At 47.3% G+C, this 61,818-nt stretch overlaps 2 protein-coding genes and 1 long non-coding RNA gene across 5 annotated transcripts in view; 2 read left to right on the top strand and 1 right to left on the bottom strand.

The window, feature by feature from the left end:
- Window positions 1-6,155: 6,155 nt before the first annotated feature.
- KRT18 (keratin 18) lies at window positions 6,156-10,141 on the top strand. 2 transcript variants are annotated; one of them, XM_040488014.1, is made up of 7 exons: window positions 6,158-6,697; window positions 7,477-7,559; window positions 7,916-8,072; window positions 8,627-8,791; window positions 8,898-9,023; window positions 9,345-9,568; window positions 9,962-10,141. In XM_040488014.1, the coding sequence occupies exons 1-7, from the start codon at window positions 6,281-6,283 to the stop codon at window positions 10,080-10,082; spliced, it is 1,293 nt and encodes a 430-aa protein (XP_040343948.1). In that variant the 5' UTR covers window positions 6,158-6,280; the 3' UTR covers window positions 10,083-10,141. The 2 variants fall into 2 exon arrangements, with proteins under 2 accessions (XP_040343949.1, XP_040343948.1); XM_040488015.1 differs by lacking the exons at window positions 7,477-7,559; window positions 7,916-8,072 and having other exon boundaries at window positions 6,156-6,697.
- An 84-nt stretch (window positions 10,142-10,225) lies between these two features.
- LOC121038514 (uncharacterized) lies at window positions 10,226-31,294 on the bottom strand. The gene is made up of 4 exons (XR_005794387.1): window positions 31,247-31,294; window positions 13,123-13,178; window positions 10,574-10,672; window positions 10,226-10,346 (listed from the first exon to the last, which is right to left on the bottom strand). It is a non-coding gene; the product is annotated as an uncharacterized LOC121038514 (long non-coding RNA).
- Window positions 31,295-54,262: 22,968 nt separating this feature from the next.
- EIF4B (eukaryotic translation initiation factor 4B) overlaps window positions 54,263-61,818 on the top strand; it is a 31,481-nt gene continuing 23,925 nt past the window's right edge. Inside the window, exon 1 of one of the 2 annotated variants that reach the window (XM_040488005.1) lies at window positions 54,263-54,395. In XM_040488005.1, coding sequence (XP_040343939.1) covers window positions 54,383-54,395 — 13 coding nt within the window. In that variant the 5' untranslated portion in view covers window positions 54,263-54,382. The remainder of the gene's footprint in view (window positions 54,396-61,818) is intronic. The other variant, XM_040488006.1, reaches the window with a different exon arrangement.

The following is a 61,818-nucleotide window of genomic DNA, read 5'->3' as shown; positions in this document are numbered from 1 at the left end:
CCCCCCCCCCCCCCCTTGAGAGAGAGAGAGAGAGAGAGAGAGAAAGCTTTTTTTTTTTTGCGAGAGCGAACAAGTGGGGGGCCCCCGCAGAGAGAGAATCCCAATCAGGCTCTGCGCTGAGCCCAAGGGGGGCTCACTCCCATGACTATATATGATCATGACCTGAGCTGCAGTCAAGAGTTGGACGCTTAACCGACTGAGCCATCCAGGAGCTTCTTCCTAGCAAGTTTTTATTCATTTTCTGAAGCCCTGTCCAAGCACTCCCTTCTCCATGAGGTTCTCCATGACCCCAATCCTTCAACACCAAGAATATACACTCATGAGAGCAGAAAGCTTATCTATCTTTTCTTTACTGTGTCCTCAAAGCCTAGAACATGTCTGGCAGATAGTAGATGCCTTACAAATAGTTGATGTATTGGGGTACCTGGGTAGTTCAGTCGGTTGTGTGTCTGACTCTTGATTTTGGCTCAGGTCATGATCCCAGGGTCATGGGATCAAGCCCTGTGTTGGGCTCTGTGATGAGCCTGGAGCCTGTTTAAGATTCTCTCACTCTCACTCTCCCTCTGCCTTTCTCCCACTCATTTTCTCTCTCTCTCTCTCTCTCTCTCTCTCTCTCTCTCTCTCTCTCTCTTAAAAAATAATAGAGTTGATGGATGAGGTACTCTCTCCTCTGATAGTACTTTGGAACTTTTCATAGCACCCATCACACTGTATTTTGTTTCTTCAATGATCTGCTCCCTCTAATGATGATCTCTCCCCTCTAATAATGATCTCCCTGATTATTATTAGAGGAACTGAATAATAATCAGCTCACTGTGGAAGTGAACCAAACTGGAGGCTTGAAGGTCCATGGTGATGGTTCTTCCAGGAGAAGAAGCCAAGGGAGCACTCTTTTCTTTTCTTAATTTTTTTTAAGTTTATGTATTTATTTTGAGAGAGAGAGAGAGAGAGAGAGAGAGAGAGAGAATGTGTGTGGTAGGGACAGAGAGAGAAGGGAGAAAGAGAATCCCAAGCAGGCTCTGCACTGTGAGCACAGAGCCTGATGCGGGGCTCAAACTCACGAACTTCAAGATTGTGACCTGAGATGAAATCAAGAGTCAGAGGCTTAACCGACTGAACCCCCCTGGTGCCCCCACGGAAGCACTCTTGAAAAACACTGGCTGTGCTCCAGGGCCTACCAGGCACATTTGATTCCTGCAGCAACAGATGAGGAAACCGAAGCTCAGAAGCTTACTAACCCCACGCTATCCCAAGATAGTGATCCTGTGATCCCATGGGGTGATCAAGGTCACTCAGAGGCAAACAGCAAAGCAAGTCCCAGCTCTGCCATCCATAAGCACTATTCCCTTTCAGCTTCCAGCCTAAATGTCACTTCCCACAGGGTCTCAGGCTAGGTTAGCCGCTGCTCCTCCATGCTTCCATCGTTCCTGGCCTTGCCCTCGCACGGCACCAGCCACGCTTTATTGTTACTGCTTGTGTAACCATTGAGCAGCCTTGCTGAACTGCACCATCCCAGGGAAGGCTTCCAGCAACCTCACCACCTACCATAGTGTGTCCCCCCATTTTCTCCTTTCCCTCCCCAACGAAGTCCTTGAGAGAGAAGTCTAACACTCCGCCTCCACCGCGTCACTAACCACTCACTCCTCAGCCTTTCGCCACCTGCCTTCGGTCTCCACCGCTTTCTGGGCGTGCCCTTCTTGTCCTCAGCCTCTGTGATCACTCTTTGTATCTGCCGCGTGGACCGCTTCTCCTTGAAACTCCTTCTCCTTGGCTTTCCTGACCCCTCTCTCATGGTCTTTTCTTGGGAACTGGCAGGAGCCTGGGCCCCCTCCCCTCTCTCTTCTCCTTCCCTCTGTCTCTTCCCCATCTTCTTGCCTTAGGCCTCTGTCCACTTTGGTCCGATCTTTTTCCATAGGCCATCTCATCTGTGCCAGAGTTTTCCCCAAATCCTCCCAGGCGGGTGGCTCCAGACAGAGCCACCACACCTGGCTGTGCAGGTCGGTCAGTGCACAGGTCAAGGAGACAAGGACGAGGCTGTCTTTTTGCAGTTTGTGCAGTGGGGTTGTACCTGAAGAGAGACCAGGAGCGGCTGGGTCAGAAGAGAAAGAGGCCATAAGGTCACTGACTTTGCCAGAAAAGGCTGCAGGAGGGCCCAGGGTCTAAGGGGACTCAGAGAAGAGCCAGCTTGCCAGGACTCTTTCCTGAGCTTCCGCACTGGAGGTTCCTGGGCCCACATGCCCCTCCGTGCTGGTCTTTCCTTCCTTTTCCATGGGGAATAACCCCTCGGGTACAAACCCAGCCAAAGCAATGATCTGAAAGTGTCAGGGCATCCTTTGACCCTCCCAGCCTTGGGAAAACTTGGGCCTGGCCTGAGCCTTCAGAAACGATCCCTGACTCCACACCAGACAGGCAGCGCCAGGGCCGCCAAATGGGACTAGGGACACGTCCAGAAAAGCCTCAAAGTCTCGAGAGAGTCAGATCCAGTCCTGCATCCACCCCGGCTGCAACCCCCCATCCTCCTCCCTGCTTCCGCAGCCTACCCAGACTCTCCCAGCCCCACCCCTGCCCTTTCATTAATTGTTTAAATAAAAGTCTTCTACAGAGCCCCCCTTACATGCCAGATGCAGGGCGAGGGGTGAGGGAGTCCCACTCTACCCCCACACTTCTTTCCCTGAGGCTCTGCCCTGAGCTCAGCAGCCCTGGGCCCTCGAGGCAGTGAGGAGAGCTGAAGGGAGCCTCCCAGGTCAGGCTGTCACCCACCTTACTGCCTCCAACCTCCCCCACCACAGAGGCCTCTCCTTTCCTCCAACATGCACTCACACCTATGGGAAGTCCTTTCTGAGGTCCTCCTCAATCCTTCCAGAAGATGATGGGCACCATTCCCTCCCTGTCTGGGCTACAGACCCCCACCCTTACACCCCAGTCGGTCTCCTAAACATCTCCCTCCTTGGGGCCCCAAGTAGGAAATTTCCAGCCTAAATGATGAAGCCAAGCCTGAAGGACTGCAGGCCCCCATGACCCTCCCTGCCCCCTACCCCCCCACCATCTAGTCGTCCCCCCCTCCCCCCACCCCAGGGCTGCCGGCTCCACCCTCCCTCGGACAGAGAATGTGGGAATGGGGAGGAAAGGGCTGACCTCCTTATCGAAGGTCATCACTGAGCTTACTCAGGAGCTAAACCTGCTTCTCGGGAAAAGAAAAAAAAAAAAAAAACACCTGCTTCTTAGGTTCCCCACTCCTCCTCAGCAGGACACCAGAATGTGGGGCCCGATAGAGGGGCAGGAAACCCTTTCCCCTCCCCCAGGAGCCCCCTCTGCTGGGTCTCTGCACTCTGCAAGCCCTCTGTCTTTGTTCCAGAAACCTCTCGCCAGGGCATCTCCTTCTCCTGCATCTCCTCCCAGGACTGGCCTCAGAGACACCTACTCCCCTCTCCATCTTGCCGCTCATGCTACCCCAGACCCGCAGTGCTGGGAATCTGGAGACTGAAACTCTTCCCTCCTGCCCCTTTCCCCCAGCCCTCCCCCCAAGCTCTCTGAGTGAAAAGGCCCTGAATCACAGAGCAAGCTGGAAGTGGTGGAAAAGGGCAGGCCGGTGCTAGAAGGCTGAGGTTGGTATTTGCCCGATGCTGCAAGAGGTCAGGAATGTGGCCACTGACATCAGCTATGGGAGATAAGACCCAGCTGGCAGCTCTCCCCTCCTGCACTAGACTGAGCCTCCCCAGGCCCCAAAGGGTCCTGAGCAGTTGGAATGGGTCAGGGATCAGAGAAGCACCTGGGAAGGAGTTTGGATAAGAATCTAGGGATCTGGGCTTGATCCCCGATGGAATTCAAAGTCCCCCAGGGGTCTTAAGTGACTTAGACCTCATAGCATTGAACCATCTTTACATTTAAATTGACCGCCCCCCCTCCACCTCTGCCTTCCTGGATGTGTTAAAGACTTACTCTGCAGTAAGTAACTAGTATTTATTTGTTCAATGAATGAGTGATAATTGGCATTCACATCCACTGCCACCCAAGGGGATAGACTGGACAGACTTGATTATTCTCCCTTTACAGGTGAAGAAACTGAAGTTCAGAGTGAACTGACTTCCCCAAGGTCACACAGCTAGCCAGGAGCCCAAATCGGCTGACTTAAAGCTTTGCAAAAATAGCAAAGGCAATACATCGCATGTATAACCTACGTATCTTATTGTGCAATCCTGCGCCACATGACAATTCTGGAACCTAGCGGGGAACACGAAGGTGAAAACAGGAGAAACCCCTTTGTCTGGCTGGCGCCTCTCATCTCCCAGAAACCTGCCATGCAAAAAAAAACGAGGAGGCACTCCTTTGTCTGCTGTTTGCATCCATTCGCCTTTTGGCCTTCGGCAGGCCCTTATCTGCCCCTGGCCGGCTCCCACCGAGCTCTGTGAGGCTTTCCCCACCAGAAGGCGGCAGGCCTGGGAGAATCCAGGGCCAAGTCCCCCATCTAAGCCGTGTCTCCCCTCTGGCAGGTCCACTGGCCCAGCTATGCCTCTTTCTCTCCCAGGCCTACTCTCCGGTCTGCCCCCATCTCAGTTCAGCTGGCAGCTTGATTAAAATCAATAGGTCCACTCCAGACCAAAGAGCACAGACAAGTGTATAATGCCAGGCCCTGCCGGACAAACAAGCTGCTGATGGTGACAGACTCGAAGGCCCTGTACCTCAGGATTCCCCCAGTTCGTTCAGCAGGGGAGTGGCCATCTGCCCCATCCCCCTGGTGCAGGGAGCAGTGTAGACGGAGCAAAGATCCATCCTTTTGACCCGGGTCCTGAGGAGAGCTTCCTGGAGGAGGCAGCCCCCAGGGGACCAGCTTGGGATCCAGAGAGCCTTTTGAAGGGAGGAGGGCGGGGGGCGCCTGGGTGGCGCAGTCGGTTGGCGTCCGACTTCAGCCAGGTCACGATCTCGCGGTCCGTGAGTTCGAGCCCCGCGTCAGGCTCTGGGCTGATGGCTCGGAGCCTGGAGCCTGTTTCCAATTCTGTGTCTCCCTCTCTCTCTGCCCCTCCCCCATTCATGCTCTGTCTCTCTCTGTCCCAAAAATAAATAAACGTTGAAAAAAAAAATTAAAAAAAAAAAAAAAAAAAAAAAAGAAGGGAGGAGGGCGGGAAGGAGGGTACCTGCAGAAAAATCCTAGTAAGGACGGGGAGGGGGCTGGCCAGAATGACTGAGTCTCACTCAGCTGGAATATTTCTAGGCGTGCACGTCCGTCCTCTTCGACTCTGCACCATGTGGACACGTTACAATCTTCAGGAGGGATTTCAAGTGTCTGTTACACTGCGGTCCTCTCGGCAGCGACTAGAGCAGGCTCTGACACACAATAGGGGCCCAACAAATATTTATTGAACTGTAAAGCGCTCAGGAAGGATTTGTTTACCCAAGGGTGGGGGGGGAAGGCTGATACACAGATGTTTAGAAGGGAAGAGTGTCCCTTGTTTAAATCACAAAGTGTCCCACTGAGGGCAGGCTTCCAAGGCAGTGAGTGGAGGGGAGAGGTGCAAGAGGGAGGGGATTCAGAGAATCAGTTTGTTTCCAGGGGTCTGAATCCACGCGGTGAGTGAATGTGTTTGCCGGTGTTTGACGAGACACGTCTATGTGATGTGAGTGTGACGGGCAAGTGGGCGTGTTTGGGAACCAAGTGAGGTGGGGGTCGAGTGTGTACAACAGCAGATCTGGGGCTCAGGATTGAGCTTCTCCTCCTCTTCTCCAGCCCCCAACTTTTCTTCCCCAGCATTCCTGGGGCTCAGGGATCCCCCCTCGGTCTCCTCTGCAGGTGGGACCTTGGGCTGCAGGCTGAAGGTAGTTACAGAGATTCACACCCGACTTCACTCACTCGTCCCCTAAAAACGCCCAAATTTGCAACCGGCGGGGACCTCCTCTACCTGGGAAAGGGGGGGGGGGGTGTAATAACGTCATTTCCTGCCCCGAAATTACACCGCCAAAGCCGACTCCACCTGCGGCCCTGGTCGGTCCAGGTTATTCCCCTCCTCCCGCCCCCCCACCCCCAGAACGGTCGAGGATGGCGTTGGCGGGAAGGTGCTGAGGAGGCTGGGGGAAGGGAGGCTGGGGTGGGGGGCGGGAACGGAGGGCGTGGAGTCCCGCCGCGATCCACCTGTGGCCCAAGCTTCCAGGCGACTTGGTGGCGGGGGCGGGGCCTGCCCGGGCCGGTCCCCACCCCCTCCCTCGGCGATATAACTTGAGTCGCGGACTTGACCCCCCTCGTGGCCCGAGCCTGAGTCCTGGCCTCTCCTCTTACTCCTAGAACAGCATGAGCTTCACCACCCACTCCATCTTCTCCTCCAACTACCGGTCCGTGGGCTCGGTGCAGGGGTCCAACCACCGGGTCCGGCCGGTCAGCAGTGCAGCCAGCGTCTATGCAGGCGCCGGGGGCTCAGGCTCCCGGATCTCCATATCCCGCTCCTCTAGCTTCCGGAGCGGCTGGGGGTCCGGGGGCATGGCCGCCGTGATGACCGGGGCTCTGGCGGGCATCGGGGGCATCCAGGGCGAGAAGGAGACCATGCAAGACCTGAATGACCGCCTGGCCTCCTACCTGGAGAGGGTGAGGAGCCTGGAGGCTGATAATCAGAGATTGGAGATCAAAATCCGGGAACACCTGGAGAAGAAGGGACCTCAGGTCAGAGACTGGGGGCACTACTTCAAGACCATCGAGGAGCTGAGGGCTCAGGTAAGGGGGCCCCCCCCCCCGACCCCCAGCCATGTTTGACCCTCCAGTTATCCACTCCCTGCTTCTCCCCCGCCTCCCCCAAGGATAGGAAATTTAATAGGGGTGGGGGTGCCTTGACTCCTTCCCGCTTTCCCTCGCCACCCCGCCCACTACTCCGCCCCCTGCTCCCCAGGTAGGGTGTCGGTAAGCCTTGCATTTCCATACATCCCCCTGTCCCCTGGGACCCCAAGGGTGGCGACTGGGCATGGTTAGGCCCTTTCCCAGGAGGTGGTGGGAAGGGGAGAGGGGGGAAGCCTTGCAGAGGAAGTAGACACATGGAAGGAGGTGAGGCAAGGCCCCATAAAAAGGACCCTCTGGCTTCTGGCCAAATGGAGACAGTTGGAGGGTTAAGCGGATGTGGCTAAGGCTGAGTCATCTAGGAGTAAACAGGAGGCCTACCTGTGGGAGGGGCCAATGGGGGGAGCCGGGGAGAGGTGAGCAGGTGCACCTGGGAAAAAATGCCAGGAGAGGGCCAGAGAGAGGACTTGTTACTTTAGGGCGGGAAGGCCAGCAGAGGCCCCAAAAACGGGCAGTGGGAGACCCGTGGGAGCTCTGGGATTTGGGACTCCATGAAAGGAGGGAACAGTGTGAGGGACACAGGTGGAAGGGGATAGGTGTTCAAGAAGAGCCTCTGGCTATTCCTCGGGACCAGGAAGTGTCGCTCAGACACATAACACCTTCCCACGCTCAGCCCATCGTTGATTTCCCATTTATGGAGCAACCTCTCTACAATCCCCTAGATCTTTGCAAATTCTGTGGACAATGCCCGCATCGTTCTGCAGATTGACAATGCCCGTCTTGCTGCTGATGACTTCAGGGTCAAGTAAGCCTCAGGGTGCTAGGGAGCTGAGGGTGGGGCCAAGAACGGTCTGTTACAGGCTGGGTCAGGCAGGGGCTCACAGTGGGATCTTCAGCTGTGGTCGGAGCTGGGTGGATAAGAGAGAGTTAAGCTCCATCAGTTTATTCATTCATGTAACGCAGTTAAAGAATACTGTCCCCCAGGTGCCAAGAACAGTGCCCAGAGGATTAGCACCTGATCTTGACTCAGGTTGCTGAGTCAAAAGCAGGTCACTGCAAACTCCATAGTTTGCAATGGCCATAGGGGCGCTATTAGGTGGCATGGCCCGAGAAGGTTCTGGAACGGAAATGAGGCCCCTCTGATCGCCTCCACTCCCACAGGTATGAGACGGAGCTGGCCATGCGCCAGTCTGTGGAGAGTGACATCCATGGGCTCCGCAAGGTCATTGATGACACCAATGTCACTCGGCTGCAGCTGGAGACAGAGATTGAGGCTCTCAAGGAAGAGTTGCTCTTCATGAAGAAGAACCATGAGGAGGCAAGCAGGGGGCCAAACAAGTCTGGGTGGGGGAATAGATGGGCCGGGTCACCTGTAAGTAGCTTACAGGGAAGCCTAGAACTCCCAGCCTGGGCTCTTCTGAATCACACGGCTGCCACACTCAGTGGGTCGCCTGAATGACAGCGTGAGGGGGTCAAGAGGACATGGGGTGAGAGAGCGAGGTGAGGACAAAGGGTAGAAGCAACTAGCACTAGGGGTGAGGGCTGAGGGGGGAGTGAGAGCAGGTAGAGCTGGCAGGGCTTCCTGGAAGAACGTTCGAGGAGCAGGTTTGTGGAAGGAGGGTGGATGCAGGGACAGAGCAAAGTGAGAAGAGAGAAACCACCTGTGGGTGATAGTGAGTGGTGCCATTTTATCCACCTGGAGTAGAAAGCCCAGACCTGGCATCGCGCAGAGCACAAAGCCGAGAGTCTTCTCTGTTCCTGTCTCCAACTGACCCCGCAGGCCTCCTGCAAGAGACAGTTGCAGAGGTGGAGCCTTCCTGGAGTCCTGACCCCGAGTCCCCTCTTTCCTCACTCTGGTCCTCTCTCCTTCAGGAAGTAAAGGGTCTGCAAAACCAAATTGCCAACTCGGGGTTGACCGTGGAGTTGGATGCCCCCAAATCTCAGGACCTCAGCAAGATCATGGCGGACATCCGGGCCCAGTATGAAGAGCTGGCTAAGAAGAACCGAGAGGAGCTGGACAAGTACTGGTCCCAGCAGGTGCATGAAGGGAAGGGATGGGTGCCAGGCTAGGCGCAGAGGCCTGAGGGTGTGGAAGGGAAGCAGACGGAGAAGGAGGGACCTGAGGACTCTCTTGTCCCTGCAGATTGAGGAGAGCACCACAGTGATCACCTCCCAGACTGCTGAGATAGCAGAAGCTGAGAAGACCCTCAAGGAGCTGAGACGCACGGTCCAGTCCTTGGAGATCAACCTGGACTCGATGAGAAACCTGGTGAGAGTCCTCACATCACCTGCCCCAACTACTCTTGGTCCCACCCTCTGTCAGCCTCAGACCCAGTCCTATCTCAGCCCAAATCCTACTCCCTTCCATTTTAAGTCCCTTATGCTCAGAAAGGATGGTTTCTCTTTGCATTTTCCCACTGCTCCTACCCACGACCCTAGTATCTGGCACACCCTAAGTTCTCGAAGACGTTTCCGAGAGTGAAGGGATGAATGGTCGTGGGATTTGGACTGTTCTGCTGAAAAATTTGTGGAGACACTCCCTCCACCCCATCTCGGGGCTCACCCGCCCCTCCTCTCTGCGCCCCTGCAGAAGGCCAGCTTCGAGAACAGCTTGAGGGAGGTGGAGGCCCGCTACACCTTGCAGATGGAGCAGCTCAACGGGGTCCTGCTGCACCTGGAGTCAGAGCTGTCCCAGACCCGGACAGAGGGGCAGCGGCAGGCCCAGGAGTACGAGGCCTTGCTCAATGTCAAGGTCAAGCTGGAGGCTGAGATCGCCACCTATCGTCGCCTGCTGGAAGACGGGGAGGACTTCAGGTAAATGGGGCTCTCCTCCCACCCTCACAAGCTGGGGTCAGGATACACTTATCCCCAGAGTCTGAGCTTTTGTAACCCATCCCGCCCCCCTCATCCCTGCGCATCGGTGTCCACTGAGCACTGGGCCGGTGCTCTGTGCGGGCTCCTGCATCTCCAACGGAGTAAGTAAGAGCTTCAGAGGCTCCCTCCCTGGAGAAGAGAACAGACTGAGTATTGCCCCAGCCGTACTTAGAGCACACGTGGAGTTTGGCTTTGGGTTTCCCTTTTCTGGAGGAAGCGGCCAAACGGAGTGTGGAGATAGAGGCAGGGATCAGGAGGCATTTTTCCTCCTCTTCCTTGACTCCCTTCTACTCTGCGAGCTGTTTGTAACTGGGGCTTGGTCTTCTGTGACAGTCTTAGCGACGCCCTGGATACCAGCAACTCCTTTCAAACCATCCAGAAGACCACCACCCGCAGGATCGTGGACGGCAAAGTGGTGTCTGAGACCAACGACACCAAAGTTCTGAGGCGTTGAAGCAGCGGAAGCAGGCTACCCTTTGGGGAACGGGAGGCCAATAAAAAATTCAGAGGTCACTTTTGTGTCTTCCTTGCTTGTCTTCAGAACACGTGCCAACGCCCTGACCCAGTAGTCCTATCTCTGACCAGGCAGAAGTCACTGCTGACCACAGGGGGTTCATAGGTGGGGGGGGGGCTCTTCTGAGGACCCACCTTCTCCAAATGAGGAGGGAATGGTCGATGAGAATTTGTCTTTTCAAACTGAAAAAGGTATACAAGCAACCTGCGCAGAATCCAAAAGGAAAGAAGGAAATCAAATGAAATACTTCCTACCCCACTCCAGAGGCAACCACTTGTAAAATAGTCCCTTAAACTGGACATATACGAATGTGTTTCCTTTTATTTTATGTATGTGGGACCGTACTATTCTGCAGCCTGGACTCCCAAACTCTGCCTTCTTCATCTCAGTATGTCTTAGACACCTTTCTAAAGCAGTATGTGTAGACCTACCTTGCTTTTTATGCCCGGTTGAGTGAATTTGGAATCTCTTCTACCTTCAAATGGAATCCACATGCATATTCCATTCTCCGAAAGGAAATTGTTGATCCGCTATTGAGGGAAAAAGCATGGAATTGCAGTAACTTTGCACTCTATCACCTCTCCTGTTTTGATAACCATTTTGATGATTTTTTTTCCTCCCCATCATGCATCTGAATGTCTATATCACATAAATCTCTCAATCTGCAACAAAGAGTAATTACCATGCTCCAAATGCTTCCAAGAATCAGAAACGTGATCTGTATAATGTCCAGTCATGGTCAAGAAGCCAATTTGACAGACGATACCTAGGTCTTTCTTGACCTTTTGCTTAGTAAACAGCCCTCCGTCTACTTTGAGCGATGTCGTACAAAATATGACATCATGTTACGTAAAACTTCTTGTATCTGTATAGGAATGCCATTGGGATTGGTTTTTTTTTAGAAGGATCCCCAGAATGATTTTCTCTCAGGTCTCAGCAACAAAAAAACTTACATTTGGTAGCAAAGGACTATTCTTTTTTTTTTAATATTACTTTTTTTTTTTAATTTTTTTTAACGTTTTATTTATTTTTGAGACAGGGAGAGACAGAGCATGAACAGGGGAGGGTCAGAGAGAGGGAGACACAGAATCTGAAACAAGCTCCAGGCTCTGAGCTGTCAGCACAGAGCCCGACTCGGGGCTCAAACTCACGGACTGCGAGATCATGACCTGAGCCGAAGTCGGCCGCTTAACCGACTGAGCCACCCAGGCGCCCCAGCAAAGGACTATTCTATTTAATCTGTACATTGTACACCCTATTCTTAATAGCTGCCTGGTACTATGGTGTGTAGAGTAAAAATGTACCTAACCCAGGTCTTTTCGTGATGGACATCTTGATTGCCAGTAGTTTGGTTTTTACAAAAAGTTGCAATTAGGGGCACCTGGGTGGCTCAGTCGCTTAAGCACCTGACTTTGGCTGAGGTCATGATCTCACAGCTTGTGAGTTTGAGCCCGGCATTGGGCTCTGTGCTGACAACTCAGAGCCTGGAGCCTGATTCCGGTTCTGTGTCTCCCTCCCTCTCTGCCCTTCCCCCGCTCACACTCTGTCTCTCTCTCTCTCTCTCTCTCTCTCTCAAAAATAAACGTTAAAAAAAAAAGGTTGCAATTAGTGTTAACTAATATGCTATTAATATCTGTAACTAATATGTATTAATGTGTGAGCAGATCTATAGGACAAATGTCTCGAAATGGTATGGTGGGCTCGAAACGCTATACATTAACGAATATTTAGGAAGTGCCTACTTTATGCCAGGCCCCATGCTAGAGCGCTAACAGCCTAATGGTCAAAAGTTATGTGCAGTTTTGGAGGGCCTGGCTGGCTCAGTCTGTAGAGCGTGTGACTCTTGATATAGGGGTTGTGAGTTCAAGCCCCATGTTGGGTGTAGGGATTACTTTAAAAAATAAATTCTAAGAAAAAAAAAACATGTGCGTTTTTATCCATTCTTTCAACAAATACTTGCTGAATACCTACTATGTACCAGCTACTCCTCCAGGTACTAGAGATACATCAATGAGCGAAAAAGACAAAATTACTATCCTCATGGAAACTCTATATCCTAGAGACAAAAGACCAAGAAAAAACCAGAAACATAACATAGCGTGAACATATAGAAGGTAATAAGTGACCTGGGCCTGGGTTGAGCAGGCAAGGAAGATCACAGTGGGGAGAGTCAGGAAAGTGAAAGGGGTATGCCTGAAGATCTTCAATCAAAATGAAAAACAAATGGGGTGCCTGGGTGGCTCGGTCGGGTGAGCGTCTGACTCTTGGTTTTGGCTCAGGTCATGATCTCACAGTTTGTGGGTTCAAACATCGGGCTCTGCAGCTGGCAGCGTGGAGCCTGCTTGGGATTCTCTTTCTCTCTATCCTTCTCTCTCTCTATCCTTCCCCTGCTCAAGCTGTCTCTGTCTCTCTCAAAATAAAGAAACATTAAAAAAAAAAAAAAAAAAAAAAAAACAGAGGGGGCACCAGGATGGCTCAGTTGGTTAAGCATCTGGCTTCAGCTCAGGTCATGAACTCACGCCTCCTGGGTTCACGCTCCGCACTAGGCTCTGGGTTCAAGGCCTGCATGGGGGCTCTGCTGAAAGTAATGAGCCTGCTTGGGCTTTTCTCTCTCCCTCTGCCCTCTACCCCCCACTCTCTCCTCTCAAAATAAAGAAATAAACTTAAAATACAGCATGTACTTTACCTAAAATACAGCATGTTTACTCTGCAACCTCTAAAACTATGGGGTCCTTGGTGGAAAAAAGCTAAAGACAGCACTGTTTGAGACCCTTTGTCTGCGGGAGGCTCAGGGAGACAAAAGCCAGGACAGGCAGCCCTCCAGGCTAGCTGGCATGGGTGTGGGGGGGTGAGGTGGGTGGGGGGGGTGGGGGGGAGCTCCCCAGAGGGACAGGGCGGAAGTCTTTATCACTGCAGCGCCCTGAGAAGCTGCAAAGTGAACAGAGCAAGGGCTAGCTTCCTGAGTTACACAAGACGTTACCTGGAGCTTCTGTGAGCCGGGACACTTGCTTTCTCTGGGCTCCTTGGTGCTGCTACCTGGAGGAAAACATCCTAGCTGAAACCAAGGCACCCCGCTGAGGGGTTGCTCACCCTTCCTAAGCCTACCTCCCCAGAATAACCCTAAAAATCCCGTCCCACCTCTCCTCTCCCCATGCTCTCTCCAAGCCCTGCTTTGTCTATATCTTTCTCCCCAGCCTTTACAGGAGTCTACAAGAGACAAAGCCCTGGGGCAGGGAGTTTTACTTTCTGAGATCTGTTTTAGGAAAGCAATCAGAGTGGTTTTCTTGCCCCGTCTGCCCTACTATTTTCTAGATATGTAAGTGTAATACTGAATGTGCTCTCTCAGGCCACACGGAAGCCCCAGATCTGATGATGAGCCCCCACCCCCCCCACACACACACACCCCCGCAAAGGGCTGCACAGCCCTGGCTGGCCCTCAGTGTAATTTAGACACGAGGTATCCGGCCTTCCTTGGGCCCCTAAAAAGGAGAGACTGATGGCCCCGGCCGCCAGATGTGGGACTGCAAGCAAATGTGGGATGCGGACGTGCCTGAAGGGGAAGCAGAAAGCCCCTGGCAGAGTCTGAGCAGTGCCTGCGGCGGAGTCAAGCTGACCCGGGTAACCCAAGACGATGCACCTGATATGACTATCCCTCCCCATCAGACAATGTCTCCCAGTTCCCAGGGCGCTAATGCATTTGATCCCTAGTACAATCCTGTGAGCTATGCGAGGCAGAGGGTATTACTGGCTTTAGCTCAGAGAAGTAGGCACTGAGGTTCCCAGAGATCATGTGACTTATCCGAGGCCACAGAGCTAGAGGCTTAAGGCAGGAAACCACCTATCCAGATCCCCAGTCCCACGCTCTCTCTTCCGTGTATTCTAACTTAGCCCAGGGTTTCTCCAGCCGTGGCTGCAATTCCAGTCACCAGAGGCATTTTACGAACAATACCAACGCCCAGGTCCCATCTGCAAAGATTGTGATTTGGTTGCTCCGGGGTGAGGACCCAGGCCTCCTGGCAAGTGTTAAAATATGATTTTGGTGATTCCAAGAGGCAGGCAAAGTGGAGACTCCCATTCAAGCTGTGCCTAGGGTCAACACCATGGCCTTCCCTCCTGATGCAGGTCACGGATGTGTGTGTTTTACACTGCACACTCCTGGAAAAGCCCAAGGCCCCTGGGGCAATCCTCCTCGTCTCCCACTGGGGAAGATGACCTCTTGAGGGGCAGCCCATTTTTTTTTTTAATTTTCTTTTTTTTTTTCAACGTTTATTTATTTTTGGGGGGGACAGAGAGAGACAGAGCATGAACGGGGGAGGGGCAGAGAGAGAGGGAGACACAGAATCGGAAGCAGGCTCCAGGCTCTGAGCCATCAGCCCAGAGCCTGACGCGGGGCTCGAACCCACGGAGCGCGAGATCGTGACCTGGCTGAAGTCGGACGCTTAACCGACTGCGCCACCCAGGCGCCCCGAGGGGCAGCCCATTTTGTGGCCAAAGGGGAATATTAGCAATTCCAAGGTTATATGATGCAGCCGTCTGTTTTCATTTCATCCTTCCTCTCTCTATGCATAATCCAGCCTGGATACTAAATTAATAAATGGTACTGGAAGGTGAAGAACTACGTGGATCACATATCCACTTCGTGGGGTTTTTCAAAGACAAAAACAACTATAGATAGATAAAATGTATATGCACTCATAGGTATCTATCCTTGTATATGCAAAGATCTCTGGAAGGATACAGAAGAAACTTAAATTAATGATTGCCTCTGAAGAGAGAAATTGAAATAGGAAGAAACAAGGGTGCCTGGGTGGCTCAGGTTGAGCGTCCGACTTCAGCTCAGGTCACGATCTCGCAGTTTGTGGGTTCAAGCCCACCTCAGACTCTGTGCTGTCGGTCGGAGCCTGGAGCCTGCTTCGGATTCTGTGTCTCCCTCTCTCTCTGCTCTTCCCCCGCTCACGCTTTGTCTCTCTTTCTCTCTCCTCCAGAAATAAATGAAAACATTTAAAAAAATTTTTTTTTAAAGAAATAGGAAGAAACAAAGGTGGGAGGGAGATTTACTTTCCATCGTGTACCTTTGTACTTTTTGAATCATATATTACTAGTACACATACCAAAAAACTTTTTTTTGTGATCTTTTATAATGATACAGGAACCCACAGCTTTCCAGGGAAGAAAACTGTACGCCCATTTTTGTTGTTTCTGACCCACCCCATTCATTCAATCAGTCATTCCACAAACATTGACTGAGGCCCTGGGGTGTGCCAAGAACTATTCTAGGAGCTGAGGGTGGAGTGTGAGGATACAGACTAATAATCCTTATTCTTGTGGAGCTTACATTTTATTTCATTACATTTTTATAGTTTATTTATTTATTTATTTTGAGAGAGGAAGAGCACCAGTGGGGGAGGGGAGCAGAGAGAGAGAGAAAGAGAGAGAGAGAGAGAGAGAGAGAGAGAGAGAATCCCAAGCAGGCTCTGCACTGTCAGCCCAACTCGGGGGCCCAAACTCACAAACCGTGAGATCATGACCTGAGCTGAAGTCAGACGCTCAACGAACTGAGCCACCCGGGCACCCCTGGAGCTTATATTTTAGCAAATGGAGACAGACAACAAAAGATAAATGTAATAAGTAAATTATACTGTATATTAGAAGAGGTAAACATTATGGGAAAAAAGTAGAGCATCAGGGAATCAGGAGTTAGAAGGTGTATTTGTTTCCTGTTATTGCTGTAACAAATAATCATAAACTTAGTGGCTTAACACACATTTGTTATCTTGCAGTTTGTCACCAAGAATGACAGTTTGCGAGGTCAGAATATTTACCTCTTCTAATATACAATATAATTTACTTATTACATTTATCCTTTGTTGTCTGTCTCCATTTGCTAAAATGTAAGCTCCAGGGGCACCCTGGGTGGCTCAGTTGGTTGAGCGTCTGACTTCAGCTCAGGTCATGATCTCGCGGTTTGTGAGTTTGAGCCCCGAGTCCTAAAACCAAGGTGTCAGCAGGGCTGTGTGCCTTCCAGAAGCTCTAGGGGAAATTGATTTCCTTGTGTTTTCCACCTTCTAGAGGCCACCTGCACTCCTTGGCTTGTAGCCCCTTCTGCTATCTTCAAAGTCAGCTGTGTATCTTCTTCTCTTTCTTTCTCTGACTTCAACCACAAGCCCGATCTCCTTTTCAATGAGCGTGGCTTTGGTTTTCAGTTTATAAATGAGATCACAAAGTATTTGTCTCTCTCCATCTGACTTATTTCAATTAGCACAATGCCTTCAAGTTCCCTCCACGTGGTCGCACATGGTAGGATTTCCTCAATTTTTATGGCTGGGTTATATTCCACCACATACGTGTGCCACAACTTCTTTAACTCTCCATCCACCGATGGACACAGGTTATTTCCACGTCTTGGCTATTGGAAAGAACGCTGCTATGAACGTGGGGTTGCAGGTAGGTCTTTGAGTTAGTGTTTTCATTTCCTTTGCCGTATTCCCAAAAGCAGAATTGCCAGGTCATACGGTGGTTTTATTTTTAATTTTTTGAGGCTCCTCCATACCGTTTTCCATAGTGGCTGTATTTGACTGGGTTTGAAGGCAGTGAGGTCTCAGTAACCGCACGTCATGGAAAAACCGTACCTTCACTTACCACTTGGGGCGACCTTGAATGCCTTGGCCTTTTGGAGGTAGTGAGTCTTTGGCAGACTACACAGCTGTTAAGATAGACGAGGATGGTGGGAAAAGAGAAATCAAGGGCTCTCTGGGGTGGTCTGGCTGCTTTGGCCACACTGCTGGGTTCAGAGAATGGAAATTGGAAGCGCCAAGTTTTACATTCTTGGCTCAAGAGGACCAGGCTGCTTCTAAGACTTCCTACACGAATCTTTCAACTCCTGCAGCCACAGGCCTGATGCAGCTGAAGCCTGACACTGCATCAGCGGTTGAAATCATAGGATGCCTGGGTGGCTCAGTCAGTTGAGCGTCCAACTCTTGATTTCAGCTCAGGTCATGATCCCAGGGTCGTGGGGGTAGAGCCCTGCACTGAGTGTGGAGCCTGCTTAAGATTCTTTCTCTCCCTCTGTCTCTCTCCCCTGCTTGGGCTCTCTCTTTTACTAAAATAAAACAAAAATAAGAATAACTTTTAAAAAAAGAAGTTGAAATCACAGCCAGGTCTTCCATGAAAGCCAAGACATTGAGGAGGAATCCTAAGAATGGGAAAAGGAGCTTTGGGACATATTTGAAGATGCTGCATGCCCAGACCATGCTAAATCTCCCTGACTGGCAGAGATAGCCCCTCCTTCTTTGTCTAATGAGGCTGGCCCTGCCTTGTTTGGACATTCTGTAAGGGCTTCCCCTGAGATAGTTAACGTATGAGAAATGACTCAGACACAAAACCAGGGGGAAAGAGTACAAAATCTGACCCTAGGGAAGACTCACAAGACAAAAGAATTGCCAGTTTATATAGACACAAACTGGGGGCATTTGTATGTAGTTGGATTCTAAGGATGCTTAACCAGAAAGGAAGACACAGTTTTCCCACATAAATATTTACGTGGGTTTATTTATATGGACTCAGGGAATCCAAACTCAGTGCTGGCCCCAGCACCCAGGAATGATTTTATTGCTTTCCTTAGTTGTTTGGCTAAAACCTATCTCAGGAGTAGCATATAATAAGTGAAGCTGAGCTATAAGAAATCCTATTGCATAATTCAGAGGAAGGAATCTAAAGATTTACTGCGAAAGGAATGTCGGAATGATTTATCGTGGACAATCTACACACTCAACAGCTGACCACCAGAAGGGAAGCAAAGTGGGTTTGGTTACCTTAAAAGGCCACAGGGTCAAAGCAATAATCAGAATGGTCTGACGCACGGGATTATTTGGCAGTAATTACCTGATCATGGGGTTCTAATTTTCAATTGAGTGGGCAGTCTGGTAAAGTCATCTCTTATTGTTTTATTATACACGGGACTACTGGTGGCTGGCTTAGTCAGTAGAGCATGCAACTCTTGATCTCAGGGTCATAAGTTCCAGACCCACATGGGGAGTACAGCTTACTAAATAAATAAATGTGACTACCAGAAAAACTTTTAACCATTTACAAATCTATACAAAAAGATACACTCAAAAAACACCATCAACTAATCAAAACGGAATTCAAAAACGGTTTGAGCAATCCACAGGAAGGCAGGAAACAAATGAAAAAGAGAGCAAACAGAGAAAAAAAATAAAACAGTAGACCTCGGTCCTAATACAACAATAATTACATGAAGTGGTATAAATACCACACACAATGGAGTATTACTCGGCAATCAAAAAGAATGAAATCTTGCCATTTGCAACAACGTGGATAGAACTAGAGGGTATTATGCTAAGCAATATTAGTCAGAGAAAGACAAATATCATATGACTTCACTCATATAAGGAATTTAAGAACAAAATAGATGAACGTAAGGGAAGGGAAGCAAAAATAATATAAAAACAAGGAGGGGGACAGAGAACAAACTGAGGGTTCTGGAGGGGTTTGTGGGTGGGGGGATGGGCTAAATGGGCAAGGGGCATTAAGGAATCCGCTCCTGAATTCACTGTTGCCCGGTATGCTAACTTGGATGCAAATTTAAATAAATAAGTAAATAAATAAATAGGAAAAAAGCAAATCAGCAAAGATATAGAGGAAGCCAAAAACACCATCAATCAGTAGGATCTGCTTGACATTTATAAAACATTCCACCAGCAGAGCAGAATACACATTTGTTTTCAAGCGCCCACTGAGCTTACACCAAGATCGACCACATCCTGAACCACAAAAGCAATTCAATGGAGAAAACAGCCTTTTCTGACACAAGAGTGGTGTCAGAACAACTGGACATCCCGAGACAAAAATAAACAAACAAACAAACAAACAAATACCACAGCAACGATCTTGACCCAAGTCTCACACCTTATATAAAAATTAACTCAATGCTGATGACAAACTTAAGAGTAAACCATAAGACTCTAAAGCTTTAAGAGAAAACACTTAAGAAAAAAACAAAGAATAAAAACAGAGAAATCTGGGATCTAGGGCTAGGCAGAGTTCTTAGACTTGGGGACATCAACCACAAATCCATAAAGACGGATAAGCTGTACTTAATCAAAATTAAAAATTTTTTGTTCTGTGAAAGAAGGTGTTCATAGGATGAAAAGATAAGCAACAGACTAGGAGAAAATATTTGAATACCACACATCTATGATGACTAGTATCTAGAACATATAAAGGATTCTCGGGGTGCCTGGGTGGCTTGGTCGGTTAAGTGTCCGACTTCAGCTCAGGTCATGATCTCACGGTCTGTGGGTTCGAGCCCCGCGTCGGGCTCTGTGCTGACAGCTCAGAGCCTGGAGCCTGTTTCAGATTCTGTGTCTCCCTCTCTCTCTGCTCCTCCCCTGTTCATGCTCTGTCTCCCTCTGTCTCAAAAATAAATAAACGTTAAAAAAAAATTTTTTTTTAAAAAAGGATTCTCAAAACTCAATGGTAAAAAAAAATCCAGTCAGAAAATGGGCAAAAGATATGAGAAGACTTTTCCTGAAGAGGATACACAGGTGGAAAATAAGCTCATGAAAAGATGCTCCACATCATTAGCTGTGAGGGAAATGCAAATTGGAATCACAGTGAGATATCACTATACACCTATCAAAATGACCAAAGTAAACAATAGACAACACCAAATGTTGGAGTGGACCTGGAAAAACTGGATCACTCATACATCGCTGATGGGAATGCAAAATGGCCCAGTCACTCTGAAAACAGTTTGGCTGTTTCTTAAAAATCGAAACATATAACCCAGCAATTGCACTCTGGGGCATTTGTCCCAGAGAAATAAAAACGTATGCTCACACAAGAACCTGTGCAGGAAAAGCAACTTTATTCTTAATAGCTAAAAACTAGAAACAATCCAGATGTCCTTCAACAAGCAAATGAATGGTTAAACAGGGGGCACATCCATGTGGTAGAATACTTCTCAACAATAAAAAGGAATGAACTCTTGATACAGGCCATAGCCAGGATGAATCTCCAGGGAATTATGCTAATTGAGAAAAGCCAGTCCCAAAAGATTGCATACTGTGTGATTCCATGTATAGAACATTCTAGAAATGGAGAACAGCTTAGTGGTTGGGGTGGGGGGTGCTGATTAAGGAGGAGATGGGGCCATAGGGAAGTGAGCGTGGCCATACAAGGAAAACACCAGGGATCCTGTGGTGATGGACCTGTTTTGTATCTTTCTTCTTATCAATGTCATTATCTTGTCTGTGATGTAATACTGTAGTTTTGCAAGATGATATAAATGGGGAAAACTGGGCAAAGGGTACATGGGATCTCTCTGGAGTATTTCTTACAACTCCATGTGCATCTACAATTATCTCAAAAGTCTGAATTTTTTAAAACCTGGCACATAAAATGTTACGCATTTATTTTCTCAAAAAAAAAAAAAGTTAATGTGCAATTCTTAACCCTAAACATATGCGCACGTGTGCACACCCACACCGAGATTTTTTCCCTCTGAAGGTTATGATAGGAAAGAGCTCCCTCTTATTTTAGGAGAATGGAGAGAGGTCGCAGGTGCCCCGGGACTCGCCCAGGGTTTTACCAGGAGTCTCGGGACAAACGGAAACCAGGAGACCCCTCCAGCTAGAGGCGGTGGGAGGCACGGCAGCCCTGCCCTGGGTCCCAGACCCAGCCCGAGCGGGGGCCACGCGAAGCGCGGCCAGAGCTGCGCCCTCGCAGCTGGGGACACCCAGGTGCCACCCGCCGGCACCCTGGGGGCGCGCGGAGGGCGGGGGACAGGGGACGGGGTCCGCAGCGCCCTCCTGGGTCCACCGTCGGCCGCTTCCCGAGGGTGGGGTGTGAGGACGCAGCGGAAAGCAACAAGAGCGCGGGCAGGATCGCGGCTTCCCCACGCGGCTTGCTGGGAAATGAGGCGAGACGGCTGGCGGCTCAGAGCCCGGGACAACACCCCCCAGCTCCAGAGCCAGTTCTAAAGCAGAATTTTTGAGATCCAGGGTTCTGCTTCCCGCCTGTCCCGGCTCTAGCTGAGCCCACCTCGCCGCGCGCTCCCCGCTGTCCCGGACTCTGGCGCCTTCCCTCGGTTCCTCCCCGCACCCCACCCTTCCAACCTTGGCTGTGGCTTTAAGGGGAATCCCACCCCAACACAAAGCTTCTTCATGTTCTTCCAGTTCGTTTCCGCCCCTCGGACCTGCCCACCGAGGAATGCGGCCCACCGAGGAAGGAGGCCTCGGAAATGGCCAGAGGAGAAGGGCGCGGCAGGTGCCAAGAGCGAGGGGGTGACCAGAAGCCCGCTGTGGGAATGGGAGGGAAAATAGGCTCCCGATCTGGGAGTGGCCGAGGCCTGAGCTCGTGAGAGGCGGACCTTGGGCTAGACTGCCTGGGTTCAAATCTCTGGTGAACCACTCACTACCCGAGTGACTGTGGGCAGGTTCCTTACCTCTCCAGGCTTAGTTTCCTTTGTCCTAAAATAAGGCTAAAATAGTGCAATGCCCCCTGGAGTTGCTGAGAGGATTAAATGAATGAAGATATACAAGGTTTTAGGGCCCTGTCAAACCCACAACAAGTGCTATATGAGGCTTGATGTTATTATAAGTAGTTGAGCACCAGAATTCAGGGGTCCTCTTCCCAGGTTCCATAACTGCCACTGCCCCTTTCTCTCTGGAAGGCCTGCCACATAACCTCTGGAAGGTACTATGCATTGGTCACCAAGAATGGTAAGGGTGCTGGGCAGCCCCACCCACCTACCCAGCCAGTCCCCTCACCCTGGCCCAGGTGCCTTTCCCCTCTCCCAACCCTGGGGAAAGCCTCAGCTCTCCTTGATGAAGGGAAGTAGGGAGAGGGATGTTCTGGCCTCACCTGGTCTGGATCACCCATCCGAGTGAGGAAAGCTGGCAAGGTCTAAAATCTGAATCCAGTCCCAGGCCTGTCACTACTTCTGTGACCTCAAGTCAGCCACTCTCTGGGCCTCAGTTTCTTCACGAGTGAAATAAAGACATTCGTGTGTGTGTGTGTGTGTGTGTGTGTGTGTGAGTTCTCTGCCCAATGTGGGGCTTGAACTCGCCACCCTGAGATCAAGAGTCGTATGCTCTACCGACTGAGGCAGCCAGGCACCCCAAGACATGCCTTTCTCGAGCCCACATTTATTAGATGTGAGACACTGGCCTGGCCTGCCCTATCTGAAGAATGGCTATGAAGATCACCCGGAATAATGCAGGTAGAGGTGCGTCATAAAGTTCTATACAGTTCCATACATACTACAATCCTCACATTATAATAGGCCTTCCAGGTCACCCTCTGCTTGTCTTCCCACTCCCCCCACCTTCCACCCATAATTCCCTCCAGGAGATTAGGGATTTCTGTCTGCTTCATCTTCAGTTGTAACCCCAGCACCTAGCACCATGCACATAATAGGTGGTCAATAAATATGTGCTGAATAGATCAATGAATGGTTCAAATTTGGCCTCTCCAAGTAGAAATCCTCTTTCTGGCCTCCCCAACTTTTTCTGTATGAAGATTTTTAAACCAGCACAGCCCCCTTGGGTACTCTAGTTATTAGAACATTATCACTGCTTCTACTAGGCTGAAATCTGCCCCCTAACCTTCCAGACTCAGCCTTGCCGGCTAGAGCTACCCAGAGCTCCCTCTGCCATAAGGGTTCATGTGTGAGTGATTACTATTATCCTAACCTGGGTAGGGGGAGTCCAGAGCGCTGTGTAAGGATGAGCCCCACTGCTGGCCTCGGCCCCACCTGCCCCAGGCATGAGCTGAGGAAGCAATCCTCTGCTTAGGAACATCTCCAGGAGGTTTTTTCAGCGATCCTTGGGTCTTGGGAGTCTGTCGCTACCAAAGGCCCTGATCAGAACACGATGAAGTGTCTGGTGCTGCAGCAAGAGGGATTTAGGGTAAACTGGGGATTCGAAGGCATTATCCTGCCCTGGGCCCAAAGCCCACAGAGTTCTCCCCCACCCCTTCCTCAGGCAGCAGGGTTGAGCGGGCCTCTGCCACATTGGCTGAACTTTCTCCATCACGCACCCACTCAGGAGATCGGAAGCCATGCATTTACGCTACTGAGCTTCCCCCCTGGCCCTTCCCACACACGCCTGTGTTTGAGTCCTGCTTTGTGTCCACTGCTAGAGCTGATGATTTACAGTCAAGGCCCGATGAAAAGGCTGGGGAGCCAAGGCCAAAAGGGGACAGGAAGGCAGAAGCTTTGAAGCCACCCAAGTTTGAGGAGTGCATTCCAGCCCCTTGGGGCTCATGGCCCCCCACCCAAGTTAGTCACCTTTGGCAGACACACGCTGTCCCTTTCCCTCTTCTTCTTCCCTACACCGCTGGGGCCTCTTCCAGGATGCCTTCTCCACCTGCATCAACTCTGCGCTGCTGTGCCCCCATCACCCTGCCCCACCCCCACTGACATCAAAGCAGTGTTTTTCAAACTGCAGGGTCTGAGCACAAGAGTTGACTAAGCAGCACAAATTTTTTTTTAATTTTTTTTTTTAATTTTTTTTTTAACGTTTTATTTATTTTTGAGACAGAGAGAGACAGAGCATGAACGGGGGAGGGGCAGAGAGAGAGGGAGACACAGAATCGGAAGCAGGCTCCAGGCTCTGAGCCATCAGCCCAGAGCCCGACGCGGGGCTCGAACTCCCGGACCGCGAGATCGTGACCTGGCTGAAGTCGGACGCTTAACCGACTGAGCCACCCAGGTGCCCCTTTTTTTAATTTTTCAATGTTTGTTTATTTTTGAGAGAGAGAGGCAGAGCACGAGCGGGGGAGGGGCAGAGAGAGAGGGAGACACAGAATCTGAAGCAGGCTCCGGGCTCTGAGCTGTCAACACAGAGCCCGATGTGGGGCTCGGACTCATGAACTGTGAGATCATGACCTGAGCCAAAGTTGGACGCTTAACTGACTGAGCCACCCAGGTACCCCGCATAAATGTAGTTTCAATAAAATGAACAGAGTAATCTAGATCAGAGCATACTGTGTGGTAAGGTAAGAATGAATACCGTTATACTGTTTCTTGAAACATGTCGCACACACACACACACACACACACACACACGCTCCATGTAGAGCACTTGGTTCTGTCATTTTGAAGGTCTAGCCTGGGTCTGGGTATATGACCCATTGACCTCGCCCATTCCTCTTCCTCCTTCTGCTTCTAGACAACATCCAATAGAACTTTCTGCAGTAATGGAAATATCTATGTTGTCTAACATGGTAGCCACTAAGTACATTTGGCTATTGAGCCCTTGAAATATGGCCAGCGTGACCGAAGAAATGATTTTTTTATTATATTCAATTTCAATTAATTTCAATTTAACTCACCACAGTAGAGTCTAGTGGTTAATGGCTGCCATATTGCACCAGTGCCATTCTAGACTGTAAGCTCCCCATGGGCAAAGACAAGGCTGTTTTGTTCACTGTTTATACTCCTAGGACTTAGCATGGTTCTAACATAGGCTAAGTCACCAATAAATGGAGGCGGGGGGGGAGGAAGAGGAGACACCAAAGAAAAATGTAGCCCAGCCCAGACCTATAGAATTTTCCAATCTCCATAGTGTAAATACTCCCGTGATGGTCAATTTCATGCTACTAGGGGATTCATTCTGGCAAGCAAAATTTCTGAACTTAGTGATCAGCTCTCGTTAGCCTTGGAATGAATGAACAACAGCAACAACAACAACAACAAAAATGAACAAACAAGCTACCAGGATGGAACTCTGCGGGCAGAACACCCCAGGGAAGGAGGCATCAGGAGAGTGGACGGAAGGGATATTTTAAGCGGTCAATAATCATCTTTCTCCCTTTGTGGCTCCTCTCTGTACCAAGAGATAGAATGTGGTGTGGGGGATGGCTGACCTTCCTCATTCTGTGGCCCCACTCCACAAACCCCACAACTTTAAGAAACCCCAAGGACTCTCCAGCAGGCCTAACTAAGTCGTTGTCGCCAGAGGAAAATCCTATATGCCACAAAAGCTATTTAATGAATATCAAAGCACGTGGAATGAACCCTACGCTGAGTGTGAGGTAGTCGCTACCATTTTTTTAAACATGCCCCAGGTCCAGAAGTTACACAGTCTCCCTTGGTCACTTGGACAGCCTCTGTAGTGGGGCCGGGGGGGGGGGGTGCTAAAACTATAAATCTTGCTGTCATTTAGGAATGCTTAGTGCAAATGTTTATGGGCCCAAGTCACCTTTTTCCACCTCTCTTTTGAAGGGCGTTACAGTCCCCCCTGGGGTCACGCCTGCATTCCACACATGTCCAAGGAAGGAGGGGCAGGTTGCCTACTTTGGGGATAGCCAGGACCCAGGTGGAGACCCTTGGTCTTAGCGCTAAATGATTCGGAACACAGAGCGTTCAAATAAAAATTCAAGTAACCAAACCAAAGACAAGGATGCAGGAAAGCTCGGGAGATGAATTCAGAGCAAAAGAACGGTGGGGCAGTAAACGCTACAGGCGTTCAGAGGAAGGATGGTGATCATGAGTCACGGCGGAGGCGGAATTCGAGGGAGGCTAGGGTTTGTGCAGTGGGAGAGGTGTGCATTCCAGATGAGAGAATGAGAACATAGCCCCCGAGGCCCAACTACCAGCCTCGCACATAATAGCGACTCCATAAACACGTGTTCATAGGGTCTCAGAAAATCTGAGTCTGCTCTTGGCTGTAGCCGTACCAAGGGAGCACAGGTGGGCAAGTGCCAAGCCTCAGGCACTACATTACCAGGGAGATAACCTTGAGATGGCAGGAGCAGCAGAGGCATACAGGGAACGGAGCTGAGCCAAAAGCTCGGAACAAAAGGGTCTTGTCCCTGCAGCCACTCTCCAGGATTGCAACCCTCCGGCTGCCCCAAGGCTCCAGGCCTGAATAAGGAAGTAACACCCTGCCTGAAGAATGTTGCTCTGCCCAGCTGGGGTCTCAAAGGCCTGCTGCCCATCTTGGCAGTGCCTTGAGCCCTGACTGGCACCAGGCCCAGCCACACTTCGCTCCTCAAAGCTATCAGATTCCTCTGTTGGCAGGGCTGAGGGGGGCTGGACGGTCGCAGCCCCGGTCTAATCAGAGCCTTCCCAGGGTTCCCTGGAGCTCTCTCATGTGCCACCACTTCCAGGCCTCAGTCACCCCACCCAGCCCTTCTCAGCAAGGTCTCTGGCTTATCCAAGCTCCCACCATATAACACAATCATCCTTAAAAGACAGAATCTGGCTATTCAACTCCTATCCCAACAATTCCAAATTCTAGAAGCTCTGAAGACCAAAAGTTCTCTGTAATTCACTTACATGTTAAACCTGACATGGAGCTATTTAGTTTAGTTTTGTTTTTTGGTTTTTTTTGTTTTTTTTAATGCTTATTTACTTTTTGAGAAACAGAGAGACAGAGCATGAGCAGGGGAGGGGCAGAAAGAGAGGGAAACACAGAATCCGACGCAGGCTCCAGGCTCGGAGCCATCAGCACAGAGCCTGATGCGAGGCTCAAGCCCACAAACCATGAGATCATGACCTGAGCCAAAGTCGGATACTTAACCGTCTGAGCCACCCAGGCACCCCGAGTTTTTATATATCCAATTTAGTGTGACTATTCCTGGATTTCACTGCAGAAATAAATGTTCAGTGTCTGATTCCATAATTCCAGGGGCCACCTCAAAGCCCACTGTGGTTTTCGTTATACATTATACATTTCATTATACATTATATGCACTACATTTCCTTTCTAAACTCTGAAAGTCAGAAAAAGAGTCATCTGGACCCAAGGCTTAGGTTAAGGGATTGTGTACTTGCAGCCTAAGCCCAGGTTTAAGCTCCTACTGAAACTATTTTGAGCCTGGGTGCCTGCTCCTTAGAGCTGATGATGGGGAGGAATCCCAGGAAGACAAGCCAGGGCAGGGGGCACTTCAACAGCTCAGGCAGTGACAATTTACCAACAGGGACACCAGTGCAGTGTTTTGATGCTTTAACAACACGCAGCAGCCCAGAGGCGTACCGAGAGCCATGCGGCCCGGAGCCATGGCTTCCCCCTTCCAGCCACCAGAGTTTGAGACAAACTCCTATCCTCACCTGGGTTTCTTCCTCATTTGAATGAACCCACCTCGTTGCCCTTGGTGGGGGTGAAAGGAACAGAAGCATGCGGCACACTTAAGGAACTCAGTGGGTATCAGCTACTTTGATTGTTCTTTCATCCAGTATTTCTTGACCTGCTAGTCCCCTCTGGGCAAGACAATGTGTAATTTACAGGGTGAACTCAAGGAGAGAAAGAATGTGCACGTACAAGTAAAAGCAAGATTGGACTGAGCAGATTAAAATCAGATTTCGGACGAGAGGAGAGTCTGGAGAAAAGGAAGTAGGAAAGGTAAGAAACATGTCCTGGGCAGTGGCAGGAGACCCGATCAGGTCAGGCTGATACACTGGACAACGAAAGTCCCATGGTTCTTTCCTCCCTGGGCCGTTTCCCCCTACATTTAGCCTTCTATCTCCTCTGAGTTCCTTTCCACTTTCTGTGATGCCAAATACCTGAAGTAAAATTGGACCAAGTCTTTACGACCCCCAGGGGTACAACCAGACCCAAATGTGGAAGCCACGGGAGGCCGATTTCCACTCAAATGAGGTACTTTCCCCAGGAGGTCTCCTGCAGAAAGGAGGTCTGGAAGGCTGGTCACCTCATCCTCATCCCAGCGAGAGGGCCTGGGTTTGGGCCTTGGGCAGAGTCAGCGCAGATGGCCACGCCCACCCAGAGGGGCTGGGGTGCTGTAAGCTGAACCTCAAAAGAGGCCCCATGTTGGGGCCCCTGGGTGGCCCAGTCGGTTAAACGTCCAACTTCAGCTCAGGTCATCAGCTCATAGTTCGTGAGTTCAAGCCCCACGTCGGGCTCTGTGCTGACAGCTCAGAGCCTGGAGCCTTCTTTGGATTCTGTGTCTCCCTCTCTCTCTCTCTCTGCCCCTCTCCTGCTCCTGCTCTGTCTCTCAAAAAAATAAATAAATAAATAAGTGTTAAAAAAAATTTTTTTTTAAAGAGGCCCCATGTTGGCAGAGCCCTGGCCAGCTTACCAAACGGGTCCATCTAATTCCATGCCTGCAGCAGGTCTGAAGATAGTGGGGGAGGAACTCAAGTCCCAGTCCTTGGGACTGGGGGGTCTAGGACCCTGGGTGGAGAGAAGCAACATCCCCTGGGGTGCCGGATGTGATGCACATTGCACTTTAAGGGAGGGGAATCTATCTATGCACATAATATACAAAATGCAAATTATACATCAAAGAGCAGAATATAATTGGTAGGGGCTTAGCTGTGACAAGGGCTGGCAAGGGTTCAGGGGACAGTCTGTGTCCTCACAGCCTCTCCATTTGGGCATTCCTGCCCCTGCTCTCTTTGCCTTTCTCCGCCTCTCTGTCTCTGTCTCTGTCTCTGTCTCTGTCTCTCTCTCTCTCTGTCACACACACACACACACACACACACACACACACACACACACCATACTTCTTTCCTCCCTCTGACCCCTCACCCCATCCTCTCTCCTACCCCATCCCCACCCACCCACCCAGGAGGGGATGCAGCCATTGCTCTTGATGAATGTAAAGTGTGGCCAGACAAAGCAGACAAAGCCATGCTCAGGAAACCACAGGGGACCAAGGTCCAGCAGAGTCTGCCCTGCTTCGTCACTACTGGAGAGTAGAGGCACACCCAGGACTACAGAAAAGGAGGCAGCCAGGGGGAGGGACTGGGGGAGAGGGGTTTCCTGGAGGTGGTGGGCATCTTGCTGATAGCTAAGGATGAGTGCAATGTAGGTGGAAAGAGGAAGGGGGGCAGGGAGTGGTGACGGGAGCACCATAAGTCAGGGCTTGGAGAGTCATTTGCCTTGATCCATGGAAAACTCCCCTTCCGGAAGTAAAGGGGCCATTTTTGGAGAGGACCTAGGGATTGTGGAAGGGGGGACATTGACCTAATAATATGAAAATACCTCTTCCTCCTTGACATTAGGAAGCATGCAAGAGAGAGAGAGAGAGAGAGAGAGAGCGCGCGCTGGAGGCATCTCTGGTTCCAGAGCCATCCCAGGGCCAAATTACACCCCCACCCCAAGACTGAAGCACCTGCAGACAACACCCCGGCACCGAGCTCAGAGCTGAGCTGGCATCCCCCACCTTTCCAGCCCTGACCTGAAGGAGAAACAGATGGGTGGGGGGAACCAAGGCATGAAGAAAGGCAAGTGGCCTACGTTGGGACAAAGAGAGCCCTTCCTGTGAAAGCAGCCCCAAACAGCACGGTCCCAGATTCCCAGACAGGGAAGCCCAGGCTTCCCAGGCTATTAGCCCAGCCAATGCCCCTACAAGAACAATCCTAGGGAGGTCGCTGCCCCCCTCCCCCTGTCTCTGGGACATTCTCCCAGACCCAAGGCTCAGCGTGGCTCTCCATTCCAGTGGATTCTTCCCTAGACCACTAGGGAAAGCAGTGGGGGGCAGCAAACCTTGGGTCTGGGGATCACAAGGAGAGAGAGGGGACAATCTGGCACACCTCTGTAGGGGTCCCCAGAGACCCAGCGAGCTTGTTCCAAACCATCCCCCTTTGCTCTTGAGGCCTCGGTGAGAGAGCCCAGAGGCACACGGTCAACTGAACCCTTCCCTGGACAATGCCACGCCCTCAGGCCCAGAACAGTTCATCCCATGCTACCCGAGACGCAGGGAAGGCTTTGAGGCCCAGGCTTTATTGTGGACAGAACCCCTGGCCAAGTGTGGACCCCGTGTTCGAGAGTCCTCAGACTGAGGCTTCTTCAGTTCCACTGATTCTAGATCTTCGCTCCAGGGACTTCTGGGCTGGCTGAGACAAGGGTCCCAGCTGAGGGGAAGAAGTGGGGGAGATAAGAAAGCATGGGGCCCTTGCCTCTCTGCCCTGAACAACAGTCTGAACTTTGCTTCCAGAATTATCTTTAAATCTGCATCTGTCCCCCTCTCACCAATCCCTCCCCCAATAGTAAACACCTTTAATGGCCTCCCATTGTTGAAGGTCTAAAATCCAGTCTCCTTAAGCCTGCATTCCCTCTCTCCCACCACCCCCTCACTCCTTAACTCTTTCTCCAAGCTCCTCCTTCTCTAAACCATCCCCTCCACCTGAGCTGATCCCAAACAATGTCTCCTACGCTGCCTGCTGCCTCCGGCCCATGCCTTGTCTCCTACATCCCAAGCTTCCCTCCAGGAGGCAAACCACACCTCGTCCCTGAGGCCTTCCTTGTAACTATGGCACCCACTGGCTGCTGAGGCTCTCCTCCTCCTTAGCACCACCTGCCGAGATCATTCTTTCGGTACTTGGGGTGCCTGGCCCCATACGTGGGCTGGCATTGGTTATTTGCATGGACATTGTATCAGTTCAGTGACAGCACCTGCTCCACCATCCCGGAAGAGACAGGGTAGAGAAGCCCACAGCAGGGGTCAAAACCCCACAGCACGAACCCAAGAGATATCCACATACTGATTAAAATCAGAGGGCTCCCAGGGCATCTGGGTGGCTCAGCTGACTGAGCATCTGACCTCGGCTCAGGTCATGATCTCGCCGTTCATGAGGTCGAGCCCCACACGGGGACGGAGCCCGCTTCGGATCCTCTGTCCCCCTCTCTCTGCCCCTCCCATCCCCTCTCTCTCTCAAAAATAAATAAACATTAAAAAAAAAAAAAAATCAGAGGTCTCCCTCCAGTTTCAGAAGGCAGAACCCGGCCTGAGACTGCTAAGCCATTGGGGTTACAAAAAGACCCAAATATGGAGACCAAGCCTAAGGTAGGGGGCATGGAAAGCACTTGGGAGGTAGACTCCTTACCCCCCAAGGAAGAAAATGAACAGCAGGAACCAGAGGGGGCAGAAACTAGCTCTTGGGAAAGAATGTTCTTGGGAAAGAACTAGCTCTGGGGAAAGAAGCTAAAAGAAAGAAAATGGAAGCTTTCCAGAGGGGGGGGGGGGGCCCGGGTCTTATCTGATGTTTACATTCCAGAGGGCCCCTGTTGCTTTTCCTCGTGTTAATTAGAAAATGCCTGAGGATCCATGTGTGCTGGGAGACAGGAATTCAGGCCCCTCCCCTGACCCTCACCCCATCCTGCTCCCCTCACCTCTGACCTCCCAGCTTGCTGTGTGGATGGACTGATGGGGGGGGGGGGACCTTGGGGAAAAAAATTAGAAATAGCTGCTGAAATAGCCAGTTCTCTCAGTCAGCCTACCGTGAGCCCCAGCGCCCTTACCCACCATCAGGATGGCCAGGGGGCTGACACTTCATCCATTCATCCATCCAACTGTTCATTCAAGGTCACATATAAGGGCCTGCTATATATGTGTCCGATGCTGTGCTTGGGTACAGACACTTCTGTGGGAATCTCTGTGCTCAAAAGTATATGATAAAAGCGATAATCCAGGGGCGTCTGGGTGGCTTAGTGGGTTAAGCACTCAAATCTTGATTTCGGTTCAGGTCATGACCCCAGGGTTGTGAGATCAAGCCCCCACATCCGGCTCTGCACAGAGCTTAATATTCTCTCCCCCTCTCTCTCTCTCTCTGTCCCTCTCCCCTGCTCCTGCTCTCTGTCTCTCTCTCTCTCTCTTAAAGAAAAAAAGCTATACTCCAGCTATAAACATGCTGTGCAGGGTTGGAGACAAAGTTGTCTGGTAGGACTAGAGAAAGGTCCCAGAAGCAGTGACATCTAAGCTGGTTCTTGAAAGAACATACAAGGTGAGCCTGTGGTAAGGCAGGGAAGGCATCACAGGCAGAGGGAACAGCATGAGCAAAGTCTGGATCCCATCCTCCCTCCCTCCCCCTGACTCGCACACCTCGGCTGACCTTCTCTCTGCTACATCACCTTTCTCTCTCACTCTGCTAGATCCTTCCCGTTAGCATTCGAACATGTTCTAGTGTTGCCCACTTTAAAACCGGCTCCCCAGATCGCCTTCCCCTGCAGCTCCTCCCCTGGCTCTCCGTTCCTCTCCATAGGCTCTCCTCCTCCTCCCCCTCCTTCTCTCCTCAGGCCACACCAGGCTGGCCTGGGCTCCACTGCCCCACGGAAGCACTAGGCAAGGTTCCCAGAGACTCCACATTGTTAAAATCAGTGGACATTTGACATTCCCTATGTTCCTTGACCACTGAGCTCTCGGCAGCTGAATGCTCCCTACTTTTTTTTTTTAAAGTTTCTTTATTTTGAGAGAGAGAGAGAGAGCCGGGGAGGGGCAGAGAGAGGACAGAGAATCCCAAGCAGGCCCTGCACTGTCGGTGCAGAACCCGATGCAGGGCTGGAACTCACAAACCATGAGGTCATAACCTGAACCGAAGTCGGACGCTTAAATGACTGAGCCCCCTAGGCGCCCCTACCTCCTTCTTGAAACACTCTCCTTCCCTCCTCTCTTTGACACCTCACTTCAGGCTTTCCTCCGGGTGTAGCTCCTCAGTCGCTGTCTCCAGTGCACCCTCCTTTATCTGGTCCATCAATATTAACATTCCCCAGGGCCGGGCCCTGAACGCTCTTCGACTACTACCATGCACGGTCTCTTTGAGTAATCCCATCCATTCCCAGGGCTTCAATAGCACCTTCTGTATGGCAAAGGCTTCCACATTTAGGTGTCCAACCCAGATCTTTCTTCTCAGCTCCTAAACAGCCTACGGAGCTTTTTACCTGCTGCCCGCTTTGGGATGTATCTTGTTTGGCATCTCAGATTTAAACCTGTTCAAAAGAGGGGTACCTGGGTGGCTCAATCGGTTCAAGCGTCCCACTTTGGCTCAGGTCATGATCTCATGGTTCATGAGTTCGAGCCCTGACAGCACAAAGCCTGCTTGGGATTCCCTGTCCCTCTCTTTCTGCCCCTCCCCCACTCGGGCTCTCTTGCTCTCTCTCTCTCTCTCTCTCTCTCTTTCTTAAAGATACATAAACATTTTTGGGCGCCTGGGTGGCTCAGTCTGTTAAGCGGCCGACTTCGGCTCAGGTCATGATCTTGTGGTCCGTGAGCTCGAGCCCCGCGTCGGGCTCTGTGCTGACAGCTCGAGCCTGGAGCCTGTTTCAGATTCTGTGTCTCCCTCTCTCTGACCCTCCCCCCTTCATACTCTTTCTCTCTCTTTTTCCCAAATAAAAAAAAAAAAAAAAGTTAAAAAAAGTTAAAAAAAAAGATAAATAAACCTTTTTTAAAAAGATTAAACTGTTCAAAACAGAAAACAAACTTTTGATCTTAGCCCCCCACCAACTCCTTAATCATTGCTCATCTTAGTAAATGACACACCATCTATCTGCTTGCTCATGTCAGAAACCAGGGACTCATATTTGACCCCTTGTTCTCTCTTACCCCACCCCTTCTGCATCTAAGGAATTACTAGGTCTACTTCCAAAATATAGCCAAACCTATCCTCTTCCCCCTGTCTACATGCCGTGCACAGGCTGTGGTCATCCCTCCTCTGTACTCTTAACCCCTCCCCAGCAGAAAGTCCTTCTCTTGGCCACCTTAGCCTTTCTCCACACACCATCCAGTGAGGGCTTCTTTAAAAATCAATCTCATCATGGCCGTCACCTACTTAGAATCCTTCTGTGGTCTGGCAAAATGTCCAAACTGCACAGTCAGTCCCCTGACTCTCTCCAGCCCTATCTTTGTCAGTCTTCTCCTTGTTGACCAGCCTTCGGCCACACTAGGCTTCACTTGGTTCTTCTAACCACTCCCATCTCTCCAGCGCAAGGACGTGGAAGCATGGTCCTCTCTGCCAGTCACACACGACGTGTCTACTCCATCCACATACATGGCCCTTTATGTAGCTCCCTCCCACCTCATCCTCACGGGTCTTTCCCTTACCTTCCCGGGATCTGGTTAACTGCTCTGATGCCCAGAAGGTGCTCAGTGAATATGGGAAAGGAAGGGAGGACACAAGGAGGGAAGGAAAAAAGCATGGTAGGAGGGTGAGGCTCAGAGCAAGGAGGTGTTGGACGCGAGCCGGGGAGGGCTAAGGGAGGAACTTGGAGAGGCGCCCTGAGCTGATCCTTGGAGCGTTTGGTTCCAAGGTCCGTGCCTGTTTGAGTGATTCTGTTTTGTTCCTGGCACTTCATTGTTATAATGATCCATTTTACTGAATGGCAGCTGAGGGCATTGTAGACTGGTGACTCCAGCTGGCCTTGCAGAAGCCGCCCTAACCCTCCTCTGCCCCCTGGTGGCCTCATACAAGCAGACGACTGACTGTTCCAGCCTAACCCGGGACGGCTAAGCTGGGCTCTGATCTCCTGCCCTTTAGCACCACCATTTGGCCAAAACTGCTAATAGTTTCTCCACCGGCACTCACTAGTTTCTTATCAAACTTCCTGCAGTTCAGAGTTCATATGGACAAAGTCCATCCAGAACTTCATCCCAGCTTGCCATTTATTCTGGAGGGCCACCTAGAGGTGAGGGTAGAGTGGCAAATGACCAGCAGTCAAGGAGCCAGCAAGATGAATGTCAGGTGTGGGGCCCCGACCCCTGCCATCTCCCCTGTGCCCAAGCTATCCCAGTTTCCCTGCCCTGCCCCCACCTGCCCATCGTCCCCCCACTTACCTCTCTTTCTCCTTCCCCTTGCCAGGAAAGTCTCCGACCTCCTACCAGATGCTTCTCCAGATTAGCTAAGTCCTATTTACACAGTCTTTGATCTCTGTCCCTCTAACTGTCACCATGCTTTAAAACTAAATGCCAGTTTTCGGGGTACCTGGGTTGCTCAGTCGGTTAGGCGTCTGACTATGTCTCAGGTCATGATCTCCGGGCTCGTGGGTTTGAGCCCCGCGTTGGGCTCGGTGCTGACAGCTCAGAGCCTGGAGCCTGCTTCGGATTCTGTGTCTCCCTCTCTCTCTGCTCCTTCCCCGCTCGGCTCTGTCATTCTCTTGGAAATAAACATTAAAAAACATTTGTTTAATTAAAAAAATAAATGCCATTTTTCCTCATTACAAAAGTGGAACATGTTCACTGTGGACAATCAGAAAACACAGATGAGCAGAAAAGAAAATTCTAAAGCCTCCCAAACACCACCACCTAGAGATAACCATTCCCAATACCTTGAGGTGTACCCTTCAGGATTTTTTTTCTTTTTTTTTTTTTTTTTTTTTACATTTCCTTATTTTTGAGAAACAGAGTGAGACAAAGCGTGGGTGGGGGAGGGGCAGAGAGAGAGGGAGACACAGAATCCAAAGTAGCCTCCAGGTTCTGAGCAAGCGGTCAGCACAGAGCCTGATGCGGGGCTCGAACCCACAAACTGTGAGATCATGACCTGACCCGAAGTCGGACGCTCAACCGACTGAGCCACCCAGGCGCCCCTTCGGGATCTTTTAACATGTACTTGTTTTCACTTCACAAAAGTGAGATTGCATTGTACCCACTGTTTTGCAGTCTCCTCTTTACACATAACGGGCATTTCTGTCCTTGACAATTAATATCCATCTACATAGATTCTCATAATATTAGTTTTCAGGAGTGAATCGTATTCTCTCAAGGAATGGATATAGCATGATTTGTTTAACCAGTCCCCTTCTAGTTTTTTTTAAAGACTTTTTTTTAACTTCTTTTTTAAGTTTATTTATTTATTTTGAGAGAGAGAGAGAGAGAGAGAGAGAGCAGAAGAGGGGCAGAGAGAGAGAGAGGGAGAGAGGGAGAATCTCAAGCAGGCTCCACGCTCAGCACGGAGCCTGACGCAGGGCTTGGTCCCACAGCCCTGGGATCATGACCTGAACCGAAATCAAAAGTTGGATACTGAAAGAAATGAGCCACCCAGGTGCCCCCCTCTGGATATTTTTAAATTATTATTATTTTTTTAATGTTTATTTATTTTTGAGACAGAGCGTGAGTGGGGGAGGGACAGAGAGAGAGGGAGACACAGAAACCGAAGGAGGCTCCAGGCTTTGAGCTGTCAGCAGAGAGCCCGACGTGGGGCTCGAACCCACAAACCGTGACATCATGACCTGAGCCGAAGTTGGTCACTCAACCGAGCCCCCCAGGGCCCCCAATTATTATTATTTCTTAATGTTTATTTATTTTTGAGACAGAGAGAGACAGAGCATGAACGGGGGAGGGTCAGAGAGAGAGGGAGACACAGAATCTGAAACAGGCTCCAGGCTCTGAGCTGTCAGCACAGAGCCCGACGCAGGGCTCGAACCCACAAACCACAAGACTGTGACCTGAGCCGAAGTCAGATGCTTAAGTGACTCAGCCACCCAGGCGCCCCTAAATTATTTCTTTAATTTTTGGTTTTTTTTGTAGAGAGAGAGAGCATGAGCAGGGGAGAGGGGCAGAAGGAGAGAGAGAGAATCCCAAGCAGGCTCTACACTCAGCTCAGAGCCCAACACAGGACTCAGTCCCCAGACACTGGGATCTTGACCAGAGCCAAAATCAAAAGTCGGATGCCCAACACACTGAACCACCTAGGCGCCCCTATTTTTAAAGTAATCTTGCATTGCAAGTGCTCCCGCAGGCAGCACGCTTACCCTGTTAAAATGTGAGGACCCTGCCCACCTCTTTCCCTCAAGCAGAGCCACATTGCCAACTGGACAGACATTCCGTCCCCTTCTCTCCCCCTGCACACAGGGCTACCAGACTCATTTCTCATCTGAACCCGCCCGCCTCACCTCTCAACTTCTCCAGGGCGCCCAGGTACCTTACTCTCTTCTCACCTTGGACATAAATCTGTACCCATCTATGAATGCGTCTAAAAGGTGGTATTTTCACCCTGCTGTTTATGTCCCTTATAATAATACCTACTATTTGTATAATGTTTTGAAGCTTATCAACTATTTTATTCAGAGCTACCACTCTTTGAGTGCTCACTGTGTGCCAGGTCCTGGGCGTGGAATTTGACCTAAACGCTCCCCGAGCTTCTCATGATAGGCAAGTATGAGTGGCCCTTTGTAACCGGAGAGGAGACGGGCTTTAGGGCAAAACCAAATGACATGGTGGAAAGGGGTCTGAAGGATTGTTTGGATTGTTTGTTAGCTGTGAGTGTCACAGGCTGTCAGGAAAATTGCCTGTGAACACCTCTAGGCAGGACATGCACTCTGTAACTTACACCACTTCACAGGGCTCCTCTCAGAACCCTGACGGCTTTTGAATTTGAGACCCCTGAACATATCATCCCAGGTGATCTTTAACAAGGACCTTGTGAGGGATGCCTGGGTGGCTCAGTCGGGTAAGCGTCTGACTTCGGCTCAGGGCATGATCTCACGGTTTGTGAGATACATATTGTTTTAATCCCATTTTACAAATGAGGAAACTGAGACTCGGCGAGGTTGCATGACTGCCTGAGATCATACAGCTCATGGAGCTAACTGTTACTAGATTTTTTCCCTGATGCCACGGTGCTACCCAGGCATCATCCTGTGCTCGTAGATATGTCCTTAGTGTGTATCCTGGATTGAGGACCCTTGGAGAGAAAGGGCTGCACACGGATGCTGCTCAGGGAAGTACCCAGCCCTGGACCAGTGGGCACTGCGGCAGGAGGCCTGGATTTGGCCCACAATTAGACGGCTGTGTGGTGCCGGGCAAATCTCTTGATTTCCTCACCTGGCCTCCTTACTCACTGCGCTATGTTGGGACTGAAACAAGCTAGGTGGAAAGAGGTTTGGGAAGTAAAAGCGTCATAGAGATTCAAGGAAGGGAGGGGCGGATGTTGATGATAGGGTTAACTTTGTACTTTAATTTGGATGTACCTGTCCTTGTTCAGATGTCAAGTCTGTAGAAGAGTGTTCTTTGCTGCCTCTCTTCTTTGAGTCCCCAGCCCAGTGCAGATAATGAGCCGGTCAAGGGCCCTGCATGGGCACCTAGAAGGTTTGGGGCCACACCACATACCCAGGTAGTGACACTTCCTTCAAGGAGCAGCACAAGCGTCCCAACCAGCTGGGGTGCAGGACAGCTGAGCCAGGAGATTCAACCATGGTGAGCAACCCATATCCCCAAAGAAGAATCATTTGTCCTCTGCCCCTAGCTGACATTCTATGAGCACACAGACAGGACTCTGCTTATTGAGCCATTGCTGCATAACAAAACACACCAAGACTTAGAGGCTTAAGACAGTAACCATTTATACGGGTGTCTGGGTGGCTCAGTCGGTTAAGCATCCAGCTTCGGCTCAGGTCACGATCTCATGGGTCATGAGTTTGAGCCCTGCATCGGGCTCTGTGCTGACAGCTCAGAGCCTGGAGCCTGCTTTGGATTCTGTGTGTGTGTCTCTCTCTGCCCCGCCCCCGGATGTGCGCCCTCTCTCTCTCTGTGTCTCTCAAAAATAAACATTAAAACGCACGCACACACACACACACACACACACACACACACACACACACGGTAACCATTTATTAGCTCACAACTTTGCAATTTTATCTGGGCTCAGCCGGACAGTCCTTCTGCTGGTCTCTCCCGGAGTTGCTCGTGTGTCTGCAGTCACTGGGACCAGGATAGTCCAAGTTGGCCTCATTCACAAATGAGGTGGTTAGCTGGGGCGGTCAGCCAGGTGCCTTGGTTTTCCTCCATGTGGCTCTCCAGTCAAGATAACCTGGGTTTCTTACATGGTAACAGCAAGTCCCAAAAGGGTGCAAGTGGAAGTTTATGGAGGTCTCTGGAAGTCTGGCCTCCAGAAGTCATACGTTGTCATTTCTGACATACTTATCAGCCAAGGCAAGTCACTAGGCAGTTCCAGATTCGAGGAGTAGGAAAGTAGACTCCACCTTTGATGAAAGAGCTAATATTTTGGTCATGCTTTCCCATCTACCACAAGCTTTATATTTCATCATTCAGTAATTCTCATCAGTTCAACCAGCCTGCACTGATTGAACACCTGATATGCACTAGATACGCAGCTAGATGCTGAGGTATAAAAGAACTCTAAGACCAGGCTACGCAGGAAAAGTCGTGAAAGAATTTGAAATGAGCAAAAGTTTACTGGGTGCCTTTCAGTGGAATCCTGGGCTTTGTCTAGGAATCCTTGGGTGTTGTTTGATTCTGTAGGGGTCTGCGCCTTTGTTTATTTTTAATTATAGAATAGTTTATTTTCAAGATTTTTAGAACTTCCACTTCTTTTTTTGATTTTTATATTTTAGAGAGAGAGAGAGAGAGAGAGAGAGCATGTGAGTGGGAGAGAGGGGCAGAGAGAGAGAGGGAGAGAGAATCTCAAGCAGGCTCCACACTCAGCGTGGAGCCCCATGCAGGGCTTAATCCCATGACCCTGGCTGGGATCATGACCTGAGCCAAAATCAAGAATTGGACACTCAACTGACTGAGCCACCCAGACTCCCCTAAAACAGGTTATTGGAGTCTGGAATAATCCAGGAAGGCTTCCCAGAGGAAGAGTGGTTTTAGCTGGCCCTCGAAGGCCAGGATTTGCAGAAGGAAAAAGAAGGGGGAAGAGACCAACCCAGGCAAGGCAAGGTCATGGTGGGAAGAAGATAACTTAGCCAGGCTCTGTGGTGAGGTAATCCCTAGCTCCTTCCCTTATTGCATTTAGCTTTACCTTTGATTTGTCTATTAGAGAGTACTTCACTATTCATTTCTCATTTATCCACCGACATACAATAAAAACATTAAATGGGGCGCCTGGGTGGCTCAGTCAGTTAAGCGTCCAACTTCAGCTCAGGTCATGATCTCACGGTCTGTGAGCTCGAGCCCCGTGTGGGGCTCTGTGCTGAGAGCTCAGAGCCTGGAGCCTGCTTCGGATTCTCTGTCTCCCTCCCTCTCTGTCCCTCCCCCACTTGTGCTCTGTCTCTCTCTTCTCAAAAATAAATAAACGCTGGAAAAAATTTAAAAAAAAAAACATTAAACAGGTGAATTATTTCTTCGGCAATACTTGCCAAGAGCACACAATTAAACATAGATTTGTAAACTGCTGAGAGGCAGGGTTCTGGCTTTTAGTTGTTTCTTAAACACACCTCAGCATTAAAAAGTTTGACCTGCTAAGTGAGAAGGAAAGAGGGAGAACCTGAGCCTGCCAATGTCAAACCAGGCCGTCCTAGCAAACAACCCCAGACTGCCCTCCTGCCCACCTCCACAGTTGGGTTCAGGTTTGAAACAGTACATGGCAAATTTTTAGCCCAAGTCTTCACCCGTCCCTCTTCTGACTAATAATCACCAGCCCAGGAAGTGGTAACCATGGCATCTTTCATAGCGCAGGTTGGATTTGGGGAATAAAAATAAATAAATAAAATAATCTTTTTTTTAAAAAAGACCACCTACACTCCTCAAGCAGAAATTCTCATCAAAAAGAAGAATATTACAGGATACATGGCCTTGGAAGAGAGGAAAAACAAACATGTATAAAATACCTCCTGGAGTTTATAATCTAATTAGGAGGATAAAATAAACCAATTACAAAACTAAATAGGAAATCAAGCCAAGAGGATGTCTTAGGACACTGATTGGAATAGGTAGGCTTCTCCTGCAAAGGAGCTGGCAAGACTGAGAAGGTGCAGGCTATTCAAGGTGAAGAGAATAGTAATACTGGGAAAACTCAGGGCAAGACAGAAGTTGGGAGTGACAGATAACGTTAGAGAAGCAAGATGAAGGCAGATTACTAAGTGCTTTCAATGCTAGGGAGCAGTGCCTTGGAAAGAGATGGGATGTGTGTTAGAGTTCTCCAGAGGAAACAGAACCAATAGAAGAGAGAGAGAGAGAGAGAGAGAGAGAGAGAGAGAGAGCGCTTCTTTTAGAAATTGGCTCACATGATGATGGACACTGAGAAGTCCTATGATTTGCCATGTGCATGCTAGAGAACCAGGAAAGCTAGTGGTATAATTCAGTTGAGCCCAAAGGCTGAGAAGCACAGATGTCTGAATTCAGGAGTAGATGAATAACTTAGTATAAGCAGAGAGAGCAAATCTGTCCTTCCAGCTGCATTTGTGGTCTATCCAAGCCCTCAGTGGATTGAATGATGCCCACCAGCATCAGTGAAGGTGATCTCTATTCACCCTATCAATCTAAATGCTAATCTCTTCCAGAGATACCCTCACACAAGCACCCAGAAGGAGAACTTTACCAGCTCTCTGGGCATCCCTTATCCCAGTCAAGTGGACAGAATTAACCACCACAGAGCCCAGGAAGGTGTAGGCGTGTAGGAAGATTGCTTCAGACACCATGTGCTGGGTGGACAGGGGTAAACTGGGTGGAGATGAAGTGGAGATAGTCCAGAATGGAAAGGAGAATCATAACTAGAGCAGAGGTAGTGAGAATAGATTGGAAGGGAAGGATGAGCTAGGTGGGCAACGACCCCTACCACCCTCTCCCTTGCTCACCCAGTTCCAGCCACAGTGGTTTCCTTTTTGGACCCCAAACATTGCCATACATGCCTTCACCTGAGGGTCTTGGGCTTTGCAGTGCTCTTCCTGGATATCTGTCATCTCAGTTCCTCGTTTCCTTCATCTCTATTCCAGTCCCCACCACTGCCAAACACAAAATAACACCCTTCCCCTCCATGGAGCCCCCTACCTCTTTTACCTGGCTTTGTTTGCCTCCATGGTACATATCACTACCTGAACTAACATATATTTATTCGCTGTCCGTCCATTCCCAATAGGATGTAACCTCCGTGAGGGCACAGATTTTCTTTAAGTTCACCATTGTATCCCCATTGCCCAGAACAAGGCAATGGAGGTTCAGATAACTGAAAACTCAGGACTAGTCAGAGCAAACCCACAGGGCCAAGGAAGGCAGAATCCAAATTTCCAAAGAGTAAAAAAGAAGAAGAAGAAGAAAAGAAAAAACTGAGAAAAAAAAAGTTTAATGGCAAAGAAGTGTCCAGTACAAGGGGAACAATGTGAGGCCACAAAATAGGAAAGTAAATCACTAGGTTAGAAATAATAAACGATTAGATCGAATATGAAATATGTCAGAAAAAGGAGATGGGGTCAAGACCACGAGAAAGAACCATTAGGCCTTTTTACAAGGCTGCATTTGGGGGGTGCTGGCTATAGAGGGCCAGATGGGACAGATCATTTAAAGTACACATAGGAGCTGCCCTCCAGAATTTAGGCCAAGGTGAGAAACCCAAAATTGGAGGCATCTATTGAGCTCATTGGGAACTGTGATACAAAGATATGGACTTTGCCCCATCTGAACAGGAGTGACAACAAAGCTTTGGGAACTGGTGAGTCACTAGAAAGAAAATGTAGAGCACAAGTTGCAACGTGCCCTGGGGGCTACATTGGCCCCCAGAGGGGTTTTATGTGGGCTTCACAGGGTTTTAATTTTCCAAATTAAGTCCACTTTTAAATGTTGAAATTTCTTTTTTTTAATATAATTTATTGTCAAATTGGCTTACATACAACGCCCAGTGCTCATTTAAACGTTGGAATTTTCACCCAAAAATCCTTACTTCTGGTATATCTCGTAAAAACTGCAAGATCTAGGGGTGCCTGCGTGGCTCAGTCGGTTGGGCATCCGACTTCGGCTCAGGTCAGGATCTCACGGTTTGTGAGTTCGGGCCCCACGTCGGGCTCTGTGCTGACGACTCAGAGCCTGGAGCCTGCTTCGGATTCTGTGTCTCCCCCTCTCTCTGCCCCTCCCCTGCTCATGCTCAGTTTCTCTCTCTCTCTCTCAATAATGAATAAACGTTAAAAAAAATTTTTTTTTTTAAACAAAAAACTGGAAGATCTAGCTGACGTCAGGCCCCCATTTCACTTGTTAGTAGATGCCTGGGCTGAAGTGTGATTGCTGCCTATAAAGGCAGTATGTAGGGTAGCCTAGGCTACAGTACCAAAATAGAAGGGCCTCAACAGAATGAAGGTTTGTTTCTTGTTCAAGCAAAGTCCAGGGTGAATTGGGCAACTCTCCAAGGTGGCTTTCCTCCTAGCAATGACTCAGGGTCCAGGCTGCGGACACCTGATGGCTCTATTTTACCTTGCATTCTTCACGATCAGCAGGGAACAAGAGCTGTTGAGATCAGGCTACCCAGTAGCTGTTACGTGCTTCCCACCTGATGTGACGTATATTACTTCCACTGACAGTCCATCTGCCTGATCTAGTCACATGCACCCCGGCAGGGGGCTGAGAAATGGGGAGCTCATGGGTATTGGGGAAGCAGTAAATGTCTCTGCCACAGGGATCATGTGCTTTGCATGTAATGCCTACATGCAAACGTAGTGCCTATATTAACCATTTCTTTATTATTTAAATAAGGCAGGCTGCCTTAAATCATTCACTTCATCTTCCTGATTCCTGGAGGCATTTGCATTTGTAGTTTTTGCTGCAAAAAAGAGAGGAGGGCTTGGGAGAGAACCTTGTGGAATGCAATGAGGGAGTAGCTTCCCACAAAACCTGACATTGGCAGGTGTCTTCCTGCCTTTCCTCTCCTCCCCAAGGTAGCTGCTATAGACAGAAACTGGAGAGTGACCCGGCCATATTTTCCCCACTCTCCTGGGCACACCACTCTGGGATTGCCTGCTTCTTCCCCAAAGGTGAAGATTCTAAATGTTCTTGTGCTACAACCTTTTGCAGACATCAGATTCCTCATGGTCGAGAAGACTCTTCTATATTCGGTCCACTTCTCCCCGCATTGTGTTTCTTCTATCTACCCTTGTTCTGCAGAGCTGACGAGGAACAGAGCTGCAATGAGAATCTGCCTTACTATGCTCCGGACAGTACCAATCCCAGTGCAAAATGTTTTTCAGGAAGACTCAGTTTATGTGTTGTCCCTTGAAAGTGCTTGTTTTATACATCTTATTTTTCCCCTGTGTTTTTCAAAATTATTACCATCATCTGTTCCTCCTTTTCTGCCTTCTTTTGGATTAAATATTTTTTTAGAATTTCACATTGACTCATTTATTGTATTTTTAGCTATACTTCTTTGCATCATTTTTAATTCTGGCTCTAAGGCTTAGAATATATACTCTTAACCTTTCATAGCCTACTTAGAGTTAATATTGTATCTCCCCAGTTGGAAGAACCATCATGTTTTATGCTATAGTTGTAATACACACATTACATCTAAAGACATAAATTCCACAAGGTTCTAATATTTGCTTTCAATGGTCAAAAGTATTTTAAAGAAATTAAGAGGGGAAAACAGCCTTTTGTAGTCACACAGCAAGTTCCTATTTTTGATACCCTCTATTCTTTCCTGAAGATGTGAATTTCCCTCTGGTATCATTTCCCCTCAGCTTGAAGAACTTCCCTTGGCTTTCATTGTAATGTAGGTCTACCCACAATGAACTCTTAGTTTTCTCACATCTGAAAATGTATGCATTTGGCCTTCATTTTTTTAATTTTTTTTTTTAATTTTAGAGAGAGAGAGTGCACAAGCAGGTGAAAGGAGCAGAGAGAGAGAGAGAGAGAGAGAGAGAGAGAGAGAGAGACCCAAGCAGGCTCCACGCTCAATATGGGGCCCAACGTGGGGCTCAATCTCATGACCCTGGAATCATGAGTCAGATGCTCAACCCACTAAGCCACCCAAGCGCCTCTGGCCTTCGTTTTTTAAACAGCTTTGAGACATTACATACCGAACAATTCACCCATTTGAAGAATTCAATTCAGGAAACGCAGTGGAGTTTAAAGTTCATAGTGGACCAAGCATCATACAATCACTTTTAGAACATTTCTGTCCCGCCCAGAGAAACGCCATACCTTTCAGCAGGCGTCCTCCCATCCCTCTCATTCCCCACCCTGCCCCGCCCCCACTAACCAACCACTTTCTGTCCGTATAGATTTACCTACTCTGATCGCTTCACAGAAAGGAAAGCACGCAATATGTTGTGTTTTGTGACTGGCTTCTTTCACTTAGAATAATGCTTCATCCGTGTTGGGTAGCGCGTATCAGCACAGTCTTTTTTAGTGTCAGATGATGTTTTCTCTGGATACAGAATTTGAGAGTGACCCATTTTCTTCATTTGGCACTTTAAAAATCTTGTTTATCTTCTGGCCTCCATCGTTTATAAGGAGCCCATGCCCATTCAAATTGTTCTCCTGTAGGGGCACCTGGGTGGCTCAGTCGGTTGAGCGTTCGGCTCGGGTCATGATCTCATGGCTTGTGAGTTTGAGCCCCGCGTCGGTCTCTGTGCTGACAGCTCGGAGCTTGGTGCCTGCTTTGGATTCTGCATCCCTCCCTCACTCTACCCCTTTCTCACTCGCTCACTCTCTCTCAAGGATAAATAAAACATTAAAAACAATTTTTTTTCAATTGTTCCCCTGTATATGATGGGTTACTTTATTCTGAATGTTTTCAAGACTTTCTTGTTATCATTGGCTTTCATCATTTCAACTATGTAATAAGCTAATGCAGCTTTCTTCGTATTTATGCTGTTCAGGGTTTGCCGAGCTTCTTGAATCTTAACCAAATGTGGAAAGTTTCTTCAAGTATTCCTCTGCCCCAGCTTTCTCTCCTCTTCTGTTGAGATTTCAGTGTATATCTTTTTATATTGTCTACAGGTTCCCTGAGGATCCGTTCACTTTTTTCCCCATCTTTTTTCCCTTCCCTTCACAGATGTAATCATTTCTATTGATCTACCTTCAAGTATAGAGACTCTTTCCTATTATCTGTATTCTGCTCTTAATCCCTTCTCATGAAATTTATTTCAGATACTGTATTTTTCAATTCTAACATTTCCATTTGGTTATTTTTTTAAATGTTTATTTATTTAGAGAGAGAGAGAGAGAGAGAGCAGCAAAGGGGCAGAGAAAATCCCAAGCAGGCTCTGCACCCTCAGCACGGAGCCCAACACGGGGCTTGATCCCACAAACTGTGAGATCATGACCTGAGGTCAAAATCAAGAGCCAGATGCTTAACCAACTGGGTCACCCAGGTGCCCCTCCATTTGATTCCTTTTATATTTTATATTTCTCTGCTGAAATTTCCTACCTTTTCATTCATTACAAGCATATCTTATTTTATCTCAATGAGCACGGTTATAACAGCTGCATTAAAGTCCCCCTCTGATCATTTCAACATCTGGGTCATTTTCAGATTGGCCCTTGTAATCTTACCCCTTGGGAATGGGTCACACTTTCCATGTCCTTTATGTGCTGAATAATTTTGATTGTATCCTGCACATTGTAAATGACATGTTATAGGACTCTAGATTCTGTTTTACCTCTCTGTGGTAGGCAGAATAACAGCCCCTCAAAGACATCGACATCTGAACCCCCAGAACCTGTGAATGTGCTGTCACGTGGCAAAGGAGAAGTAAAGCTGCAGATGAAATTAAGGCTGCTAATTGGATGACCTTAAAATAGGAGGATTATAGTGGATTATCCAAGCGGACCCAACGTATCACAGGGGTCCTTAAAACAGAAAGAAGGAGGCAGTGCCTGGCTGGTTCAGTTGGTAAAGCATGCAACTCTTGATCTTGGGGTTGTGAGTGCGAGCTCCACGTTGGGTATAGAGAATTACTCTTTTTTAAAAAGTGAAAGAGGGGGACATAAGGTAAGTCATAATAGAGTGATCAATATAAGAAGGATTCAACCTGGTGTTTCTGGCTTTGAAAATGGAAGAAGGGGACCAGGAGTCAAGGCATTATACAGATTCTCCTGGAGAGCTTCCAGAAGGAAGGCAGTCCTGCCAACAGTGTGATTTTAGCCCAATGAAGCCCATCTCAGACTTCTGACCCAGAACCACAACAGAATAAATCCGTGTTGTCTGAAGCCACTAAGTTAGCGGTAATTTCTTAGAGCAGGAACAAGAAACAGATGTATCTTCCAAAGATGTTAATGTTTTATTTAAGCAAGCAATGAAATCGGTTAGACCCAAACTGCAAACTCTCTCTCACTTGAAATAGATAAGCAGCTTAGATCTTAGTTCAGTTCTCTCTCTTTTTTTTCCTTTCCTCAGCTGAACTGTTTACAGCCTGCTTTATGTATTCATGGTACAAGGGCCAGCCAGAGACTTGGACAGAATCAACACCAGAACTCTGCTCTCTTCTTTATAAGATTCCTCCTCACTTTGTGACAGCAGAGACTGTCCTGGGCAATGCCTTCCTCATGGCAGAAATGTGGCAGGCTTCTTCAGTACCCTGGTCCACACCAGGCTGTAATATCCCCTGTTGGTACCTTTTTCCAAGTTTCAGCTCTCCTCCAAAATGTTTGCCTTTATTCCACAGCTTTCAGATAGCTGTGGGTTTTCTAAATTTTTGTCCAGAGTTTACTTTTATCTATGTTGATATATATTTAAAGCTAACCTGGGGCGCCTGGGTGGCTCAGTCGGTTAAGTGTCCGACTTCGGCTCAGGTCGTGATCTCGCAGTTCGTGGGTTTGAGCCCCGCATCAGGCTCTGTGCTGACAGCCTGGAGCCTGCTTCGGATTCTGTGTCTCCTTCTCTCTCTGTTCCTCCCCTGCTCACACTCTGTCTCTCTCTCTCTCAAAACTAAAGATTTAAAAAATAAAGCGAACCTGACACAGTCAACACTCAATGATAAAAACTTTTATTTTGGAGAAATACATATCTTTAAAGCACTGATATATTTTGCTTAGATTGTGAGGACATAAAGCGGCAAACAACGATAATTTGATTATTTCAGCTACCCAAGCTTAACAAAACAAAAGTAACTGGTATATGAACCATATTCCATTACTAATGGATTGGCTTAGTCCTGGTTATCTGAGGAATGTTTTTGCCAGCTTCCCTAGGAGGAAGATCATAATATCCACAATCAGCATCACAGATTCATAAAATGACAAAATTAAAAAAAAAATCTTTGAAACCATCTAATTTAATGCCTTTGTTTTACAGATTAAAAAACTAAGTCTTGGAGAAGACAAAGGGAATGCTTTAACTAAAGCTTATTAGTGTAACTGAGATTTTTAAAAGGTCAAGCTTCTATATATAATTATTTATAAATATATATATATTAGAAAAAGGGTAGTTTTCCAAAAAAAAAAAAAAGTAGACCATTTCAATGACAATTGTAAGGACAATCATAAGAACCTCAAATACTAAATTAAGCCAATTAGTTTAGTGAATTCAGACTCCAGAAAACAAATATAAACTTACATGCATTTGCTTGTTTTATTTTTAACTTAGTTTCCAAACACTTTTCAGTTTTGACTAGTCAGTCTAAAGGGAGAAATCTTTTTTGCTTTTTTCCTGTGGAAGAAGCCACTGCTTTTAAGGGCTATGTTTTCCAGTTCAATGAACAATAAATATATCCAGGCATATAACTGCATAATATGCATTATGAGAACTTCTTGAAATCTCCTGAATGAATGTAAATTTCTTGAAAATCTGACTTTAGCACCAGCAAATACATATTGAGCACCAAGAGTGTTCCAGAGGGGCGCCTGGGTGGCGCAGTCGGTTAAGCATCTGATTTCAACTCAGGTCATGATCTTGCTGTCTGTGAGTTCGAGCCCCGCGTCGGGCTCTGTGCTGACAGCTCAGAGCCTGGAGCCTGTTTCAGATTCTGTGTCTCCCTCTCTCTCTGACCCTCCCCCGTTCATGCTCTGTCTCTCTCTGTCTCAAAAATAAACGTTAAAAAAAATTTTTTTTAATTAAAAAAAAATAAAATTGTTAAGGTATGTTTAAAAAAAAAAAAGTGTTCCAGATGCTAATGCATGAAAATCGCAAAGATAATCAAAATGGATGCAACCTGGAGGAGTTGATAGACCAGGAGAGAAGGCAGTTCAAGAAGGAAGGTGACAAGTGTCAAAAGGAAGGTGCAGACAGTCCTGGTGGGGTTCTGAGAAAGGCTCAGGAAAGGCTTCCTGGAAAAGGTGACATTTGAAGAGCCCTTAAAGGATAGATTTTATTGGTGACCCATTTGGTAGTGAAAGAGGAAAGAGTATTCCAGGCAGAGAGAAGAGCAAAAAGACTCAACATTAGGAAAGCACTGGGTATCCACGACTGGAACATGACCTTAGACAAAGAAGGATAATAGGAAGTAAGTATGAACCAGGAATTTGTGACTGGAGTATATACAACCTTGCATGTCTGCCTCGGCTATAGAGTCATGGAAGGTAGTCAGCAGGGGAATGTTTTCAGACCAATGCTTTAGGAAAATAAATCTGGTAGCTACTTATCACATGGACTGAGGCAGGAATGTCTATAGTCAAGAAGACTCATTAAGAACTAATGTAGTGGTCAGGGTGAGAAATGACAAGGGAAACAACAGGAATGTGGAAAAGAGGATACGAACATGAGACGCTGCAAATGTCAGGACTTGGCATTTTTGATATCAAAAAAAGTGATTTTTGGTAATGAATTTCTGACCCACAGAAACTGAGACAATAAATGTTTATCATTTTATGCCAGTAAGTTTCAGAGTAATTCATTATAGAGCAATGGATAATTAACAGTTTATTCCTTCTGGATTTCTTCAGAACAAATGATACCAAGTGGTTGCCATAGACTTATTTTTTTTAACAGTTTTATTTTTTAAGAAGTCCTTGGGAAACTGGAAAGAACGTGGACCTGAGAGACAGCTCTGGGTTTGCAGCTCTGCCACTGTTGGCTGTGTGTACTTGGGTTAGGTACACATTGTTTCTGAGCTTCAGAGTCATTATCTAAAAACAGGATTAAGGGGCACCCGGGTGGCTCAATCAGGTAAGTATCTGACTCTTGGTTTAGGCTCAGGTCATGATCTCCCGTTCGTGGGTTCGAGCCCCATGTCGGGCTCTGTGCTGATGGTGTGGAGCCTGCTTGGGATTCTCTCTCTGCTCCTTCCCCCACCAAAATAAATAAGTAAACTTAAAAAAATTAAAACAGGGTTAATATTTACCTTAAAGGGCCACTGTGAGGACTAAATAAGCTAGCCTGTTAACTGCTTGATATAACCCCAAGATATATTATGTGCTTGGTAACAAAAAGTCTCTCCCTACCCCCCATGTCCCAACCTCATCTAGCTTTTCTAGGAACTTTCCGAAATCTACAACCCCCAATAGCCAAAGCATTTTTCCATAATTCCTGAATATCATTCCCTTTTAGTGATCCGAACCAGAAGAAATACAAAATCTCAGGCTTACCCCAGTCCTACTGAACTGGAATCTGACTTTTAACAAATTCCCCAGATGATATGTGTAAATTCATCAAAACATGAGAAGTACTGGACTAGTACATATCTCAAACTTAATATGGGCAAAACAGAGCCCATGCACCTCTCCAAACCTGCTCCACCACAGGCTTTGCCACCTAAGTAAATGGTATCATCCGGGTGTTCATGCCAAATACATGAAGTCAGATTTGATAGTTCCTTCTCCTGTGCTCTTCACATCTAATCAATCCTCAAATCTAATTCCAAAATATATCTGCATCTGTCTCTTTCCATCCCCACACTCACATCTAAGGCACCAACTTCTGTCACCAGGATTACAGCAACCAGGTCAACTTATCCAGTAGGTACAGCAGGCACAGTGCCTGGGCTCTACTGTACTTTTAGGGGCCCTCAAACACATTTTATTGTAAAATTATAATAAAAAATAAATGTTCAGCTCAAAAAATGTTTCAACGTATAATATTAGTATACTGGTCATTACCCCAACAGTCATAAAATGTAATGTTATCAATAATTCTGATAAGTTCTTACATATACACTCATGTAACTACCACCTACAGCAAGACACTAAGTAATCCTTTTCAAAATTTCATTTCAAGTCATAACATTCCTTTGCATAGTCTTTCCATGCTTTCCCAACCCACCTGGAATAAGATCCAAACTCCTAAACCTCGTTTACAAAGGCTCACATGATTCAACCCCTAACACTGTCTCAACCTTCACCTTGTACCACTCTTCTCCTGCCCCTCTCATACCCCAGCCTTTAAATTCCTCAGCTTGCCAAGATGGCCGTGCCCTGGAGCTTATGACCTAGCTGTGCATCCTCTACCTTCTCCTAAAGCTCTTCCTAAAGACATACACAGGGCTGGCTATTTGTAATCCAGATGTTTAAATGTCAATTCCCCAGAGGCCTTTCCTGACCAGGCAATATAAAGGTGTACCCAGGAGTGCCTGAACGGCTCAGTTGGTTGAGCATCTGACTCCCACTCAGGTCATGATCTCACAGGTCAAGTTCAAGCCCCACATTGGGCTCATTGCTGTGGGCACAGAGCCTGCTTCAGATCCTCTGTCTGCCTCTCTGCTCCTCTCGTGCTCATGCTCTATCAAAAATAAACATTAAGATCATCAAAGCCATTTATGAAAAGCCCACAGCTAACATCATCCTCAACGGGGAAAAACTGAGAGCTTTTTCCCTGAGATCAGGAACACGACAGGGATGCCCACTCTCACCACTGTTGTTTAACATAGTGCTGGAAGTTCTAGCATCAGCAATCAGACAACAAAAGGAAATCAAAGGCATCCAAATTGGCAAAGATGAAGTCAAGCTTTCGCTTTTTGCAGATGACATGATATTATACATGGAAAATCCGATAGACTCCACCAAAAGTCTGCTAGAACTGATACATGAATTCAGCAAAGTTGCAGGATACAAAATCAATGTACAGAAATCAGTTGCATTCTTATACACTAACAATGAAGCAATAGAAAGACAAATAAAGAAACTGATCCCATTCACAATTGCACCAAGAAGCATAAAATACCTAGGAATAAATCTAACCAAAGATGTAAAGGATCTGTATGCTGAAAACTATAGAAAGCTTATGAAGGTAATTGAAGAAGATTTAAAGAAATGGAAAGACATTCCCTGCTCATGGATTGGAAGAATAAATATTGTCAAAATGTCAATACTACCCAAAGCTATCTACACATTCAATGCAATCCCAATCAAAATTGCACCAGCATTCTTCTCGAAACTAGAACAAGCAATCCTAAAATTCATATGGAACCACAAAAGGCCCCGAATAGCCAAAGTAATTTTGAAGAAGAAGACCAAAGCAGGAGGCATCACAATCCCAGACTTTAGCCTCTACTACAAAGCTGTCATCATGAAGACAGCATGGTATTGGCACAAAAACAGACACATAGACCAATGGAATAGAATAGAAACCCCAGAACTAGACCCACAAACGTATGGCCAACTCATCTTTGACAAAGCAGGAAAGAACATCCAATGGAAAAAAGACAGTCTCTTTAACAAATGGTGCTGGGAGAACTGGACAGCAACATGCAGAAGGTTGAAACTAGACCACTTGCTCACACCATTCACAAAAATAAACTCAAAATGGATAAAGGACCTGAATGTGAGACAGGAAACCATCAAAACCTTAGAGGAGAAAGCAGGAAAAGACCTCTCTGACCTCAGCCGTAGCAATCTCTTACTCGACACATCCCCAAAGGCAAGGGAATTAAAAGCAAAAGTGAATTACTGGGACCTTATGAAGATAAAAAGCTTCTGCACAGCAAAGGAAACAACCAACAAAACGAAAAGGCAACCAACGGAATGGGAAAAGATATTTGCAAATGACATATCGGACAAAGGGCTAGTATCCAAAATCTATAAAGAGCTCACCAAACTCCACACCCGAAAAGCAAATAACCCAGTGAAGAAATGGGCAGAAAACATGAATAGACACTTCTCTAAAGAAGACATCCGGATGGCCAACAGGCACATGAAAAGATGTTCAGCGTCGCTCCTTATCAGGGAAATACAAATCAAAACCACACTCAGGTATCACCTCACGCCAGTCAGAGTGGCCAAAATGAACAAATCAGGAGACTATAGATGCTGGAGAGGATGTGGAGAAACGGGAACCCTCTTGCACTGTTGGTGGGAATGCAAATTGGTGCAGCCGCTCTGGAAAGCAGTGTGGAGGTTCCTCAGAAAATTAAAAATAGACCTACCCTATGACCCAGCAATAGCACTGCTAGGAATTTATCCAAGGGACACAGGAGTACTGATGCATAGGGGCACTTGTACCCCAATGTTCATAGCAGCACTCTCAACAATAGCCAAATTATGGAAAGAGCCTAAATGTCCATCAACTGATGAATGGATAAAGAAATTGTGGTTTATATACACTATGGAATACTACGTGGCAATGAGAAAAAATGAAATATGGCCTTTTGTAGCAACGTGGATGGAACTGGAGAGTGTGATGCTAAGTGAAATAAGCCATACAGAGAAAGACAGATACCATATGGTTTCACTCTTATGTGGATCCTGAGAAACTTAACAGGAACCCATGGGGGAAGGGAAGGAAAAAAAAAAGAGGTTAGAGTGGGAGAGAGCCAAAGCATAAGAGACTGTTGAGAACTGAGAACAAACTAAGGGTTGATGGGGGGTGGGAGGGAGGGGAGGGTGGGTGATGGGTATTGAGGAGGGCACCTTTTGGGATGAGCACTGGGTGTTGTATGGAAACCAATTTGACAATAAATTTCATATTTAAAAAAATAAAAAAATAAAAATGCTAAAAAAATAAATAAATAAATAAATAAATAAATAAACATTAAAAAATAACAATAAAATTTTAAAAATTCAGTTGCACCCAATCATCTTTTAATAAAATCACCTTAATTATCTGCAGGGTGCTTATCATTTATAACATTTATTCACTGCTTATTGTCTGTCTTTCCCTCAGTGGACCATTCATTATATCCTTTGGAGCTGTGCTTTCTGTTGTATCAAAAAATGCCAATAAACAGTGCCTGACAGAAGGTAGTCGCTCAATGATAATTCTCGTTGAATAAAATACTAATACAGCATATAAATAATATGTAATAAAACGTAGCATTAACTAGAGAAAGCACGGATACCACTTGGCTGTGAAATCATAGCGCCTGGATTTGACTAAACCTAGCCCATAAAATGAAAGACTAAATGAGGTAAAAGTTCGTGGTAATTAAATGTTCGATATTTGTTATTCTTATTTCTTCTAAACATGCCCAATTAAAACCATCCTTATGCAAGATATTGGACTTGTTTTGCTTTACCAGAAAGTTACTTTTTTTAAAGCTCAGTAAATTAACCACATATGTCTTCACACGTGGAAAATAAAAAGAAAACAAACTTAGAATCTCCCCTTTCATAAAGTCAATTGTGGCACTCCCATTCCGGGTTCCAGCCCGCCTCCATTCGGTCCCAGACAACTGGGGCCCGAGGGCCCCGCCCCTTCCGCTTACCCGCCTGGCAGGAAGTCGGCCGATCGGGAAACCCGCCCCTTCGCGCGCAGTCCTACGTAAAGCGAGAGGGGTTTCGCGACAGCCCAGGCCCCCCGGCTTTGGCCACATGTCGCGAAGGTCTTCCCGTCGGACGTCGCACCACCTCCTCGCGCAGCTTTACGAACCTAGAGCAGCACCGCCCCGCCTCCTGTCTCCCTCCTCACTTCCCCGCCCCCTCCCAGTTTCGCGTCTCCCAGCCCGACGCTCCCGCTATAATCACGTGATTGCCTCATCCGGGTCCTTTGCGTTCTCTCTCCCTCTCCCAACATGGCGGCCTCAGGTGAGTGAGCGGCCGAGCGCGGCCAAGGACCAGGCTCATTAGCTACTCTCTGAGCCTGATCCACTGATTCCCTGGAGTCGGGGAGCGGGCGGCACCGCTTTCCTTTGGACTCTGGGGCTGCGGCAGGCTGGCGGCTTGGCCATGTTAGGTTATCGCCTCGGGATGTTTGGGGGGAGGGGAACGTGTCCTTCCCCTCCCCCCTCACACTCTTTTCACCCCGTCAGCGCGAGGTTGGAGCGGGGAGTCATGGCTTGAGTTGGAGTGATGAGGCGCAGAAAGATCTGTGGGAGGCGTGAGGCCTTCTCATAGACGTGAAGCACTGTGTCCGCGTGGAGGAAGGAAGGAGGCGGTTGGCGCGCGGACGGGTGCACACTAGACTACGTCTCCGAGGCGCGAGGCCGTAGCGGACGGGAGTGGGGGCAGGGGAATAAAGAGGGGGGGGCAGTTAGAACACGAGCGCGAGTCGGTGGAGGGGCGGGGGAAGGCGACGACGCGCGTGCGCGGTGAGAGAGAGAGGAGGGTAGCGGCGACCGGCGCGCCTTAAAAGCACGCGCGAGAGTCCAGATGGGAAGGTTTTACGTGCATGTGTTGCCTTCCCTTATGTCCTTCCAGTCTCTGCTGTTCCCTTTTTAGAGTGTGGCCCGGCCCATGTATTCTTCTAAGGGTAAATCTGTAAGGCTTGGAGGTTGAAGCCGCTGGAGTTAGGTGGGGGTGGGGAACCCAGTGTGGCGCGCCCACGTGTTGGAGGAGAAAAAGCAAGGATGGAGACCTGTATTTCCTCTAGGGTTTTTTTCTTAGTACGTATTTACTGACCGCAAACTATAAGCTAGGCATAGTTCTAGCTTGGGGATGGATAAAATGGTGAACAAGGTTAGATCCCTTGACAGCTTCCATTTTGGTGTATTTGGATAGCTCCGACGGTAGAGTTCAGCTTTATTTATTTGTTTTAAAGATAACTGCACAACTCCTGGGGAGTAGTTTTAAAATGATAACTAGTGTATAGAATAGGTTTCCTTTTTGGACGAGTTTGGAGTAAGGAATACCAGTGTCCTTCAAGTTCGCTTGCTTTTCTCATTGGCATTGGGGGGTGTGGAGCATTTTCAGCATTCATTTTAGTTTGGGGTATAATATGGTTTCTTTCCCCCGCATGATCATATATTGTATGAAACATTGCTCGAACCCCTGCTATCTCTGGACACTCCTTTCTCACCAAGAATTTCTTCTCTATTAACCTAGGCTAAGAATTATGTGTGTTTTTGGAATATGTTGAGGGAATTGAAGGGCATTTGAACATAATGCCTTTTATTGATGTAGCACTTGACAGTTGACCAGGCATTTTTGTGTTGTGTTGTCTCATTTGATCCTCTGAGATAATGTAGGTAGATGGTGGTGTCTCCCAGCTGAGAGAAATGAAATTATTTGTTCAAGGTCACATGGCTGCAGGTAGCAGAGCAAGGTTGAAATCTTTGAGACTCCTGACTCTTATCTGCTGTCAACTTGGAAGTAACAAGGTTGGCTTCTATGTCATCACATTTTGGGGATCTACCCAAAAACTTCATCTAAATTAGAGTACTTGGCCTGAATTTGCCATCTTGGCAGCTGTCATAATTTAGTGAAAAGCTTATATTCCCTTTCACCATAACTTGTAGCACTTTTAGAGTTGGAAGACATATTAGCAATCTGTGACCTTCATTTTACAGAATTGAGTGAAATCTGGACTGGTTAAAGGAATTTGCTTAGTGATGTCCCCTTCTCCTGTTCTTCCACATTTACTCTACCCCCTTTGAAGCCCTCATCTCCTGTCTTTAATTTGGTTCCGTAAATCTTTTTAGCTTTGTAGTATGCGTAAAGGGACCCTATACTAGTATCTGAGAGAACAAGGTTACATCTGACAGTCTGCCCTTGAGGAATTTGGGATTTGTCAAATTTCTTTTCCAACTTTGAAACTTTTCCTGTCATTGATTTTGTTGAGTGGCCAATGTTCCCAGATATGGCTGTGTTAATGAGACTATTCTTGGGGCACCTGGGTGTCTCATTTGGTTGAAGCATCCAACTTCGCTTTAGGTCATGATCTCACAGCTCCTGGGTTCCAGCCCCACATCGGACTCTGCCGACAGCTCAGAGCCTAGAGCCTGCCTCAGGTTCTGTGTCTCCCTCTCTTTCTGCCCTTCCCCAGCTCACGCTTTGTCTCTCTCTCAAAAGTAAATGAAAGTTCACAGTCCTCTTGTAAATGAGACGGAAAAATTCTTCACAGCAATACCAGTGTCCACTTGAACCATTATTGATTTTCAAGAACTGAAAGTGCCCAGGAGCAGGTTACTGAAATGCTGTCTTTACTGACAGGGAATCAAATGTGTTTGATATAGGTTAACATTTTTTGAGACAAATGCTTTCAAATTGGAAATTGTGCTTGTATGCACAGAACACCTTTAATTTACCTAACTTAAAAATTCCATGTGTGTCATCTTGTTTATTTTCACGGGGAGAGGATGGTGTCCCAATAGTTTTTTCATACAGTGCTGGTCCTTATAGTTCAAAATAATTTCATTGTATGCTGTTCACATACAGGTTTCCCTTGCTACCCAAAAGTAAAGTAGAGCATTTTGTGTTTTGTTTTAGTTTTATTTTTATTTGAGAGAGAGTTGGGAGGGAAAGGGGCAGAGGGAAGAGAATCCCAAGGAGACTCCATGCTCAGTGCAGAGCCCAACACGGGGCTCGATCCTATGACTCTGGGATCTTGACCTGAGCTGAAATCAAGAGCCAGATACCCCAAAAGTAGAGCATTTTGTAAGTTGAAGTAAAATAAAGCAAAGAAGCAATTAACCATTAGTTTTTAATGATTTTTTTTTTTTTTTTAGCATTCCTGAACCCAAAAAATAATCTCAAGGTTTACTGATACCTTAGGACATGTCTTGCTAACAAAATAAAGCACAGATGATCACAGACACAGTTCAAAGCTATGGTGGCTTGATGCTGAGTATAGTTCTGAGGGAACAAGCTTGGATGTGCCACTCTCAGTTGGAAGTGTGCTCTGCCTCTATAATGGCTCACTGGAAAACAAATCCTGAAAGCTATTTTCGCTTTTTTTTTTTTTTTTTGTAAACAGGTTTAGGTTTTTGTTTTTTAAGTTGTTTTTTTTTAATGTTGAGAGAGTGTGCACACGCACAAGAGGGGGAGGGGCAGAGAGGGCGGGGCCACAGAATCTAAAGCAGGTTCCAGGCTCTTGAGTTGTCAGCACAGAGCCCAAAGCAAGGCTGGGTCTCAAACTCACAAAACGCGAGATCGTATCCCAAGCACTCAACCAACTGAGCCACCCAGGTGCCCCTTTGCTTTTTGGGTTTGTTTGTTTTGTTTTTGTAAGAGCAAAAATCCTCTTTGGATTTCTTTTGGTTAGGGAAAACAGGTAACAGTCTAAATCATAAAGGCAAAGTGACATAATGCAAACTTTTGAAAAGTGAGGGCTACCTGTATTACCTATCTTCAGATCCCATCCTCTACCATATATTTGTTATTCTGGGAGTAGGATACCCAGATTCAGAAGGCCAAGATTAAAACTCATAAAAATTCAAGGACAAAAACAGGAAGTAGTGTCAAAGTAATACATAGTGTTTCTTTCTAACTAATGTCATTTTAAAAATATATATATATACATATAAATACATGTATATATATATACGTATATAAAGCTTGAAACAGCTTTAAGGTATAATTCACATACCATATGTGTGGCTTGATAGACTACTCTGCCACTTTGTATTAGTCTCAGAACATCCTAGAATGCATTCACTTTTCATGATGGAGAAAGAATTGATGAGTATTATTTTTAAAAAACAAGTGCATGTTTCTAATTATGTGTAAGTACACTTAATTTGGTGCACACACCAAAGTCAATTTGAATTTTTATAGCTCTTCACTTACAGAAAGGTTCTAAGTTCTTTGTGTAGTGGTTAGCATGATGCGTATTGGGTGCTTGCTTTATATATTTTATGTAAATGACCAAATTGAGTGTGGAAAAGTAAGGGGAAGATGATAGGGCATTTTGCTAGGATTGTGTCCATGTGAAGCAAGTTGAGTCATGTAACAGAACTGGTGGTTGAGGTGGTGAAGCTTATGAGTTCTGACTTGGTTTTTATTCTCTACTATGCTCAGCTATAGTGCAGTAAAGGTGAGGTTGCTTAACATCATGATATTGCATTGTATGAAACCTCTTGTCGTGGGTGGGCTCTAAACAGCAGTGGAATTAGTCTAGTTCTAGGCACTCTGGTTTAGGTGTTCTGATTGCATTTGTACAGTATTGTTTCTTTAAGGAAACATGTTAGTCACTAATTCATTTTTAATTTTGGAGGGTTTGGCAAGACTCACTACCCAGAAAGAAATGCCTTGCCTATTAGAAGTCATTTCTCCCACCATCTGTTTCTTGGTATTTACAACTATTCTGAACATTTCATATAAATTAAGTCATATAATACAGGGACTTCTGTTACTAACTTCTTTCATTTAGCATATTTCCAGCATCCATCCATATTGGTGGATGTATGGGTACTCATTCCTTTCTGTTGCAAAATCTGTTGTATGGACATCTACATTTTATTTATCCATTCATTGTTTGATACGAGTTTGGGTTATTTACAGGTTTTGCCTATTATGAATATGCTGCTGTGATCTTGTACAGGTTTTTATGACACTTTCTGATTTCTTAGTCTGTAGCTACTAACATTCAGAATTGATAACCCTATAAAATAAGTGGGACTTAGTCTGGCAAGATCTAAAATTAAGAAACTTAAGTTTTAACAGAGCCTTATCTGAACATTAAGAGCTTTCTGAATTCTCCTTCCTAAATAAGAAATGAGTTAAAGATGCAGAAGTAGGACTGCATTGTATAACAAATAAGCTTTATTGCTTATAGTGCTTTAAGGTGTCCTCTTTCGAAATAAAGATGTAGCAGCTAGTCAGTAATTTTGTCACTTCAGTATCTGTGAGTTGGTATTTTTAGTAAAAGAATGGAGTGATAGCAGGAAGACATTCTGAGAAAACTAAAGGAATCCTGTTTGTTTGGGTTTTTTTTTTTTAATGTTTTTATTTATTTTTGAGACAGAGACAGCATGAGCAGGGGAGGAGCAGAGAGAGAGGGAGACACAGAATCCGAAGCAGACTCCAGGCTCTGAGCTGTCAGTACAGAGCGTGACGCAGGACTCGAACTCACGGATCATGAGATCATGACCTGAGCCGAAGTCGGACGCCCAACTGACTGAGCCACCCAGGCGCCTCAAGGGATCCTGTTTTTTATATGGGGCTAACATTCCCTTTAGTTTGTCCTTTTATTTATTGATGTACAACCCACTTAAACCAGTGGTTCTCAATCAGGAGACAATTTTGTCTCACCCACGCAGGGGTAATTTGACAGTGTCTGAAGGCATTTTTGGTTGTCACAGCAGGGTGGGGGTTTTGGTACTGGCATCTGATGAGTAGAGGCTGGAGATGCTGTTAAACATCCTATAGTACACAGAACAGCCCCACCCCAAAGAATCACCTAGCCTAGAATGTCAATGGTGTAGAACTTGAGAAACTCTAAGAGTTAAGTTGATCAGTTGTATTATTTTTTTTATTAAGCAGGCTCCCCATCTAGTGCGGTGCTTGAACTCACAACCCTGAGATCAAGACCTGATCCAAAATCAGAAGTCGGATGCTTGACCGACTAAGGCACCCAGGCATCCCTAGTTGTATTTATTTATTATAAGAAACCCTGTTTATCAAGGAAACAAATGTTTGGTTTCTTGTTTAAGGACTTGTAGACTTAAAACGTTTTTGAAAATGCTTTCTTCTAAGCTCTTTTATTTAATCTATATGAGTATATAAAGTACCTAGTGCTTGTTCGGTAAATTGTAGTAGTAATTAAGTCAGCAGGCACAGGATTTAATAACATTTTTGAGATGTGTGTTTTTCTCCCTTAATCCATGTAGGTTTGGCCTTAAATAATTGGGACACTTAATTGTCTATTACTTGAGGTGGTTGGTTTAACTTTTTAACCCAATTCACATCAGATTTAAAGGAAATTAAGAGTTGGACCAGTTCAATCATGTGGCAAGGGATTGATAAACCTGGAACATTAAACAATGCCTTACTTACACAGAGAATGCTGTTGAAATCCTAAACATGTCATGGGCCCAGGTATTGGATGAGCAAAGGGCATGGAGGATTTAGATAACATCGTTTCTCAGTTAGTGGAATAAAATAGTGGAACAAACATTGGCACCCACTTTAGTTGACTGATTTTACTTCTTAAGGGCCAGTTAATTCCTTTAAATCTGTTTATATTTTGACTAAGTCAGTGCTGCTACTAGATTTAAAGAAAGATGAATTACAGATCTTGTGAAAGAATTTTAGCCTGTCTTTAAATGAAGACCATCCATAATCTGGTGATTTCTCAACCAGAATTTTTTGGAGGGGACAGCAAAAGAACCCAAGGGAAAGAGAGATATGTGATTTAAAAAGACATTCTGAAATAAACAGTGCTTTAATTATTTTTAGTTGTGATGTTTATTTTGAAATTTCCAGTAACATTAAAGCAGAGTATGAGATGTGTTGGTCAAGAGTCACGGGTTTAAAAAAAAAAAAGTCAAGGGGTAAAGTTGAGAAACTACGATCTAGAAAGTTGGTATAAGCCAAAATCAGACCAAAGAACAGGCTAATTCCAGATTTCTGCTGTTTTTGGTATTAGATATACATACAGAACAAAGGGGACAGAGATGCTTTAACCAAATTATTTTTATGTTGAACTTTACTTCATTGTATGGACTGACCATCAGTTCTATTTTTATTTCCCTAGTGACCAGTCAGATTAATAATTTGGTATTAGCTGATGATACTAGGTTAAACCCCATGAGGGTAACAAGGATCTCTAGCTAGCATCATATTAGTCCCCAACACTGTTTTGAATTACAGGATATGGAAAAGACAAAAATAAGCATTCCACCTCAGAGGTATGCTTTCTGTCTTGTTCAAATTTGCTTGTTAAAATTTTTCCTAGGCCTTTTGCATAAAGCTAGGGGCAATATCAATGCTATAGGACCCTTCTTAGTGCGTCCAGAGGCTGTTCATAACATTCATAGCAAACAGGTCATCTTTATTTCCTGAAAGTTGGATTTTAAAGAAAGGTGCTGGGTGAGAGCAACCTTCAGTTAAACAAATGGTTACATCATGTTACAAATTTTTAGTCTTCTTGGACTGAAAATTAGATGAGAATTGGAACATGGAGGAGGAACTCATGATTATAAAAACCATGAAACTGATCTTTGTTACAACAAAAGCTGCTTGCTTTTTTCGTATGTAGGGGCTACTCTCAGGAGCCAGTCTTAGAACTTTATTAGTCCTTTTGGCTCTTCTGCATTAGCTGTTGATAGATGCCATCTCAGAAGAGGTTCTG

Source organism: Herpailurus yagouaroundi, unplaced genomic scaffold (assembly GCF_014898765.1).
Source record: "Herpailurus yagouaroundi ecotype Mexico unplaced genomic scaffold, PumYag 166, whole genome shotgun sequence".
Taxonomy (NCBI): Eukaryota; Metazoa; Chordata; class Mammalia; order Carnivora; family Felidae; genus Herpailurus; species Herpailurus yagouaroundi.
This window is presented reverse-complemented; position numbering and strand designations above follow the sequence as displayed.

Bases quoted from the DNA above. Each gene is read 5' to 3' on its own strand.
- KRT18 (XM_040488014.1), top strand. From the start codon at position 6,281: ATGAGCTTCACCACCCACTCCATCTTCTCCTCCAACTACCGGTCCGTG. The intron at 6,698-7,476 runs GTAAGGGGGCCC...ACAATCCCCTAG, and splicing joins TCGAGGAGCTGAGGGCTCAG to ATCTTTGCAAATTCTGTGGA. The intron at 9,569-9,961 runs GTAAATGGGGCT...CTTCTGTGACAG, and splicing joins GAAGACGGGGAGGACTTCAG to TCTTAGCGACGCCCTGGATA.